The sequence below is a fragment of the Amblyomma americanum genome, chromosome 1 (genome assembly GCF_052857255.1).
Source record: "Amblyomma americanum isolate KBUSLIRL-KWMA chromosome 1, ASM5285725v1, whole genome shotgun sequence".
Taxonomy (NCBI): domain Eukaryota; kingdom Metazoa; phylum Arthropoda; class Arachnida; order Ixodida; family Ixodidae; genus Amblyomma; species Amblyomma americanum.
The window spans coordinates 112,135,753-112,207,841 of NC_135497.1; the positions used below are offsets into that span (position 1 = coordinate 112,135,753).

At 49.5% G+C, this 72,089-nt stretch overlaps 1 protein-coding gene across 1 annotated transcript; it reads right to left on the reverse strand.

Annotated features, from left to right (window-relative positions):
* Positions 1-16,949: 16,949 nt before the first annotated feature.
* Positions 16,950-20,078, reverse strand: LOC144113473 (uncharacterized). Its single transcript, XM_077646563.1, has 2 exons — positions 19,739-20,078; positions 16,950-18,912 (listed from the first exon to the last, which is right to left on the reverse strand). Exons 1-2 carry the CDS (start codon positions 19,929-19,931, stop codon positions 18,038-18,040), a joined length of 1,068 nt encoding a protein of 355 aa, XP_077502689.1. The 5' UTR covers positions 19,932-20,078; the 3' UTR covers positions 16,950-18,037.
* Positions 20,079-72,089: the final 52,011 nt, after the last annotated feature.

Genomic DNA, 72,089 nt, shown 5'->3' on the forward strand with positions numbered 1-72,089 from the left:
GATTGAATCATCCCGGCCGCCTCTGCCGTGTTTCTATAAGAAGGCAAAATGCAAAAGCACCTCATGCTGTGTGATGTTAACCGGAGCCCTCCACTTAAGCGTTCCCGTAGCCCAAGCAAGTTGCACACCACAAATCAGATTACCAAATTATAATCTGAAGCTACGGTCAAAGAGCGTTTGACCTGGAAACTTTTGCTACAGATGTTACATTTTACGCCATGTGCAGACGAGAGCACAAGCTTGCCCAGGCTTGATAATGCTTCAGTGTAGTGCAGGGTAAAAAGTAACAGCTTCTCTCTCCTGAGGCAAATAGTGCTAATACAGTATCCACATGCAAAGACTATTTTTTCAAGCGGTGTTTGTGGTCTCAAGGCAAAAAATGGGATGGCTTTATGAATGGGAAAATTTTTGCTGATTTAATGAGGTCTAGAAGAGACCGATGGTGGAGTCCCTGCATGCAAGCAAGACCCTGCAACGCTGCATCTTGCTGCTAAAGACCCGTTGCTTAGAGGTGCCAGATTCTTGTTGGTTTCAATGCTGGGCAGAACCACGGCTGGTGGTGGTTGCTTTTCCGCAGAAAGATCCTTGTTATCACTTCACTGTTCGATTCGTCGATGCAAAAACTGGGAGCGAAATGTTAAGGCGTACGTACCCTGTTAGAAGCAGTAACGAAACAGGCTGCCGTGACCACGAAGTGACCTGTTATATGCGCGCTGGATTTCCACGAGGTGTCAGCAGTTTCTAGCCCATCTCTCGTGGCCACCGCGCACGTCAAGGCCCGTCGGGGACAGCGCTTTAAGATAATGGGTTTAGTTCTTTAAGAGCGCGTACGGTAGCGCTGGTGTCACGCGGTAGTTTTGTATTTCATGGGCGTTTCCTTAAAGCCCGTAAAGAGAAAAACGTAAACGTTGTTCAGTCTCGCAGTGGTGTCCGATTCGTCGCGACATCATGGACATCATGGATCAGAAAGACAGTATTAATTCGCGCCGCATTATATTCAGCTGTATGAAGGGCTCCTATGTTGTAAGAAATGTGTGCAAAATTAGATATTTTACGGAGAATTTTGGTTGCCTTACAGAAAATATCTGTTAAAGATCCACGACAGAAAGCTGTTCCCGAATAAAACATACATTTTCTGTTCATACAGCACTACCCGAAGTACTAGTCACGCACGTGGCCCTCCACTTTAGAAAAAAAAATGCTTTAAAAATGCACACAACTCATTAAGAATAAGTTTGTACATTTGTAGAGTAAACCACCAAGCATAAGTAATTTTCTGGACTGAATATTGTTGCGAGCAATTCGAAGGAGAACCCCCAGAGAAGACACGTAAAACTGTGGCGGTCCCTAAGTGGTCCGAGCGCGCGAGAGGGAGAGAAACATCTTTCTAAACGGATGCAGGCGCTTTTTCTTCTTCTTCCACAGTGGCACGTATCACTGCCCCCTCTTCTGCAGCACCACCACGATGCGGCTAGGAGGTAAATCTCCGCGAAAACACAGCTGCAGTGAACCGCTGTTCAGTCAGGTAGTCTGCCGTGGTTAAACTTCATGCAAACAACGTGCACGAATTCAGTACGGTGCGACCGGCGCGATGAGCAAGCCGCTTATTTGTGCGGGAGCAACTGCATACGTCACATCACTGATGCGGCGCACTACTTTGTAAGGGCCGAAGTGTCTGCGCAGCAACTTTTCAGAAAGGCCGCGGCGACGAACAGGTGTCCAGTCCCACAAGAAGTTGCCAGGCGCGTAACTGCCGAAGCGACGTCCGAGGTTGTACCTAGGGGCGTCAGTCTCCTGTTGACGGTTAATTCGCAGGTGTGCCAATTGCCGCGCTTCCTCAGCACGCTGAACGAAGGCGTCTGCATCGAGGTCAGCGTCAGAGTCGCAGTAGGGGTCAAAGGGCAACGTAGCATCCAACGAAGTGGTCACTTGCCGACCGAAGACAAGCTGAAAGGGGGTCAGTCGGGTTGTCTCCTGCAGGGCGGTGTTGTTAGCAAACGTTACGTACGGCAGAATGGTGTCCCAAGTTCGATGCTCGACGTCAACATACATAGAAAGCATGTCGCCTAGTGTGCAGTTGAGTCGCTCTACCAACCCGTTTGTCTGTGGGTGATAGGCCGTAGCACGTCGATGTCTGGTGTGCGTCAGAGTCATCACGGACTGGGTTAAGCGGGTAGTGAAAGGAATTCCCCGGTCAATAACAACAACGGCGGGGGCTCCATGACGCAGTACAATGTTGTGGACGAATAACTGCGCCACTTCAGCAGCAGTGCTTTTGACAAGGGACGTGGTCTCAGCGTACCGTGTCAGGTAGTCGGTGGCAACGACGATCCAACGCTTTCCAGACGAAGACTTCGGAAAAGGGCCAAGGAGGTCCAAGCCCACTTGGTGAAGAGGGGTCTTCGGTGGATCGACGGGGTGAAGAAATCCGGCTGGTTTCAACGGAGGAGACTTCCGACGTTGGCAGTCACGGCATGTTTTTACGTAGGCCCACACCGATGGGAGTAACCTGGGCCAATAACACTTTTGTTTAATACGCGCGAGTGTACGACTTGCTCCGAGATGGCCGGTGGAGGGTGCATCATGACAGGCACTTAAAATCTCTGGCCGCAACTGCGATGGTACGACAAGCAGGAACGCTTTGTTGCTGGCAAAGTTGCGCTTGTAGAGAACACCAGATTGTAAATTGAAGGTGTGGAACCCACGACGAAAAACACGCGGGATGCGAGCGTCAACGCCTTCGAGGTAATCGATGAGCGGCGCGAACTCCGAGTCCGCCCGCTGAAGCTGCGCCATTTGGGTGGTACTAACAGCGTCCAGGAAAGGAAAATCATCGGCGGGTTCTTCGGGACCGATTGTGATAGGCGCGCGGGACAAACAGTCCGCATCCTGATGCTTACGGCCCGACTTGTAGACGACTGTAAAGTCGTATTCTTGCAAGCGTAAGCTCCACCTAGCCAAGCGTCCTGGGGGGTCTTTGAGGCTCGCCAGCCAGCATAAGGAGTGGTGGTCGCTTACCACACGGAAGAGTCGCCCGTAGAAGTACGGCCGAAACTTGCTGATGGCCCATATCACTGCAAGGCACTCTTTCTCCGTCGTAGGATAATTGGTCTCGGAGCGCGTAAGTGTTCGGCTGGCGTAACTGATGACTCGTTCGGCACCGTCTTAATAGCCACTGAATCAGTACCGCACCAAGGCCAACATTGCTGGCATCAGTGTGGATGTCCGTGGCAGCGTGTTCATCGAAATGGGCGAGTATCGGAGTGCGTTGTAGACGGCTGCGAAGCTCGACAAATGCAGCCTCTTGGTCACTTCCCCACACGAAGGATGTGTCGTCGCGAGTCAGTGAGTCTAACGGTTCGGCGATTCGCGAGAAATTTTCAACAAAGCGCCGATAATACGAGCACAGACCCAAAAAGCGGCGAACGGCCTTCTTGTCAGTTGGGCGTGGAAAATCTGAGACGGCAGCGGTCAAGTCAGGGTCCGGGCGAACACCTTGTGCGCTGAAAACGTGACCAAGAAAGCGAAGTTCCTCAAAGCCAAAATGGCATTTCTCGGCTTTGATCGTGAGTTGTGCGGATTTGAGTGCTTGTAGCACAATGCGCAACCGCTCCAAGTGTTAGTCAAACGTGGCCGAAAATATAACGACATCGTCCAGGTACACCAGGCAGATCTGCCACTTCAAGCCAGAGAGAACGGTGTCCATCATGCGTTGGAACGTGGCCGGTGCTGAGCACAGACCAAATGGGAGCGCCTTAAACTCATAGAGGCCGTCGGGCGTCACGAAAGCCATCTTCTCCCGGTCTCTCTTGTCCACTTCGATTTGCCAGTACCCGCTTTTAAGATCTATAGTGACGAGAAGTATCGGGCGCCCGCAATCGGTCGAGCGTGTCGTCTATCCTGGGCAGTGGGTAAACGTCCTTTTTGTGGTCACGTTATTAAGTTTCCTATAGTCAACACAGGAACGCAGAGTGTTGTTTTTTTTTACTAGAACCACTGGCGATGCCCATGGGCTGGTGGACGGCTGAATGACATCGTCCGCAAGCATTTCGGCAACCTGATTCTGAATGGCTTCTCTCTCCATCGGGGAAACACGGTAGGGGCGCTGGCAGACGGGTCGCGTAGGCTCATCAGTGATGATACGGTGCTTGGCGAGTGGAGTGCGGCCGACGTTCGAGCACGTAGCGAAACAGTCCACAAAGTCTGCCAAGAGGTCCGACAGATCCTTCTGAACCGATGGCAGGGCCGGATTTATTTTGACTGACTGAAGAACGTGGTGCGGGCCAGCATCGTCTGGAGTGGGTCCTCCCACGGTGCACAAACCTTGGACCTCAGCAACGTCGTGGAGGAAGGCAATAGCCGTGCCTTTGACGAGGTGCTGATATTCTTTGGAAAAGTTGGTCAGTAAGACATGGGTACGGCCGTCGCGTAGTCGGACGAGACCTCGGGCAACTACAAAGCCCCGCTCAAGCAGCAGTCGAGTATGGCCGTCCGCCAGGCCCTTGTAGTCGTGAAATAGATCGTTCCGCACGAGCACCAGGACACTGCAACACGGCGGCACCATGACGTCATTCTCGACAATGCGCAGAGCGTTGCTGCAAGAATCTCGGGAGCCAGAGCGGGCCACGGCCTGTTTGGTCGAGAACGTGACACGTACGTCCTTAAAGTCAATCACAGCGCCGTTCGCCTGTAAGAAGTCGATCCCAAGAATCAAGTCTCTGGAACACTCGCAGAGCACGACAAATTCACCAACGTACGTGAAACCACGAATTCCAACTGTAGCCGTGCACTTGCCAACAGGGGAAATTAGGTATCCACCAGCGGTGCGCATGTGGGCCCCAGTCCACGGTGTCAGAACCTTTTAAGGTCTCCAGCAAAGGCACGGCTCATAACATAATAACCAGCACCGGTATCGAGCAGCGCGGTAATCTCAGTGCCATCAATTGTCACCCGCAAATCGGATGCAGCGTATCGGGTACTGTCGCTGCCGCTCTCTGTCCAGGTATCGTCGGCTCGATGGTTACGCGATGCAGGATCATGACACGTCTCGACGTCAGCGACCTTGCCTGCAGAGGTCGCTGGTGTTAGTTTTCGCGACGTGGACTGGGCGAGCGACGGCCAGCAGAGCTACTCTGGCGGCCGGGGCTGGAGCACGATAGCGGAGAGGCGAAGGCGAACGGGACTCGCGCCTTCCAGAGTAAACACGGTTCTGGCGCGCCCAGAGATTCTCCGCAATCTCATGCGGTCGTTCACCGTTCTAAGGACAAGGTGCGTCGGCACGGAAACCGCTAAGACGAGCTTGGCGTTACGGAGGGGCTCGGTAGAGATGACCGGGCTCCCCTCAGTAGCACAAAGGCCTACGGTCCGGTGTACGCTACAGATCCGACTTCCGAGGACGTGGCTCAGCTGTAGCAAGTGCAGTTTCATAATATGGGGCGGTGCTACTGACGGGAGACGTCGGGGTGATACCGTAGCCAGGTGCGGTTGCGCGACATGTGCCGATGCTGCTCATCAGGCGTCGGAGCAGCGGGACCGTAGCCAGCCGTGCGACGTACAACAGATGCGTATATGTGTCTGGAATCGAACTGGGGCGGCGATTCGGGAACAGGAGGTGCCTGCGCAACCTGCCGCACTTCGTCCCTGACGACTTCTGTCAGCTCTGCCAGCGGCGCAGGCGCAACCTGTTGCAGATGGAACCGTTGGATTTCCTCCCGGACAACTGTCCGAATCAGTTCGCGCAAGGTGTCTGCGCTGCCGCCGAGGCACGACGAAAAGGTTTCGGGCACAATGCTGTTGATGTCCCGATTGTACTGGCGGGCCCGTTGTTGGAGCGTCGTCTCCATGGAGGTCGCCTCGGTGAGAAATTCCGCTACAGTGCGGGGTGGGCAGTGTACGAGGCCTGCGAAGAGCTCCTGCTTAACCCCTCGCCTGAGATGGCGAAGCTTCTTCTCCTCCGTCATGTTGGGATAGGCACGCTTGAAAAGACGGGCCATGTTCTCGATGTACATGCGCACACTTTCGTTCGTGCGCCGATTTCGGGAGTGCAGCGCAGCTTCAGCCTTCTCCCGGCGGTCGGCGTTGCGGAATGTAGCCAGGAGATTCCGGCGAAACGTCTCCCAGGTGGGAAGGGTAGCCTCGCGGTTTTCAAACCACGTCCGGGCAGACTCTTCCAGAGCAAAATATACGTTGTGGAGCTTGCGCTCGTCGCTCCAGCCGTTGTAGCGGGCGATCCGCTCGAAGGTCTCCAGCCAATCCTCAGCGTCTTCGAACACTTCACCGTGGAAGATGGCGGTGTTCGCGGTGGGTGGCAAAGGATCGGCGCCAGGGGCCGGGTGTCAGTGGCCATGACAGTTGGGCTCAACGGGCTAGGCTGGGTCGGCGCCGGGGACCTGGTGTCAGTGGCCATGTCGGTTGGAATAGGTGGCCGAGGCTGCGTCGTTCTGGTGGGCGGGGGAAGGGGCCCAAATTCAGGCGACTCTCCGCAGGTACGGCGGCTGGGTCACTGGTGGACAGGTGTGAGTTCCGTAGTGATGTTGTGTGGAGTGCGGTAGTCGGGAAGCGTAGCCAGCCCCTCCCCAAAATGTTACGAGCAATTCGAAGGAGAACCTCCGGAGAAGACACGTAAAACGGCGGCGGTTCCTAAGTCCGAGCGCGCGAGCGAGAGAGAACCATCTTTCTCTACAAATGCAGGCGCTTCTACTTCTACAGTGGCACGTATCAATATTATGCATTGTGCACTGTGGGGTCGCTTGTTTGCTGCGGTCTTGTACCCTTCGTCGCCGCACCAGCCGTATAGAGCGCGTGCGTTTTCTGTATGGTTTTACTGAACGGACGGAACGGAACGGAACGGAACGGAACGGATGGATAATGTGCTGTACTTCTTTTTACGGGGTACTTGTTGCCATGTGGTACTGTTATTGTGTACACAACGCGCTATCCGGTCCGACTGAATTTGTCGTACACTCAACAGCACTTTGTGCACGCCAATCATGGTGGTCTTTATCTTTATCAGATATTTATTGCTTTATGCATGCGTACACTCGATGACGACGCTATTAATACGAGTAGAGATGCGTGCAGTATGAAAGGCAACACAGCGTCGTGCTGCTGCCCGTCCTCGCGAATTTGGCCGCTCTAAAGGCGGGTCCATACTGGCGAGTCGCGGAGGTCGCGCGACCGATTTCAGCAACTTAGCACTAGGAAGCACTAGGAAAGCGGGGAGGGAGCGTAGCAAATCGATTTAAACCTGTCGCGCGACCTCCGCGACTCGCCAGTGTGAATCCTCATCAAGGACTGCATACAAGCGCTGTCGCAGGTGTGTGTTGCCTACCGACAGTGTAGTGCGTCAGTACACGCCGATGGGCTTGGTTGAAGCATACTGTAGTTCTCCTCGATTTGGCTGCACTTTCTGCACTAGTTCACAAAAGTGCCGTGCCAGTGCAGCGCCAGTTCTTGCGGTTCGAGTGTAGTCCGACACTAGTGCTCTCGGTGCAGTGCCCAAATCGAGTGCGAAAGTGCAGAAACCTTCGTCTGCCGCAGCCGTGTGTTGGTGTTTGTCGCGTGCATGGTTTCACATATGCACGAAATTTTGCTAGCTGTATTGAACGCTGTGCATTTGCTCCAAGTGGCACATTTCGTGGAGTGGCTATGAAATTTGTTAATTCCAAAAGTGGTGAAGAATTTGACACCTTCATTTCCGTTGCGTTGTGAAAAGTACGTGGCGCAGGCCGGTCGACCGTCACAGATTGAACGGGTACATTGAAGAGTCAACAAACTTTGAATTCGAGAGGTTATTCAGACTTCCGCTCGATAAGATCTTTTAGAGTCCATACGCGTGATTCAGGCTGTTTCCGTTCTATCGAAAAGTGACTGCGGTTGTCCGCCAAGAGTTGCCTTATAACTTGGACTATATTTGAACTCAACTCGATCGCGTTCACTTCGGCGGACGATGATGACGACTTGACTATCCGAGACTAACTGGCAGGTGAAGATGCGGGCTGACGGCGGCCTCAAGCTCAGTCGCTGCCGAAAGCGGAGGTACTGATATCGCTCCGAGTCATTAAAAACGTTGCGATCACACACGTATTATAAAACATCTCACCATTTGCCTCTTATGGAAACGCTCCACCGTGCTGCGTGCAATAATCATATTTGCACACAAAAGAGAAATGATGCAAAGCACCGTGCGAGGCTGGACAGAAAGACGAGAACCCATACGCAGTGCGCCATGCCAGCTTGTCGCTTATGCGCTCACACATACACGCACACGCACGCGCGCACACGTACGCGCACACGCACTGTCATTTCAGCTGTTTGGTGAGAGCAGGGCGCAGATGCCGCGTCTATCACGGGTACGCGGCCGTCTCAACCATGGTCTCAGTGCCGCTCATTTAAACAAGCATGGCCGCGGAGCCGTCTGCTACGGAGCGCGCCAAGAACCTTGCACTACTTGCGCGAGAAGAGAACTCGCCGGAAGGCTAGTGCAGAAGTGCAGAAAAGCTCGTGCAGCACGAAGTCAAATCGAGTGCCGAAGTGCAGGTGGCGCTACCTGCATTGCCAAATCGAGTGCGAGAGTGCTGCACCTCCTGAACCGGTGCAGAAAGTGCAGCCAAATTGAGGAGACCTTGTCTTATGGTGGAATGGAAACCGCAATTCTTAAATATTTGAGGAAAACCCCTCGTGCTCATTCGACCCACACTGTCGCGCTTTCGCGAGCAGCCTTTCATATTTCCCACAGCTGACGCCTGCTGTGCTGACGCGTGCACAACAATCGCGCTAACACTGAGTCTGATGTGCTCTAGTCAGCAAGACGGGCCTTAATACTCGGTTGTTAAGCGCAAATTTATAAACGTTGCTATTTGGTACCAATCGTGGTACCTCAAATAGCAGTTACAAAAGACTGCATTACCAGAAGACCTGCCCACGATTAGACTGTGTATGCTGCTTTGAACCGCATTTTGTCATTATTGTATCCTTTTATTTCTTATAGATTCGTTATCTAACTTAAAGGAAAAGAAAAAAAGCGAGAACAAAAAGTCGACTTTTGGCAAAAATTTTCTGTAAGTCAAAACAGAAACGAAATGAGCATCGTAGGAGTGTAACTGTTCATTCAAAGAGAGCAACGCTGCAAGATGAAAAAAAAAAAAAATCTGTTCCCGGAATGGAAATCTAACCAACATTTTTCTTTTCTGAAGCGCGGTATTTATGGCAGTAACATAATGTTCTATGTACATGAACAATTTACAAAGTTTTTAGGAAATGGCATCAAATTTTGACACCCGAAAAAAAACCCGTCAGAGGAAAATAAAATGGAGGCAATGCTGAGCATGCCACTAAAAGGGGGTGCCACTCCGCTTTAAAATCTGCCTGACCACACAGTTCTCTGAGATTAACAATCATTTGCAGAAATGAAATTTCGTCAACACAACATACAAAATGCCAGTTTATCATTCGAGCTTTCCATAGGTTGTGCAGCCGTATGAGAATAACAAATCAAGGAATTTATCAGCATATTGCACCGCAGAGAGGCATCGCATGGTATGAGAAGTCAAATCAATTCGCATTTTTCAAGGTTCGTTGCAAGACATCCCAGGACATAAACGCGTCTTTACAAATGATGACGCAATGCTCAGTTGTTTCAGGAGCGTCACCGAGACCTCAGTTCACCGACGGCACAAAAACGCCCTTTTTCTGAAGACGTGTTTTCACTGGCAATGTTTCCGTGTGTAGCTGATAAAAGAAAATCTTAGTGCATTGTGAAATGGGCATTTTTCGCACCCATGCAAGTACATCATGCCCCGGCAATTCAAAGTACATTGAACGGTAACTGGAAGCAGGTAAAAGCACTGAAATCAAGTCTTTATACAAAAGTTTTCGCAACACTGAAAACAAAAATCCTGCTGAAAACGGACTGCGAGAAAGCGTAGAGAAAATTGTACATCATGCATAAACCCCCATAAACAACGGCGGCCACAGAAGTTTGAGGACACAGTGAAGGTAAGCAAAGAATTGACTAAATTTGTCTTCCAGAACACACGGAGTGTCTGGTGAGAAGGGTCACGGGAGAAACATAAAGCGAGAAACAACCTGCCGCACATAAATATGGACTAAACCTAGCCCACCAGAGCTGACAGGTCGGAAAAGATCTAGAAGAACAGGAAGCTGAGCGAGTTTGTTATTATCCATATTGAACAGCGCGAACGTGACGAGGACGGAACAAGTACCACAACACCAGCGCTCACTTTCAACTGAAGATTGGTTACCAGAGACATGTATAGATTTTCCCGCAAAACGGAAACACATACGCAAAAAGCCCACTGAATTCCATCTTAATCCTCAGACAACGTCCTATCAAGAATGGCTAATTCGTGGCTAACCAGTGACAACGATGGTTTTGCGAAGCACGCGGGACCCCCCTTATCAATTTGATACGCTTCTACTAACTCTCTTACTGTCTGATCCTTATGTTTGAAAATCACAGATGTCTGATGAAGCAATGGGGTGCACGTGTGTTCACGTTGCCTGCAATGCAGAGCTGAATTCGTGCCGCCAGCTTTGTCCAAAGAATTAAAGTGTTCCCTCAGGCGGTCGTTTAAACAACGTCCTGTCTGCCCAGCACGCCATGCGCCGCAAGACAGGGGAACTCTATATACAACGCATTTGATGCAGTCGGCCCTCCTTTCAGCATGGTTAACGATACACTCAACTTCAGCCCGCCATCTTGTTTGGAAATGATGCCTTCGTTGTACAGCTTGACAAATATTGCTTAATTTCCTTCGAGAAGAAACATAACATCAACTTCAAATTTGCGCCCCACTTTCTTCAGACGATGAGATACCGAGTAGATGTATGGAATAACCGCGATATTTTGGTGCCTGGCTGCATCACGCTAAGGGTTAGATTTCATTTTGGAAACCATTGTTCCACATACCCTTCCGATCGTGACGTCTGGAAAGCCTGCCTCCCTAAGCCTGGCAATTTGCCCTTTCACACTTCCCTCAATCATATGGAAGCAAGACTAGTTTAGAGCGGCACGAATACAGGATATCTTTCACCAACTTCGAATGCCCCGACTGAAAGCTCAGTAGGGGCTTGACGGAACGTGGCGAATACAACCAGCAAACATGTTCAGGTTCCAGCCTCAGTTCTAGATCCAGGAACTGAATCCTTCCCTAGTCAATGGACTCTGTAGTAAATGTAAGCCCATGACAATTCCCGAGAAAAGTGTCCAGTACCGGCTGCGTATAGCTTGTTTTTTACAAAGACGAGGTAATCGTCCACTTACATAGGTATCTTAAGTGCGTGGACTGGTAACTCTCCTGCAGTCGCCATGTCAATCCTGCTAAGGAACAAATCGCTTAGCAGCGGTGCCACACGGGACCCAATACATACCCCGAAGCGCTGTACAAACACACCGTAATTCCGAAAGAGGTCAGTATTCTTCGCATGCAAAGGATAGCTAGCTGGTTGTCGAATGCGAGTTACACTCAGTAAAAGTTGAAATTTAACTAAGTAGGGAAGGCAGGGGCATGACGCGACGATGGTATTTTTGGATAAGCAGCGCAGTTGTGCTATTTGAGGTAGGGTGCCTCGATGCGCGTGCCCCCCTCTCCCGCTCCGTGGAGGGTGGGTACAACCGCGTCGTCTGCTACGGCGTCCGACATATTTGTGCCCACTCCTTTCATCGCGCTTCGGGAGCGCGCACTGTACGCGCTTCCTTGAAGTAAGTCGTTTGGTTTACGGAGCGACACGTATCAATATAAATAGAAGGCGGAGGACTCAAATGATAAAGTGTCATACTTTTGGCGAAGTCAAGGACCTCTGTGGCAGCCTGTGATAAGGCAGTTATTATTCGAGAGCGCGCGCACACAACCGATGCTAAAGTGCGGTACTTGGATTGTATTCGCGACTTCCAATGTTATATCATAATTTGCGAAACCTGTTCATGTAAAGTCGGCATTTTATCGGGCCTTCAAAATGATAATTGCGGTTATAGGAAACGAAAGGCGCAGTACCTGGCGTTCTCTTTTAGAAGGACACCTCAACCGCGCCGTGGGTGACGCAGTAGAGTAGGGAGAGAGAGAAGTGCCGTCGTAGTGAACGTCTTCGGAATAATTCCGACAACCTGGGGGTATTTAATGTTTCCCCACATCGCACAGCACAGCCGCATTTTGAGTTTTGCCTCCATCGAAATATTGCCGCTGCCGTCGGGTTCGAAACCGAGTACTCCAGCTTAGTAGTCGAGCGCCTTAACCACTGAGCCATTGCACTGGGAGGGCGTTGAACAGTATTTTCTTCACCTGCCAAAAAAGGTTGCTGGAAACGCAGCAGTTGAAAACTCCCCAATCAAACGAACAATTACAGCCTATTTGCTTACTTTGGCAAAAAGTTCGCGTCACGTTAACTGAATTTTCATTTTCCATTACAGCAAACCACTTATGTGGAAATCACTGAAGTAATGCACAAAAAGTGTAGTGTAGTGATAAAACGCTTTGCGACACCACGACAACAATATGCGAAAATATGCAACTTCTCTAGAAAAAAAGTTATATAAAGTAAACACACGCTTTATGCACACTATCAATATTGTAGCGTCACTGTAAGTTGACTCCAGCACACGTTTTGCTTCCGCGTCCGTTGACTTTTTTCTTTCAAGCTGACGCAGGTGAATGCGTAACCTCACTCGGGCACAGTTGGAGATTAGAAGCTTCTGAACGGTTGCATTGTGTACTTGGTAAGCCTTCACGTTGAACCTTACCATTTTACTCAAGTAAGTTACAACACCCTGCAAAGGAGATTCAAGGCTTTCGGTCCATTCCGTGATCCCCTTGGAAAGTTCCTTTAAGCATGCTCATTACTTGAGCAATGAGGTAATCTAGGTTGTTGCCGTTCGGGATGTATTCCTTTAGCCTCGTCAAGTAGGAATGCTGACTGTCTGTCGAACCTAGCAGAGCAGCATCGCGCTGCTCGCAAGTGTATCTCTTTGATAATGACTTTCACGAGGACTCCGCCAACACGAAACAGGATGCTACATTCCATAGATGCCAGCTCTTCAATGAAGAGCATTTCGGAGTCTTCAATTCCAAATGGGTCTGGCTCAGCTAGCTTGCGCTTGCCATGTGTTAGAAAATTCTCCAGTAATTTCGCTAGTGATTTTTGCACGCAGGCACGCAACACCCCGGCATATCTTCCCCGTCTTGCGGCCAAGAAAAATTGCAATCGGCGCGGGAAACAGGCCGCCCCACGTACAACTGACGCAGGCGCGGGACACGGAGTGGGCACAAATATGGCGCGCCCTCACTGACCCTTTCAAAGGATGTCCCCACCCTGCACGGAGCGGCGGAGGGTGGGGAGGGGGCAAAGGGGGGGGGGGGGGGGGGGGGGCGTGCATCGAGGCACTCTAATTTGAGGTATTGCTTCGCTGGCTTAAACGCCTCTGCAGACCGGGAACCGTCACCTTCACGCCGGCTTCTAGTTAAGCACTATTTGTTCACTATCATCACCTGCTTAGAGCAGTTATTCAATTCCTGACACAAAACCGTACACATACCCAACAATTCTGGACAAAAGCATTTTAAGCGGGGAACGGTTTATAAACGCATTTTTTTGTCATATAAGATTTCACTATAACAATCTATATATCATCAGATCACACGACGGCAGTCTTTCGTTTTTTTTTTATATTAACATTTTCGCTATCGTCAAAAGCGTTCACCAATGGTTTTCTATGGCAGTCTTAACTGTTCGATGCGATCGATGGAAACACTTCAAAAGAAGTACTTTGCTACATATCAGAAGAATGGGCCGTTATCTTTAATGTTTCCATAACAGTGCTCACAAATTTGAAGTCTTCAAAATTTTTGTCCGAAAATGTTGGACATGATGGGCGTCACGGAGAACTACTCTTTGGCTACCGCGACGATTGAGCGGGAGTTCCATCGCTGTAGTCTACACGCAGGCCACGTGATGCTCCACCGTCGCGCTCAACCCAACGATAACAAGTCAACCTAGTTCTTGGAATTAAACTTCCGTTTTTGTTTGCCTGCTATTTCATTTACCTTGTGGTACTCTACTCTTTTAATGACGGTAGCAATTTCGGCTACAAGCACAGCTCTAAGTACTACCATTTATACGTTCTTACTGGCAAATAAATTGTTCAGGATGACAAAAACACCGAGATAGACTTTAAGTGGCTTTTGCCTTACAAAATTGCTACAATAAACCACCGGAAAAAGTCGGTATTTCATTCGTCGAAAATAATATTTTCCGAAAAAAAAAAACGAAACTTGCATTCTCAAATAAAAACCGAAAAAAGTCCGCCAAATTTTCAGAAAATAAAAACCGAAATGTCCAACCCCTAGAACTTGTGCACACCTCAGCGGAGTCCATGCGCTGTTGTGGGACACATACAAGAAGGCTTCATTCATTCTGAATGGTACCAAAGTGCGTTAGAGACCTAAAAAACACGCACCCTCACAAAATAACGTGTCAGGTGACGGAAGGCTGTGGAGGGGGGGGGGGGGGGGCCGCTACAGCGCCGCGCACAAGTGCGCAGCAGAAGGGAGATTAACGCCGAAGCACTCCGGCAGGCAGGTAAAATGCCTCGTGGGACGTAAAACCAGGAATGCGCTTCTTTTCCCTTCCCCTCGCTCGCCGCACCGCTGAAGAAAATAAATAGTGGCGCGAGAAGCCGTGGACGCGAGCCAAGAGCAGGCTAAAGCGACGCTCAGTTGAATTAGGGGCGATAGAAGCGGCTCCCGGGGGAGGCTGTAGCTCTGTCCTTGTGGAAATGTGCGCACGTAAGAAGGCCCCGGACGCTCGAGGAGGAGGAGGAGGAGGAGGAGGCGCACAGAGGAAGGAACGGGGGACACAAAGGTCCCGCGCTCGAAGGGGAGCCCCGGGTCACAATGCGGCCGGCGGATGACCAGGCAGCTTTTCCGCTCCGGCAACCTGCCGCGCGGCGCCGAGTTGGAGGCCTTTGTGGCCGATATCCGCTGGGGCTCGCGGTGCCACTTCCGCTCGAGATTCGAGTTTCTCCTCCCATTTCCCGCGGGCCTGGGTCCTGCTTTGTGGGGCGCCCTGCTATTTGTGGCGCTCCATCGGTGACTCGGCGCTGGCTGTCGGCGTGTCTGCATGCGCCTTCCACGGACTCAATCGCCGATACGCGCTACTCCGCAGCAGGCGGCCAGATGCGGACTTTTTCTCCGTGTTTCTTTTCCTGGGCCTCGAACGACCCTTGCAAGAGACGCGGTTCGAACTAACGAGTGTCGGCTGTGGAGACGAGCACTGTGAACACTGCACATCTTTGTTCCGCGCTTTACCGCATTCGAAGTGCTTGATATGGATCAGAAAATTCAACTTCAGACGTACGCTTAGAGCTCTTCATTTGCCTTTATTTCCCTTTCCTTGTTGAGGCTTTTCTTTTCTGGCCTTACTTTTACAAGGGGGATATTTGCGCGTAATGATTACCTGGTATGTCTTAGAACGCAAGTGCATTGCTTTTTAATTGGGGAATTTAGTACTTCCGTACAGATTCTTGAGGCTACTTAATACCATTCGCTGTCCACCTAGTGTAAGTTAGTGGCCTTTTTGTGCGGCAACCACCTGCTTACCATGACACCAAGGTGGAAAAAAAAAAACAATGTTGAAAAATGCATGCGGCCACAAAACAGTTATCTAATCGGGACTAGGTTACCGAAAATTCTGTTTACTACAACCCTGTGGAGCCTAACTTCTTCCGATTAAATTCCTCGCTTCAAATGCCTATTTCTGAACACGTTGGAGTAGAAAAGGAACCGCGACTTGAGGCAGGACTCCAGACAGAGAAGTGCAAGGTACGAGCGGTATTTGAACTGCCCGTGCCGTCCACATTTCTCAAGTCACGGCTCCTTTTCGTCTCCAACATGGCGGCCCAACTGGCCCGATACTTCAGCCTTTTGAATTTCTCAATTCTTTTACGCATATCATTTCTCGCATCTTTGGCGCTTAGCTTTACAATTATTTCGCTCACTTACTGCCTTTATAAATCAGCGCCCCCCCCCCTTACAAAAAAGAAAGTTTTATGCTTATCTACCTCCTCCGATCGTATGTTCACTTTCCCTTCTTCACTTCTTGCGAACACAACTCCACAGCTCATAGCTACAAAAGCTGCTTCCGACAAGTTGGCTACGCTGCGGTGCACTCGAGTCATACAGCACAACAAACGCCACGGGTGCCACAACGAGAAAGAGGAGCACGCGGTCGTGCGATGGCTGAGCCACTCACATGAATAACAGTCGCGTTCACAGCTAGCTCTGTTCGGCTTTCCTGCTACTTTTCGTACCGTTAGATGATCGATAAATAACGCGAAGTCAGTAGGAACGCATAAGATCCAGACAGATTAGTGGAAAGGCAGAAGGTTAACCAGGCAATGCTCGGTTGGCTGTACCATGCACGTTGGGAGGGAAATAAAGGGAGCGAAAGAGAGAGAGGGGCGAAGAATGAAAAGTGAGTTCAGTTCTCAATGTGTAACATACGCATAAACTAGTAGGAAAGAAAGCTACGTGTTTGCAATTGTGATCTGCTGTAGAGCTGGCGCTAAAAGATTATCACCTTCACGGACATATAAATTTACAGACTTTGATTTACTCTGAAGACGTAAAAACAGGAGAGCGAAATTTAAAGCATCAACTTTGCGCTGGTTCATACCCTTCCAGATGTGATATCCGGTGATATCATCTAAAAACGCATGCTCAAGAGGACCTGAGATGCAGCCTTTTTTTTTCGTTTAATTTGGAGGTTTTTCTGTAGATGATCTATAACAACACATTCAATCCTATCCTTCTCCCACCAGAGGTCTCAAGGAGGAGGAAAGGAGGCCGCCACGTTTCGAGTTCGACAGCAGTGGCAAAATAGGAGAAGCGCGTACCTTTAAAACAATGAACGCAGGCAGCAAGCACACAGTAAGGCTTAAAAAGTAGTTTATTGCTTTGTAAGCTATATGGCAATATGAACAGGACATTTTCTTCTTTTGTTCCAAAAGCAGTAAACACCACTGTGTAACAAACACATACACATGGAAGTCGCAGTGAGTGCTGTGTCAACAGTCTTAACTGGAAATGGCAACTGCTGTGACGGCGATACAATGGAAATGGCAACAGTTCTCCGTCACAAACATGTGATAATGAGAAGGCTCATTCGCGACAAAAGTTCGTGTCTTGTTCACGTTCCACGAGTACAAAACAAAAATTCATGACTAGTCCTAACCGGATGATCAAAAATATGGGTGAGCATATTGTATTTACAGTTTGAAGTGAGCTCTTTGCTTTCGCGGAGAAAAGGAAAAAAAAAGTCGCGAAATCGCTGGGAAAAACGCTTCACCACGCTCAGGCGGAGACATGCCAAGCACAGACTGGGAACTCGAGCGTTTACACAGAGCAAACGGCCAAACCAATTCTCCCCCGTTCCAAGACCAGGTACCAGAAAAGAACAAAAATACTGAAGATGGCACTTTGGGATGCGGGCATACCACATGCAGCATAGTCTCATCCGCACACATGCCACTGCCCTCTGTGGAGAGTATGCAGGCTCCACAAAGCTACGGCGCTGGCCGAATTCGGTTCATCTGGCATGGCGGACGGACAAGAGGCGCCGAGCCTGCTTGGAAAGGGTGTGTGCATGCGGAAATGCTCTCTGGCAATTTGCGCAAGCCGAGCCTTACAGACTCGACAGAACTGCTAATAAGGCGGCCTCGGCGCCGAGAGGAGCAACCAACACATGAGGCCATGCCCGCAAGTGAGGTCACCGAGCCCGGCCCCTCGCAGGAAATGCAAGCCAGCTGACGAGCTCTCGCGAAGGGGACAATCTTTGGCAATGAATGGCTGTTACCCTTGCCCACGGCAAGAGAACGAGGAATCGAGACTCGAAACGAGGGAAAGGAAAGTGCGCTTAAATAAATACGAGTCAACCCGTGGCACGAAGTTCCCCGGACCGTCCAATACCCGCGGACGCGACTAGAGTCTGTACATGTCATAAATAATGTGGCCTATACGGTGCGCAGCTAGGGCTTCGGCTGACTGCGGTTGAGAGCGGCGGCCGGGCAGCCACCGTCTTCGTGCTTGAGCAGCAGGGACATGCGCGAGAAGGTGCGGCTACACGACTTGCAGCTGTACTTCTTGATGTCCGAGTGCGTCTGCAGATGGGCGCGCAGGTTGGAGCGGTCGGCGAAGGCGCGGCTGCAGTGCGGACACGCGAACGGCTTCTCCCCGGTGTGCGTCCGAATGTGGCCCTGCAGGAGCCAGGGCCGCGAGAAGGCCTTGCCGCAGAGCTTGCACTTGCAGGGGAGAGTGTGCGTGCGGATGTGCATCTTGAGCGCGCCCAGCGACGAGTAGTCCTTTTCGCAGTACTTGCACGAGAAGGACTTGCTCGTGGTGGCTGAGCAGTGGAACTGCCGGTGCTTGGACAGGCCGCTGTACGTGGAGTAACTGCGGTTGCAGCCGGTGCACGGGTACCGCGGCGCGTTCTCGGGCCGCCGCCGGGGCCGCTCGGGTGGAGCCGGAGAGCCTCGCGACTCCTTCTCGTCCGAGGAGGAAGAGGAGACGCCCGAGGACCAGGAGGGCACGACGGCGTCGCGCTGCGGCGGGCTCTGCTTGGCCAGCTCGCGAGGCGTCAGCGGGTGGCCGGCCACCAGCGGCGGGGGAACCAGGGGCGCGTAGTAGTCGGTCGCCGGCGGCACCGGGTACAGCGTGAGCGGCATGTAGCTGTGCGTCAGGTACGCCGGCTGATGCGGCCAGTCCAGCGGCCGGTCTCCCTTGGGAGCGATGAGCGCTACTCCCGGGGGCGGCGTGATGGCCACGGGCCGGTGGATGGACGGGTACTCGGGACGGCCGCTGGGCTTCTTCGCCTTCAGGCTGAGGTCGAACGGCCGTGCGATATCTGCGAAGAGAATGAACGCGCATCAGATCACGCACTGCCTGCCCATCTGGCACAGCAGCGCCGCATCCGCCTCTTGAGGCCGATGCGGCGCTGTCCAGCGGGGCACGACAAAGCATCAAAGCGCTTTAAAAATCGTCTTCATAACTAAGAAGCAGGCAGGAGCGTTATCTGCGTTTAGCCAGATGGGGTCGGAGCTCTGCTTTGTGCGGGTTCGCATTTACATTAGCGTGGTTGACAGCTCCCGCGAACCGCGGCAGTCACGCAGGGCTTTTCAGTGATAAACGGCCAACGGTTCAAAACCAGGTGCAAGGCGGTTGTCGGAGACGCCTTATCAAACAGGTCCCGCTACCGACGGTTGCCTTCGCGGTCTGGTTCACAGGCCCTGTTATCGGACACCTGCTTACCCGACGCGCGACTCAACAACCGTTGTGTGCAAACATTGCCGTGATTTATTGAGACAACTGCTGAGGACCCGACAACTTATCAGGACGCATGCTTCACTTCTACCCTTTGGTGTCTTGCGGCGCAGCTACCGACTGCGACTAACATTCGGCGTTGACATCTGCACCGCGTAAAACATAACTTTGCCTCGTACATTCAGTAAAAGCAGCAAATCCTGGTTTAATAATGAGAATTACATCAGCAGTTAGGCCTAGTAGTATATTTTAGTATTCAGTAGGAAGGCGGGAGTTTTCAGTCTGTGCCTGGTCAGGGCACACACAGAACACAGGTCCAGCCTTCCCCTGTCGCTCATTCGACACACGCCGTTGGAACTCAGAATAGTATGCTGTCACGTGCAGAGACTAGCGCAGCAGAATTCACTCACCAGGTACGCAGCCATCGGAGAGCGCAGGCGACAGGGCCAAGGGCACCCGCACTGCTGGCGGGGGCGACGTGCTGAGGTCCTCGGCTTCGACGGAGCCTTCATCGAGCCAGGGCCTCTTCACGAAGGCAACGGGCCGCGACACGGCGGCGGCTCCCGCGTTGACGTGTTTCTTGATGAGGAACGAACGCGGCATCTCGTCCAAGTGCGAACGCAGCGAAAGCAGGTAATCCGGGTGGTGCAGCAGTGCGCGTCGTCTACAGAGGCCTCCGCGTCGTCATGAAGACCGCGACGGACGACAGAGCGAACCTTCTGGCACGGAGCGCGCAACGAGTCTGGCCGCAAGCGCCACTCGCAGTGCTCTTTGAAGGCCCCCGGAGGCAGGTGAAGGAAGTGGTGGCCCCCTCTCCCCTTCCGCCCTCGCCCGCCCTGCCAAAGCGCCCCGCGAGCAGAGCAAAAGAAAAGCGAAAACGACGCAAAGAGCGGGAAGCTTTATAAATAAAAGGGCCCCCGCCGCTCGCCCCCTCCCTGCCGCCGGCAGAACCGCCAATGGGAAGCGCGCTGGATCGACCAATGGCGCTCTGCAGTTGGCTAGAGCTAAGGCGCGATTAGCGAACGTCCCGAGCTTATTGGCCGTCCCAGCGGCCCAGCTTTGGTCCTCGTGGTCGAGCTGGAGCCACTCTGTCGCTTCCCTGCAGCGCGCCTTTGATGCCGCCCGTAGCGCGGCGGCGCTTCTGAGCGATCGTTAATGGTACGCGACGCCTCCGCGGCACGCGCCGGACGAAGGGGCGACCACGCGCACCGCGGCCCATGCTCTCGCTACGGCGTCACACTGCGTGCTGCATCTGAAGCTGTCCAGTGTCACTTTCATCTGGGAAAGAGATACAAGAGACACGCAGCGAAGGGTGTGCAGTCCTCAGGAAGCGCAAATGTGCCCCACAAGAACGCGGTCATTCGGTGAATACCGAAGCCTGCAGATGCCTTGCCAAATATATTCGAAATCCGTTACTTGTTCAGCGTGCCTGCAGTCGCTTCAGCCACGGGGAAGAAGCTCTATTAGAACTGAAGCACTTTTACGCATCAAAGCAATACAACCGGAATATGAGGCTCGTCGGAGTAGAGGGCCCCGATCAGCTACGGCCCTCCCCAGCAGCCTTTTAACGAGCACCGGAATATCGCAGCACAGGCGTTCCTGCTTCAAGCTTCCGCCGATGTGCGCCCGCCGGCGTTAGGAACCGGACTTGTCAACTTGTGCTGAGCAGAAGAATGCATTAGTTGCTCCACTGTTTTCACTGCATCGTGAACACTGCGAGCCGCAGTGAACGTTGCGGAAGTTATCCTTAACGCTCAAGTACGCAACTAATTTCCCAGAGTGCCAGAGTGCCGTCCCTCTCAGAATAGAACATTAATTATTCATTCTGCTAAGGCGCGCGCGCACACACGTACGCAAACACGCACGCACGCACGCACGCACGCATGCATGCATGCAACAAACTATATACCGCAGAATTATACAAACAGGAGCGGAAGAGAATCGGAGTACATGTCTGAACGACCGCAAGCTGTGAACAAGGTCTTCAAACTTGAGTACAGACGCAAAGGAAAAAGCTGGAAAGAAATGTGATCACAAAACAAAAATAGCGTCGCTCTCAGTATCCGAAGTATAGCGACCGAGATTAACCTAAAAAGGAGCCTTCTGAGGGAGAAATATCTTCCATCAATTCATAATCATGGGTCCAAAATTATCCACTTTGCGCGCATGGGCATTACGTTCCTCACGCGGCCAGAGAAGCCGCAACAACTTCTATACCAGCGGGCGTATCTGCCTCGCTTTAAGAACAGGCCTTTGGGATGCCGACCACGCAGGGAGCTGCAGAGAGTCAGCCACTGTCTGTATTCACAGCGGTTAATCAACGTAGTGAATTGTCAAGAGCTATGCCACCCTGAGAACCGGCATCTCATTGAGTGATAGTTTATGCTAAAACGAGAATCAAGCAATGCTATTTTTTTTAATGATTTTCAAGCACATTTGTGTCATTCATATAGAATGCGCGTATTCATTTGCCAATTTGATGGTTCGTTTATAATTCTTAAGTTTATTCCGAATCAAGGACGGCTGTACTTTTGAAACAATGAGTGCGGCAACCAAACGGTCCCTGCTGCATGCAATTTGTAACGAATCAAGCGGAGTTGGCATTTCTTTTGTTTTTCTTTTTTCGAATGTGTAACTGGCCAATCTGGACCGTGCTACGCGGTGTCCTGAAAACAAGGCCTCGGAGTGGGGGTGAATGCTTGTTATAAACTGTTGACATTGCCCTTATGACGAACTAAATAAATTGTAACCAAATGCCCGCATAATTTCTTTCCTTTTAAGGTTCTTAAGTTTTTTTTTTCTATACATCACTGTTACAAGTATAACGCAAACAGTCCGATAGCGAAGTTCTAGAGCTTGTCACTGTTTTCATTCCCAGCCGACGAGTTTATTCTATACAGTAACGCCCCCTGGTATAACCGCTCGTTATCATCATCATCATCATCATCAGCAGCAGCAGCAGCAGCAGCAGCAGCAGCAGCAGCAGCAGCCTTACTACACCCACTGCAGGGCAAAGGCCTCTCCCATGTCTCTCCAATTAACCCTATCCTTTGCCAGCTGCATCCACCCTTTGCCTGCAAACTTCTTAATCTCATCCGCCCACCTAACCTTCTGCCGCCCCCTGCTGCGCTTATTTTCGCTTGGAATCCACTCCGTTACCCTTAATGACCAGCGGTTATCTTGCCTTCGCATTACATGCCCTGCCCAAGCCCATTTCTTTCTCTTGATTTCGACTAGGATGTCATTAACCCGTGTTTGTTCCCTCACCCACGCTGCCCGCTTCCGGTCTCTTAACGTTACACCTATCATTTTTCTTTCCATAGCTCGCTGCGTTGTCCTTAACTTAAGCTGGACTCTTTTCGTTAGCCTCCACGTTTCTGCCCCGTAGGTGAGTACCGGTAAGATTAAGCTGTTGTACACTTTCCTCTTGAGGGAAATTGGTAAACTGCCACTCATGATCTGCGAGAATTTGCCATATGCGCTCCACCCAATTCTTATCCTTCTAGTTATCTCCCTCTCATGATCCGGATCAGCTGTCACTACCTGCCCTAAGTAGACGTATTCCGTCACAACTTCTAGGCTCTCGCTGCCAATTGTGAACTGTTGTTCCCTTGCTAGGCTGTTGAACATTACCTTGGTTTTCTGAATGTTAATTTTTAGACCCATCGATCTGCTCTGCCTTTCTAACTCGTTGATCATGATTTGCAGTTCACCTCCTGAGTGACTCAGCAAGGCAACGTCATCAGCAAATCGCAGATTATTTAGGTATTCTCCATTTATTCTTATTCCCAACTGTTCCCAATTCAGGCCTCGAAATACCTCCTGTAAACATGCGGTGAACAGCATTGGCGAGATAGTGTCTCCTTGCCTGACGCTCTTCCTTATTGGAATTTTATTGCTGACTTTATGCAGGACTATAGTAGCTGTGCAGTTGCTATATATATATATATATATATATATATATATATATATATATATATATATATATATATATATATATATATATATATATATATATATATATATATATATATATATATATATATATATATATCTTCCAGTATTTTGACATAAGGCTCTTCTACCCCCTGATTACGCAATGCCTGTATGACTGCTGAGGTTTCCATTGAGTCGAATGCTTTCTCGTAATCAATGAAAGCTATATATAGAGGTTGGTTATATTCTGCGCATTTCTCTATAACCTGATTGATAGTGTGAATATGATCTATTGTGGAATATCCTTTACGAAAGCCTGCCTGATCATTTGGTTGATTAAAGTCTAACGTTGCCCTGACTCTATTAGCGATTACCTTAGTAAATACTTTGTAGGCAACGGATAGTAAGCTGATCGGTCTGTAATTTTTCAAGTCCTTGGCGTCTCCCTTTTTATGAATTAAGATAATGTTTGCATTCTTCCAAGCTTCTGGTACAGTCGAGGTCAGAAGGCATTGCGTATACAGGGTGGCTAGTTTTTCTAGCACGATGTCCCCTCCATCCTTCAACAGATCTGCTGTTACCTGATCCTCCCCAGCTGCTTTTCCCCTTTTCATTGCTTCTAAGGCTTTCTTTACTTCATCTTTCCTTACTGGCGGGATGACGCATTGCTGTGCACTGCTGTCTTTCTCATTAACGCTCTAATTACATTGGCTACTGTACAGGTCTGTGTAGAACTCTTCGGCTACGTTAACTATCTTATCCATATTGCTGATGACATTGCTATGCTTGTCTCTTAATGCATACATTTGGTTTTCACCTATGCCTAGTTTCCTCTTCACTGTTTTTAGGCTACCTCCGTTCTTTAGAGCATGCTCAATTCTCTCCATATTAAACTTCCTTATGTCGGCTACCTTGCGCTTATTTATTAACTTTGATAGCTCCGTTAGTTCTATTCTATCGGTAGGGTTAGACGCCCTCATGCTTTGGCGCTTCTTAATCAGATCTTTCGTCACCTGAGATAGCTTCCCGGTATCCTTTCGAACTGTCCTACCGCCTACTTCTACTGCGCACTCCGTAATTATTGATGTCAGGTTATCGTGCATTGAATGAACATCAAGATCGTCTTCCTCAGTTAAAGCCGAGTATCTGTTTTGCAGCGCTATCCTGAACTCCTGTGCTTTCCCTCTTACGGCTAACTCGTTAATGGTCTTCTTCTTCGCTAGCTTCTTCCGTTCCCTCTTCAAGTCTAAGCTAAGTCTAGACCTTACCATTCTGTGGTCGCTACAACGCACCTTTCCGAGGACGGCCACATCCTGAATGATGCCAGGTTTAGCGCATAGTATGAAGTCGATTTCATTTTTAGTTTCACCATTGGGGCTCTTCCAGGTCCACTTCCTGTTTTCTCGTTTGCGGAAGAAGGTATTCATGATCCGAAAATTATTTCTATCCGCGAATTCGACTAATAACTCTCCCCTGCTATTTCTAGAGCCTATCCCATAGTCACCTACCGCGTGGTCGTCAGCCTGCTTCTTGCCCACCTTCGCATTGAAGTCGCCCATCAGTACAGTGTACTGCGATTTTACTCTATTCATTGCTGATTCTACGTCCTCATAGAAGCTTTCAACGGTCTGGTCATCATGGCTGGATGTGGGTGCGTAGGCCTGCACCACTTTCAGCTTGTACCTCCTATTCAGCCTAATTACTATAGCTGCTACCCTCTCGTTGATACTATAGAGCTCCTCTACGTTGCCAGCTATGTCCTTAATAATGAGGAATCCCACACCTAGTTCTCGTCTATCCTCTAACCCGCGATAGCACAATATGTGTCCGTCCTTTAGTGCTGTATACGCCTCACCGGTCCTCCTAACTTCGCTAAGCCCTATCACATCCCATTTAATTCCCGCTAGTTCCTCGAACAGCACTGCTAGGCTAGCCTCACTAGCTAAAGTTCTAGCGTTAAACGTTGCCAGGTTCAGATTCCAATGGCGGCCTGTCCGGAGCCAGAGATTCTTAGCACCCTCCGCTGCGTCACAGGTCTGACCGCCGCCGTGGTCAGTTGCTCTGCAGCCGCTGGGGACTGAGGGCCGAGGGTTAATTGGTTTGATCATAGAAGGTTGTAGCCAAGTACTACACCAGGGTGGCCAAATCCTGCTCTGGTGAGAGACCGCTCGTTAAACCATCCATCTAACAAAAACAAAAAGAAGCGTTTTGCCTTTAGGGCTAAATGTTCCCTGGAACCTGCACACTGTTCATCATGTTCATCGCTTCCCTCCGCAGTCATACTCGCCGAGTCAGCATGCCGTATATACTATATCGTCAGACGACAGCGCGCTTACGCTCATTCTTGACACAGACAAGAATACTGGGATGCCCTAGCTGCTTTCACCTCACACGTGCATAAAAGACCTAATACATTTCCAAAATGTAATAACTAACTTTTTACTCTATGGTGTCTTTACCTCCCTCTTCTTTGTTTTCAAGTTTGAGTTGGTTGACGTCTTTGTCGTTTTGATTTCGGTCCTTAATAGTACATATAAATATTGTGTTGTTTTTTCATTGTTGTTCACTCCAATTTGTTGTAATTTTCTGCCCCTTCCTTCTGAAATGTGCATGCACATGCATCCTGAGGGAAAATTTACTTAATTAACAGAGAACTACGAAATTCAAAAGTTCATTTACGTTTGCTGCATGGTAGTTCGCGCATGCGCCCCTTGAAATGGGAAGCACCCGACAGCGCGCTTCACTGTCGCATCGCGCATGCAGCGTTACGCGGCCATCATTTTTCTTTTTTTTTTGCTACGCGATCGCATCTGTCGCGTCATATCAGCACTTTATAAGGGGGAGGAGAGGAGCGCGAAGGCCTCAGAAGAGCAAAGAAAAAAGGACGAAACAAAATAGACGAAAACTTTTGACCACTAACGATGAGTTCAAGGCATCTTCGCACAACTTACACTTAAATAAGATATTCTCCCTTCGATTTTGAAAGGTGGCTTCTGGCACTGCACGACTTGAGCGCATACAGCGGTGATCGAAGACAGGGGCTCTAACGGCGCAAAATCCGTCATAAGGCGGGTTCCTGGCGAGAGTCTGGTATCTATATAGATGTGTACGCCTGAAGCCTCAGCGAGGCGGGCAGGTGGGCACGGGATGCTGGCGGCATTTTGGAGGCAGCGGCATTTGATGCTGCACGCAGGAGACGACGTGGGCTTATGTGTTACGTTACGCATATATCTATCTATCTGTAATTTGAAGAGCAAGCGCCTTCGTAAATTTTGACTACAAGCACCATGGTACGCACGCGCTGTGAATCAGCCATTTTACGGTGATCGCTCGCACGGTGTTTTGGAATTGAGATATCAAGGTGGTGCTAGTGGCCATACGATCTTACAGCCAGGTGTCGGTAGTACGGTGCGACTAAGCGTAGCTTCCAATGTAAGGGTCGCCCAAAATACAAGTAATTTTTGCATTTCGTTTCTACGAATCGGAGCTAGACTGCAGTGAAGCTTTTTTTTCTGCTCTAACATTTTGCCTATTTTTCGCGTGACTGCTCACCCGCGACTTGCCGAATAAACTGCTCTATATATAGTCGGATACAATAAAAAACGAAGCGGCAGACACCCCTCGAAGGAGGCGCGCCAGCCAATGGAGGCGACTGATTTGAACGACGGTGCGGTTTTCTCCCAATTCGCGGAGTCACCGTAGAGCCACCTTCGACGTCACGCTAGGGAATAACGAGACGTGATGAGAAACAGTCGATGCCGTTGGCTAGTGGGCCTCCTTTGAGGGTTGTTTGCCGCTTGGTTCTTGAATTGTATACGGTCGTCGTAACAGACATGCAAGGGCCGGTCGTACCTAGCAGAACCTCGCAGTTTTGCGAGCTCCGCGTGTGTGTGCGTGCGTGCGTGCGTGTGTGTGTGTGTGTGTGTGTGTGTGTGTGTGTGTGTGTGTGTGTGTGTGTGTGTGTGTGTGTGTGTGTGTGTGTGTGTGTGTGTGTGTGTGTGTGTGTGTGTGTGTGTGTGTGTGTGTGTGTGTGTGTGTGTGTGTGTGTGTGCGCGTGCGTGTGTGTGTCTGTGTGTGTGTGTGTGTGTGTGTGTTTTCTAAAAAATGAACAGGCGTGCAGCGGTGATGTCCAGCGGGAACTATTTGTTGCCTTTGTGGCACTAAATGGGTTCAGCCTAGCGTTAGATACAAACTCGGTGCACAGTGCACAGGAACATAACTTTCACATCTGTCGAAGTGTAACTGGCATGACCTTACGCTCAGTTGCATGCTCTTGCAGTCACAGCAAACTGCAAGTTTCAAAAGGGGTCTCTGAAAGTGAAGCTGAAAATGTATTAGGATGCGCGCTACAACTAATTCACATAGAGCAGCACATCGTAACTGCATAAATAAAGCTATGTTCCTGCGCACGGCTCTGGGCTTGCATAGATGTTATCCTCGTGCGTATACATTACCTTGAATTGCTCGCTCCTGCTGCGAAACTAAAAAAAAATTACCTTTCTCATTGTTTCTGTGTGGTGTTCGTTTCAGTTGACGTGCCCTGGCACCGAGGCATTTTAACAACTGACGATGGACAGATAGGCACGGACAGTATCGAAGTGGAAAATTAAAACAGCGCAGGGGCGACGGCGAAATACGAACGAGGCACAGAAGGTTTACCAGCCGAGTTTATCGGAGTTTATATGCAATTTCTGTCCATCGGTCATGTCTTGCAACGATTCGTTTACCGATTCCTTTTATACCCTATGCAAAATTGGTGGGTGCTGAGTGTGACTTGGAGGTTGACAGCCAGCAAGCAATGTTGTTCGTCGGCTCTGGTGTCAAAGTTTTGGCAAAGAGGCAAGAAAATGGAACGGAAAAAATGTGCTCACAAAATTTATTCCACCACTTTTTTTTATGAAAGCCTGAGAATTCCTCTAAGTGCATAGAGAATGATAGGCAAAGCAGTCGCCCAGGCCCGTATCCAAGAGAAGGGGGTGCGGGGGAGGTTGAGGGGCTCCGGGCCCCCCGAAATCGAGCTAACCCTGTCCCTCTGCCCGAATTCTCTCTTATTAGTGCCCTTGGGGTTACATCAGCCAGAAAGCCCGCTCGATACAAGAAAATACCTTAGGGCCCCTGCGAAAAACATTTTCTGCCTACGTACCACCCCAGCATGGCACACAGGCAGCTCATGTTCGACCTAAGGTCACGCCATGACCACGCAGATTCCAGCCCTGCTACAGAGCTGCCCGCTCCTTGAATGGGCGCGGAGTCCAGCAGCAGAGTGGCGTGCTCCCGACGGGAGACGGCTACGGTGGACAACAGCAGCTCCCGCGAACTACGTCGTGACCTTGGTCGACCCCGGCGGCGGCGCTCCCTGGTCAACAGGGGGAGCGAGTGCGCGCTCACAAAAGACGGGCCCCGGGGGGAGCGCGGAGCAAGCAACAGGTGAAGCCCGTCGGCGAGAGACGCCCGCCGCTTCTTCCCGTGGCAGGTTGAACGGAAACGCCACTTTTGTGGAAAACCCGGCCGGGGCAGGCCGCATTGTGCGCCACTTCCTTCCGAGGAGGTCGGAACGGAACTCGGAGCAGGGGAAGGCGCCGGAGGAGGAGGGGGAGCTCGTTTCCTTCAAGCTGCTCGAGTTTTGTTACCGGCGCCGCTCCTCGGGGCTCGAGGGGGGGGGGGGGGGGGGGGGGGGGGGGAGCGAGAGGTCGGGGCACACCCTTTTCTGACCTGCCCTTCTTCGTGCCAGCGAACACTATGGAAGTGCAAGGGGGGTAAGGACAGCGCTTCCTCACAGGTTGCTAGCAGGCGCCGGTGCACTGCGCACTTCCACTTGTTGCCGTGTGACTTGCGCCGACTTCCTGGAGCCGCTGGAAGAATACATACAGTTCTGCAGCCTCGATATGTGGGGCGCCACCTCCTCTCCCCTCTCTCCGGCGCCTCCTCGCCGCCTCTAGTAGTAAGTCGCGTAACGCGCCGAATGGGAACACGGGTATCGTTTCTACGTCTCCCGCCGGGGATTCATTGATGCCGCGGTGCCACGAACCGTGCGACATCCGCTCCGCCGGGTCTCGCGCCGGAGCTTAAGACGCGGCGTGGAAACAGGGCGACCGAGGTGCGAGCGTGTAAGAGCGGGGGGAAAAGAACGGACCGGTTTTTCCGAAAACTGCGCTTTCATGGACTGTTTCTCCAGTGCGACAATTGCTGGAGCTGTAGTGACCTCGAAGCGAAAGGAAATTGCGAAAAGAAGCGAATAGGACGCTTTGCTCAGTTTGCTCAGTGTATACACTCCTCTCTGGCACTTCTGGGAAATTTGACCTGTACGCGAAGCAGTGTTGCGTATAGTGAGATGAGTATACCGGAGGTCAGCAGAGTCCTCAAAGCGCCACTGCTGATCCACGATCTCCGCGAAGTGATTCATTCAATGAAATACTTTACGGGGTTGCTTGAAAGATGAGCCATTGCGAGTGAGCCGCCTGAACACGGGCCTATGTAGGGCCATATTTTCCAACGACTTATTTCATTTTCCATTAATTTGGTCCCCTGCCATTGGTCGCTGCTCCCAAGTGACGCAGGCCGCGAGAGAAGACGTCACGCTGGTCGCGGCAGAAACGCGTAAACTGCCACGCCTGGTGAGCTTTACCGGCGGTAATCCAGTCTCGCCAAAGAAACTGGGCGTCAGGTGTGTGGCGAATTGACGCCGTTTGGTATACCTTCCCCACATGCTGTTGCTTTGGTCACGCTTAACGTCGCAGCGAAATGAAACAGACGAGATGGATCGTTAGCAAATACGGGCCCTGGATGTGATGCCGTTGACAGCTACCGGCACGTGGTTTCTCCCTCTTTTTTTTTTCCTTGCCGGCACGAGCTTGCCGAATATCCTTGCCCCTTTCTCCGTCTTTCATGGCCTCAGGTGCGGCGAGAATCGGCGCGGCTAGTGATTTTTCATATATATATATATATATATATATATATATATATATATATATATATATATATATATATATATATATATATATATATATATATATATATATATATATATATATATCGGCGGACACCTGACCTGCGCCTTAGGGGAAAGGTAAAGGAGGGAGTGAAAGAGGAAAGGAAGAGGTGCCATAGTGAAGGGCTCCGGCATAATTTCGGCTGAATTAGTCCGGAGCCCTCCACTACGACACCTCTTTCTTCCTTTCTTCTTTCACTCCCTCCTTTATCCGTTCCCCTACGGCGCGGTTCAGGTGTCCGCCGATATATGAGACAGATACTGCGCCATTTCCTTTCGCCAAGAAAACAATTATTACTAGTGATTTCACGTGCAAGTCATCTACAGTTGCAAAGTGGCGCGTGAACATCTAATACGCTTTGTTGTTCAATACACTTGTGCACAATAACTCGTTGAGCACGTTTATTTTTTTTTTTCATAGGAAATTACTTTCATTTTTCTCTTCTTGGTATATGTTCTCTCTTCTGTCAAAGATACAACCACGCCACTTGTACTATTACGAACTAAAGTCTATACAGACCGCCTGAGCAGCAATCGAAGCGCATATTGCCCTGCTATCGGCCAGAATTCAACAACACGGTTCTGGAGGCAGAAATAGGAGCCACGAGGGCTCTCATACGTGGTAGCGAAACCAGGCGATTGTTCGAAGAAATGTCAACTGTGGAACTTTTGTCCGCGATAGTACACATTTCGCTCTCTCCAGCACAGGGAAGTGTTCGTTATAACTGACCTTCACGCTTTACTTCTATGGTAACTCTGCGCGTCTTGTACAATGTGTACGATCATGGACAAACAGATACCAAAGAAAACACAAGAAAGGCAGAAAAAAAAAGGAATAGTTTTGTTGATGCAGGGTTCAAGGAAATCCCAGTTCGTTTTTAGTTACGAATACTACGGTTATCGCACGCTGTAAACAAATATATGTTTCGGTATTTCGCTGTTTTCACTTTTTCATTAGTAGTGCGCATTCATGTTTTATGTTTACAGGTAAGAAAGCATTATTTTTACGTTTTTTTATTATACCGAGGACACGGACATAGCTAAAGGAACCGGCAGGTTCTGCTTTACTAGAGCTGTCTTTGGCCACGCCGACTACACAGGCACAAGAGTAGTAACAGTTTGACAACGTGCGGTTATATATATATATATATATATATAACAGTCATATCTTTACTTGATGGCTTATCCCTCCCCCTGTGGTGATAACAGTATGCTGAACAACGTTACGAAAAGAAGGCAATGAAAAACACCAACTGCGGAGTCAGGTCTTAAGCGTTCGCCAGCCACTACGCCTTCAACAAGACACGAATGCCATACGGTGGCCTCGCAAACACCGTGTTCTTCGCGGCCCTAGCCCAAAACAAGCACATGCACAAATGGGTGTGAGGGGCGTTCAGCCTACGGGCGCGCCTGATTGTCTTCGAGCGGCAGCCCGCGTGGCCAGGAACAAAGCGGTCGGCCCGAGGAGATGCGCGAGTAATGACGGACGGCGCCCTCCCGCGGTCGAGTCGAACGGCATTCACCGACGACGAGGCACTCGAGGTTTCCGGGGCGGGAACTGCTCCGGGTAGGCACGGCGCGCGAGCGGCAGCGTAGAAGAGCTCCCCTTCCCCGACCGACGAGGAGGAGGAAACTCAGACGTCTCTTCCGTTATATTCCGAGGGCCCGCAACGGCATCGAGCACGGTTCCGATTGCGGGTACAATCAATTTCCGGCAGAGGAAAAAAAAGGGAAAAGGAAGCAAAGAGAAGGCCAGAAGGATAGTACTTTGCAGAAAGGAAGGAAAAAAAAATTAAAAGGGGGCGATCATCGTAAAGCGGCCCCGCAATCTGTTGGCAGCAAGGTCCCGCAGGAAGCTCTCGTTAGGGCCTTCGCCGAGAGCGCACTGGGTCGCGGGGAAAGGCGGCGGCAAGGATGATACGCGCAGCTTCCGCTGCTCTTCTAATCCGCTCGACGCTCATCCGGAGGGCGGGAAACGAGACGTACCGTTGACGTCACTGGCTTCGAGTGTGGTGCCCTCCCTACCTTCGGGGGCTAGCCACAAACACGGGCTGCACTTCCCTAGCTCCTCCTTCTTCGAGGCTCGCCTCTGTCGGGAGGAGGAACGGCCCCCATTGTTCCTGCAGATATATATTTTTTTCTTCTTTTCTCTTCCTCGCTCTTGTGACTGCGCTGGCTTCCGCCTGCTCTCGTGCGACCGTGCTGGACCCCGCTCCATTTCCGACGGCGTTGCCCCCGTTTTGTTTGACGATAAGCCGTTGCGGCAGGTATATAGTCGCAGAGACAATGGCCATAGTGCGAGGAGACGCGCAGTGTTTGCCTGAAGACTCTTTTTTCCCCTTTGTTCTTTGGCCACACGGTGCAGCGCGGGACACGAGCGGCCTCTACAGATGTCCTTGGGATTTGCAGTGCTGTGGCTAAAGGCCCTCCGAAATTCAACAGCCTTCAACTTGAGCCGCGAAATGTGCTGAGGCGCTATTTCCTCGTCATGAGCTTCTCTTTCTTCCACGTCTGTATTTGTTGCACAGGGCTGAACCTTCAAAATCGATGACCTAAACAGGACCTCAAGTCGACGCTGCGAACAAGCCAAATTGCATTTCACTTCATTTATTCCAACATCAACATGCTGAGGACCGTGAACAAAAAGCCTCTAACTGGGATTGCGGGACCCACGGCCCCTAAACATGGCATTGGCAAAAAACGAGGATGCAAAAACAACGTATCAGACAACTGACTCAGATCACCTTCTTTGCCGTACCGGAACCGAGGTCGGGCTGCTTGAAGAAAATGTGGTTCCTATTGTTCAAATAATTCTGAGCATCAATTATTGCCGTATGCAGTTATTGAAGGCATAGTTATGACATACGTACCGAGCCATATGACATAGGTATGACATAGGCATGACTTGAAACTGATTTTAGACTTTGTCTCGCTACGTAGCCTTACCGTGCCGATATAGCATGGCGTCTGATTGGAACGAACTTGCTAACACTACGTGTAACAGCGATGCGGGTGTGTGAAGTAAACAACATCATATATAAAAAAATCAAGCTTTCAAAGAAAGGCGATGCATGGCTTTGAGGCAGCAGTACTTTAAATTCCAGCCAGCGGTTTTTCCCATTCGTTAAAACCGAGTGCATAGTTCAGATCCATGTATTGCAACGAGACTGTGTAGTAGCTTATCGCGCAAGTCCGGGGTGCTCTAGTTTGCTTGCTTAATGGAAGGGTTGAAAAGTGGGAAGAATCATATATAGCGTCAGCCACAAGTAGCGCGCTATGTAGCATGTCTGCTGGACAGATTCCGGCGAGGAACTTACAAGGCAACCTTTGGTCAGGAGCGTAGTAGATGTCTGTCTTCAAACACGACCACGCAGAGAACCGCTGAAAAGTTCGCTCCTTAGCAGCGCCAAGAGGCGGAGCTCAAGGACAAGTGCGCCTCCGTCCGCACACGCGCACAGGATGGATTGCGCTCTCGTCCTTGCACACGTTCGCGCTTTTATTTGTCTATTGCAAGTTTCCGCTGAAGCGCTGTATATGCTGCGGCTTGTGTGCACAGCGAAAAGACCGGACGCAGGGAAGCTCTTCGCGCGCCGCTCGTTCATGCCGCGTCAAGCTCGGCGCGAAGTCCCAGGCGCGAAGCCCCGTGCGACACCGTCCGCGACACTAGCGGCAGAAAGGTAGGCGGGGGGTTTGCGACGGGGGAGTAAAAGCCGGGCCTTTCACATGGGGCAGGGTAGCAGCGGGGAGCCGAGCGAGTCCACGGCCGCCCCCATTCAAGCGGCCGCCAGAGTGGCGCCGGCCAACGGCCCTGACCCCGCGGCTGACCACAATGGACCGACCGCCGCGGTGTTTGCCGGCCGGCACACACATCCGCTCCATCCCCCGACGACCCCCGATCGCCAGAGGACAAACTCGGTGACCGCTCGAAGGGAAGCCGTGTACTACGCGCCACAGCAGCAGCAGCAGCAGCCCGCTGCCTGCCCAGCCACCCGCTGTTGACGCTGTGAAGGGTCTACGCCCCCCCATCGCTTTCATAGCGTTCGCCCCACTGCGCAGGTGGCGTCCACCCCCGACCCGCTTGAGTCGGGTGCATGCCGCTGTCGTTTTCTTCACAAACGGGTTAAATCCTGACATCCGGCTGTTGCACCTTGGCCACCGCATGCGTTGCTGGAAGGAGCCGAAAATCCAAGCTTCGCCTCCGAGGCACGCCCCGGGTCGCAGTAAAATATGGAGGAAGGAAAAAGGGGCCGGCAAAGCGAGAGATTCCTGACAGAAGGGGAGGGAAGCGAAGCGTGTACTGGGCGTGCTGACGGCCAAACGACTGCACCGTGCAGACATACCTGCGTAGCGAGGAATAGCCGACCCGTCTTCAGAGCGGCATAGAAAAGGCTCCCGAAACTTGGTGTGCGGAGGAAAGGCGCGACGGCACGAGGGATTCAAAAGCAACACCATGCAGTGAGAGAACGGTGTGACCGGTTTGGAGGTGTGCGGTAGCACGTTTCCCGCCGGTAGCTGAAAAGAAAAAAAAAAAGAGCTTGGTTGGTGACTTGATAGTTCTTGCATCTTTGCTTCCTCGTAAGTTTAGGCAAACTTCACACGCCGCTAAGCGTAACATAACGTTTTTGATTACGCAGATAGAGAGAAAGAGAGAGAGAGAGAGAGAGCTGTCCTATACGTCTAACGCCCTTCGTTTTTGGATTTATTTTTCTTCTCAGTTTGGGTGTACAAATCGGGCTATATTTTTTTTTACCTCATATTCTTGTCCAAGTCGTGTCATTCAGCAAAGTATTCCCCAATTCGAGTTTTCTCTCAGGTCATATTTTGCCGCAGAAACCGATTTCATATTCTAACCGCGAGTTTTTTGTGCGGGGTGTAAAAATACTCTATTTATGCACATTGTTTTGCAAACAATACTGAAATGCGGGGTTGTACTGCAAAAAACTTCAGGAAAGCAGACAGCTTTTTTTCTCATTATTACAATCATTTCTCCGCGTACATTACAATCTGCCTGTGTTCGTACATTAGGACAACATTCATTCAACGTCGCAGCGATCATTTTAAACGCAGGAGAACCTTGGAGCACGATTTTGTCAGCATGGGTAGCACTTAATGCAATGATGCCAATAAGACGTCTGGTCAGTATACCCGTGCTTTAGCATCTCTGCTCCAAGGACTGCTCCTCGAACTTGGCCTCATATTAAGGACCGTCATAAATAAAAAAAATGGCAAAAGAAGTTCAAAAGGGGCAGTTTAATGCTAAAGCCCCACTGGAATAAGCGCAAGATGTGCGCTAATTATCGTGCGGCTTTCTCGGCCTTTTTTGTCCACAAGAAAACTCTGTTCCCTAGGCTTATTTTTGAAAAGAAATCGGGTAACCCGTTTTTCAGGAAATATGCCCGGGGTGAATCGGGTAATATCGGGTTAGACGAAAACGAAGGGCCCTATATATACATCCTGCGCCCAACAGCTGGACAATGGATGACATTCTCAGACTCTAAAGCAGCACTGCAAAATCTGTCAAACATGTTTAGGAAAACTAATGACCAGCCAGTCACCCGGGACATTAGATACCTATATACATCGCCTGACCAGCGTCGCAAGCAACTGTGCACTATTCCGATGGATCCCATCTCATTGTGTCAACTTAGGCAACGAAAAGGCAAACGAAGTGGCCAACAAAGGTCCGCTGGAATTGAACCCTGGCCAATCCCCCACCAGCCGTGGATATGTGCCATCGCTTCAGAGGCAACAACAACTATAGGACAGGTGACCTCATATATATCAAAAGCAGTGATCCCGAGAGATGAGCGTGCTCCCAGTCACCTGCCGCGAATCGGCAGTAAGAAATTCAGTATGCGCACAGACGCTCTCTTATTTCTCTATCAGACTTACATGGGACCAATTCTTGAGTTCCTATGCGTTGTGTTGTCCGGTTGTCCTAGATACAAAATTCAACCTGTCTTGCCTTTGGAGAGGCGCGCTGAAGGGCTTTGCCTTGGTTTGACAAAATCATTCGCAAATGTTTTCCTCTTTTTGGAGCCCTCGTACGGGACTTGAACTCCCGCTTCCAGCTTGTCACAGTGCGCACCTTTTTACGGGCGCTTGAGCCAATGCCTGGAGTGGCTTCTCCCATTTTTCTGACACGCCCAGTTTGTTTCTAGATAAACATCGGCCGCAGTAAAAGCTGCCTCAATTTGTATTTACAGAGTCCCTCTTGTCTAAAATTGCAGCCTCGCTTAGGTCCGTGCAATGCGTTGGCAATGTGCATGCTGCTCCTGCACTTTGCTTTGACCGTGCGCTGCCGCCAAATGCAATGAACTCGTGTTGCAATGTGTTAAATGGTCTCCTGGTAGAATATCTCTTTCATTATCCGAGCCACGCAGCTATTTTCACAGATGCCTCTCAACATGCCGAAAAACCAGCAGTAGGTATTTATTACCAGGCACTACAGTCGGGTACAACTTTAGAAGACAGGAGAGGCCCCGCCCAGATGACCGAAGCGCAGCAACCAACTGCCTGCGCGACTAAAGAAATAGTCCAGCTCAAAAAAATTTGACTGCTTCTAAAACGCGCATTTCTCTGTATAACTAAGATTTGTGTATATTGATGAGTGGTTTGGTAAAACTATCATGATGGAAATGCTACAGCACATACCGGATCGCGAGAGAAAAATAACTCCGTGCCTTCTACAACGCTGTGCGTCGTTTGCTACGGAGCAACATCGACGGCACCGAACGACACTCGAAGGACGCCCTGCTAGACGCTCGGCTATCTTATCATACTGCTGCCAACGATCGATCGTTTGCGAGCTGAGCTGGCAGCAACGAATCTTTGCGTTGGAGGTGGCTTTCGCAAATCTTTTCGGTTGAAAAACTCGTAAGTCCGCGCAAGCTTTTGTCATTTATCATGATAATGGTTTTGCTCATCACTTCGCCACGTCCGACGAGAAACGCAGGGGCACAGTACACAAACACACCCGCCGCTCACAGTAGGTACCAGACTTTGGCAAACTCTCCTCGTCGTAACTTCACTTAGGAGCAAAACAAAACACCATAGAACAAACATGCACGATGACTGTTTGCAGCGGTGTGTCGCCGCGGGATCCTGTTTCCAGACGAAGCGCAGCGCAGCGTCACCGATGTTCGCTGTAATCTTTTTTCGTCGGCTCACGGCTCAGAACAAACGCACGCGGCACAAATTGTGCGTCGTAAGCTCGCAGTAATATTTCCGGCATGAGAGACACCCAGAAACAATTAGAATTCACTCTGACGAAGGGAGACGCACACAGCTGATGCGACTCGGCCCAGTTCGAAGCGAGGGCGGCCATGTTAGGCATGTTCTCCGTCGGCAGGGACACCGGCCGTCCGGCTCATGACGTCACGTGAAGTGCGCGCCTATTGGCGGAGGCTCCTGTGCATTCGCCTTTGAGGGGCAAATGCCGCTACCTTCTAAAGTTTTACCCGACTATAGAATGGAGTTAGATCTGTACGGGTCCCAGATACACGCCAGTTTTTGGGGCTCAAATTTCTCGCCATTGGTTCGGCCCTTCCGAAAATTCTCTGCAATAGTTCCCATGTGATCATAATTTTGGACTGCCTCTTAGTCTGAGCGCCGCTTGAAAGCTCGAGGACAAGTCTTTTGAACCAATCCTTTATATTGTTTCTTCCCATTCATGTGCAAGATGTGCGTTTACATTGGATTAGGGCACTGCGACATAACTTCATACGCGATGACCGATTCTTTTAGCGAACTCAACCCTCAAAGGGCCTAGCTGTTGCCTCAATCGCTCCAAACATTATACTGCTGTTTGTGTCTCGTTTTGAATGTTTCCAACCCCTTTACAACCTGAGCCATGACCCCATCGTTCATACAGAAGACTTCGAGCATTTAAAATTCCCGCGGAGCGTACGCTCATGCAGTTCAAGGCACGTTTGTTCACGCCGCCGAATACTTGTACGTCATGCTGTGATATTGAATCCTTATCATTATATCCTCTACCGCCGGCGGTTTGCACGCAGAGAATTAAGTATTTGCAAATTCCCCTCGCTCGATTAGGATTGCCGTTTACTATTCCCGTCCTCCTCTCCTTCAGTGCAACCACCAAAACCGGTGTGTAAATTTATTTATAGTTACATTACTGAAACCGGGAGATGTTCGTGTTTACGCTTCTTTTTCTTTACTTTTCTCTGAAATTTTCTTGTTTTTTTCACAATTTCGTTTCCTCTATTTCCTTTCTTGTCACGTCAAAACCTTTCCAAATTCATTGCTCATCTTCCCTGGTTCCTAAATCTTTATTTATGTGCCGTTTGAGCTCAGTCTGGGCGAATCTTTCATCTGCGTGGGCCTACACCAAACTCTGGTGAACCCCCACCGCGGGTTTTGGAGGCGGGTCTGGATAACGCGCTCGTATAGTTTGCCCAGGCAAGAGGTGAGGGAGATGGGTCGTAATGCTTCCAGGCACGAAAGGCACGAGTGGAGTACCTGCGCCGCACACATCGACAGGCACAAAATGCTGTATACGTGGACGCAGCCATGTACCCCGATTCAACAAACGCGGTGGCGGTCGTCTTGGACGCCAATTTCAAGGAAATCGCCAGCGCCTCCCTACGCAACTGCTCTCCCACAGTAGCAGAAACTGCTGCAATCGCCCTCGCAATCCAGCATGGCGATGCTACGGGAAATGAGCTAAAAATTATTACCGACTCCCAGTCCGCGTGTCGCCTCCTCCTCTCATGGCAGACTTCCAGACTCCGTCGCTCCCATTCTGACTACCCCACAAGTGCAAAATTCCACATGCAAGCACCAAATCACTTGGACTCCTGGGCACGAGGGGCTCGAGGGAAACGAGGCCGAGGACAGTCTAGCTCGAGGATATACTAACCGAGCGACTAACCTCCCCGACCTCACCCCTCTCCCCTCTACGTACGGCGAGCGCCTCCTCCTTCTCCGAACACAATGACAAGTCTATCCCCCACCACACCGTAAGCTAACGGCGGCAGAGGCGAGGGAATGGCGACAACTACAGACGAACACCTTTCCTAACCTACACAAGTACCACATCATCTGCCCCTGGTGTGGCGGAATTCCAACAACATACCATGTAACATGGGGCTGCTCCGGTCCCAAGCCCCCGAACCAGACAAACATCACTCCTAGGAACAGTGGGAGTCTGCACTGCTCAGCTCTGACTTGGCGACGCAGCGAAAGCTGATATCCCAAACAAGAGCAACTGCGGTGGACATTGGGGTCCTGAAATAAGGACTCCACCCAAAATCTGTATTTTCGCCTCTCTATCCTACCTTTTTGGAATAAATGTTTTCTACTACTACTACTACACCGCGGGTATGTGCCGTTCCTTCAGAGGCAACAACAGCAACAATTGTCGGAAAGTTTTCTCTACAAAACCAAAGTCCGTAATGGCAAAAATATGCACTTATGAACAAAGGAATTGGCTCTGGAGCTTGCCATTCCATAATAATGCAAACTTTCATTTCGTTGACCCTCACTTAAGTTAAATTCTGGAATTCCGCACAGACTTCCTCGCTACTCTCTTGTCCGACTGAACGCCGCGTCCACAAGCAGACACCGGTGCCGCTTAGGACAAGCGAACAATCCGCATTGTGACAACCGTGGAGTGACATTTTCTACAAACTCTCAGCTTATACCGACCGAGCATATTACCGAGCACAAAATGGAGACTCTCACAAAAGTGCCACTGATAATGAACAGCGTTTTAGGTCCCTCGTTCTAACCTTAAATGTGCACTAAAGAGGAGTCTGAACTCGTCTTTTTACCGCGGGAACTCTTTCTACACGTTCCGGACATTCTTCGAAACTTCGAAATATTGTCCTGTGCGGTCGACTGCCCTAATTAAATCGGATTAAACGTCCCGGCTCCCGCCATTTTTTTTTAACTCAGCGCGGTAGGTAGGAGGAGTCAACAAACGCGTGGAGTGCCTCTCAGCCAGTCGCGTGGTGGCTTCACTTTCGGTTTTATTTTGTTTTTTTAGGTTTCTGTGAATAAACAGTTTCAGTCACAGACAATATAGCCGCAAATTAGGCCTACGGAAATAAAAATACACGTGGACTCTTTGATTTCCGTATCACTCCGCCGGTGGCAGAGCGGCAAGCCGCCACGGGACTGACTGACGCGTTTGTTGACTCCTCCTACCTACCGTGTTGAGTTAAAAAAAAAAAAGGCGGGAGCAGGGGCGTTTAATCTGATTTAATTAGGACAATCGGGCGCACAGGACAATATTTCGACGTTTCTAAGAATGCCCGGAACGTTTAGCTAGAGTTCCCGCGATAAAAAGACGAGTTCAGACTCCTCTTTAGCGCACATTTAAGTAGCGCCATGCACTGAACTTTTTATCTGCCTATCTTCAGGACACTGGACTCATTGATAGACTTCAAAACCTTGTACCTCCCCTTAATATGTATTCGTCATGCGCTGAACTTCTTTTCTGTCTATCTGCACGACACCGGACTTCCTTTACAAACTTTAAAATCATTTTTCCTCCTTGATGTGTGTTTACCCCAGTTCAATGCCCGTATATTTTAATATGTTTTTAATTGTTTTATTTGGGTATTTTTTGCACCTTTCTCTATAACGCCCCTCTCTCCCAAAACCTACCCCCAACGCACAGTGCGATCTGAGCGCTTTTTATTAAAAACCCTCTCTCTCACTGATGCCGCTGTTGTGGATGAAAGTATACGCTGTGCGCAAGAATTAAAAAGCCAATATTTGCTAGAGACGCTTCTTCTTTTTAATCAATCTACCTATAGTCTATACCTACCTTTTGCTCTTAAAACTAAATTTTTCTTCTTTTCGTACTGGCGTCACGCCAGATACGTATTGTACCAGAGACGAAAACAACGGCTTACGTCCAACACTACCGAAGTATCTGCGAAGACTGCAATAAGGGAACTGGTGAACAGCTTAGCTGCGCCAAAAAAGAAATTGGAGGGGACACATAAGCTCCGCCTTAAGGGTATGACGCGATGGCTTAATGGGTTAATGTCCATATATATGCAGAATTGGTCATTCTCCACATAGCGTTCATAGATCCGTGGGAGTCCTCATACCACTCCTCGCATGCGGTGGTGCAGCGGTTAAGCGATGCGCCACAGCCCTGCGATGGCAAGTGCTGCCACCGGTGGAGCTTTTGCGAACCAGGTTGCTCTTGCCGAGCAACCTCTTGCAGCCAATCATTAATTTAACTGCCACCCGCCACGGTGTCATTAATTTAACTGCCACCCGCCACGGTGTGCACTCACAATCCAGTGGGCAGTTTGTGGTGACGTGACTTAGGAGGCCCACCTGCTTCTGGCTTCTCTGGGGATTTTTCGTCGATTTTTCGTTCACGGCCAACAACGCTGACGACGCCAACGGCGGTGCCAGCCTTCATGTCCAACATTCTCGGACAAACATTTTGAAAATTGGAGAATTTTAAGATACTGTTATGGCAACATTGCAGGTAATGATCCATTCTTCCGATAACTAGCAATATCTTTCTTTTATAGGTAATCTAGAGCTGGGCGACTCTTGATCGTCAAGGTTGCACAAACGTACTTATTCGGGCCAGTTGGCGTAGAGATTCATGAAGGATAACAGCGTCCATCATGCAGCAAAGGACGGAGGTAGAGCTCAGTTCGGACGGAAAAAGAAGTGATTTTTTTTTCTTCTTTACCTCCTGTCTTCACCGTGGCGTTAAACTGAGTTGTTAGTGTAGGGCCAGTATTGTCCTCTTCATTGTTTAATCTGCTGCGCTTCTCTTCAAGTCAAGATTGTCTTGCACCTCGCCGCCGGCTGGAAAACCAACGAGCGTGAGCATTTTGGGAGAACCTTTGTATGCATACCGTCGGGCCATCTGGGTTTAGCGGAACAACGCAAGAGATTACCTGCTACTAATGTGGTCGCCAGCGCTTTTCCGGCCCCACGGACCCACGCTGGCACCCTTTATGCGCAGATAAAGGAAATGCGCTCGAGGACAGCCAATCAAGAATGTGTCCCAAAACGAGAAGAGCCTTGGAGATGCACATTAGAGCAGATGGTGTCACCCTGTGATCGTTCTAGAAATTGACCCGCCGCGGTGGCTCAGTGGTTAGGGCGCTCGACTACTGATCCGGAGTTCCCGGGTTCGAACCCGACCGCGGCGGCCGCGTTTCGATGGAGGCGAAACGCAAAAGGCGCCCGTGTGCTGTGCGATGTCACTGCACCTTAAATGTCCCCAGGGGTCGAAATTATTCCGGAGCCCTCCACTACGGCACCTCTTCCTTCCTTTCTTCTTTCACTCCCTCCCTTATCCCTTCCCTCACGGCGCGGTTCAGGTGTCCGCCGATACGTGAGACAGATACTGCGCCATTTCCTTTCCCCAACAACCAATTTTCAGTTTCAGTTTAGAAATTGTCCTCACCATATCCTGTACGCACGAGTATACGGTACTCCTTACAATCTGACTTGAACGATGTATAGTCATGCCTCGCTAGTATTGGCTCTGGTTCTCGAACAAAACTGTCCGTAAAGAGAGTCATCCACGATATCAAATCTTGAAGAGAAACAAAAAAAAAATTCACAAGTCACACTTAGTGAGTAAGGTCTGCTTATCTACCCTCCTTGCCAAAAGTAACCGAGCAACAGGTTTTTGCTCCTCAACCGTATAACGGAGCCTTTACGGCACCCCTAAAGACCGAAAGGTGTCAAAACGTGAGGACAAGGGTTTACCTTACACTACACAGATTCAGAGCTTAAGGGCTGCCACAAGTGCTTCGCTGCGCGGCTAAGAAACAAACCACTGTTTCCTTGTTACTTTTGGCAAAGACGGTACATAGACGCGTACAGTGAAGTGGGAATTCGAAAAAATTTTTTCAGAGCTCCAAGTCCATAGTCCTGGCCGTCATTATCTTAAAACATGCAGTGCGGTTTGAAGCCCCTAACGATGCAAGAGACATCGCGTGATGACAACTCTCCTACTACGACTTGGAAGTTTCCGCAAAGAAGCAAATGTTTTAACAAATTAGAACTGTAGCGCAACCAAGACGAACACAAGAAAGGGGCACACAGGACTAGCGCTAGTCCTGTGCGCCCCCTTCTTGTGTTCGTCTTGGTTGCGCTACAATTCTAATTTGTTACAACATGCACCATCTAGCCCAACAAAAAATTCTTCTAAAGCAAATGTTTGTTGGAGTTGAAAATTTCGAATCGAACGTGAACAAATGTATAATGGCAAATATTTTTTAGTAATATTTCACTTGCGTTCTTAGTGGTGATTGCAGTAATAAAACTATGCAAGAATTTTTCGTGTTTTCTCGGTTCACTAAAAAAGCAAAGAATGTGGCGTTTTAAGAATTTTTTTACGCAAACGTCGGTATAACGTTTCAGCCACAGTAATAATTTTCCCGCGGTGACCTGTGGCTCCAGTTTCTGCCAAAAGTAATTTAAAATTATTGAACAGTACTTTTTTAGAAAATTACAAAGTTAGCAAAATGTGTCTTTTTCGTGGGATTCAGACCTACATTACGGATAAAGGCCCTCCAGAAAAAAATGCGTAAGGTGGGCCATTCCACGCACCAACTTCGTCACTTGTATTCATAGGTAGGCGAACTCACTCATGAGTGGATTCAACCGGGCTCACTCACACTCATTTCAGATCATGACCTGAGCCGTGAGTGAGTCCGTACTCACATTAAGATCATGATCTGAGTCGTGAGTGAGTCCGAACTCAAGTTCAGATCATGATCTGAGTCATGAGTTAGTACGGACTCACGTTAACATCATGATCTGAGTCGTGAGTACGGACTCACATTCACATCATGATCTGAGTCTTGGTGATTCCGGGGTCACATCAGATCATTATCCATCGTGGTCAGTCCGGTCGAGTTTCCTGTGCACTCGTAATACTTATTAAGCTTCTAATCAGGATGGTGCAAAGCAATTTCACTGTTTCCTGATATGTAATTTCTGTGGCTGTTGCACTCTACGTTATAAAAACACGAGCTTGATCTCGGTTGATATTACCTGTGTCTGGCTGTAACGCGCTTTGTAGTTCTTCTTTTGGTGTTTCTTAATTAGTTGCAAAACGCATGCAGCGGCCTCAGATCTTTGCGTCCCCTGAGCGGCAGTTATAGGCCTCTAGGGCTCTCAGGCAGGCCTCCCTACAGGCTAGCTGCAATTAAGAGCTCATCGCATCACAGTGTTAGCATTTTTTTTTGCATTTTAACTTTATGTAAGCTATTAGGTCTGAACTTTACCCACTCTGTTACCAATAGCACCATATTTTCTACCTTTAATTCTTTCTTTTTTATGCATACAATGTCCCAAAACACACTCCATGTGGACGTACGGTCAGAAGGCTAGACCTTATCTGGAAGAAAGAAATTCATACATGTGAATGTCGAAACTAAATGCGGATTTCTTTTTTGTTTAATTATTTCGCGCCATGCCGTAGTGATGGAAACGAGAAAATTAGCATTGCATTTACAGCGTGGCACAAAATCGACCAAACGTTGAACCAAACGGAGAAAGACGACATGAAGGCAAGCATGAGCAAATATTTATTGCAAACCATTTATTCGTTCACTTCTCCTGTTCCTCAGTGACTGGCATATCTTTAAATTTCCATGGTATGGTGCAAAGTGGCCAAAAGAAGGAAAGCGATTATGTGAGAAGTGCGGGGTGGTCGATGGCAGGTTGTTTTTTTTTCTGGTTAGGGATCGTTTGAATGTGCCAAGATTCGAGTAAGAGCCTTTTTTGATAATTTGCTACGGTCCCAAGGACGATGCTTTCGTCAAAGTTGGTTCTATGGTCTGAGTCCTCGGAATGTTCGGCTATCCGACTGTGCTCACTTGTGAAGTCGCGAACGTCGTTTTTGTGTTGCCGCATGGACAAGTTGCAGAGCATTGAGCGCGCTCCAAATGAAAACCCACGTTCGCAGACGAAATGTTCACAGTCTTGTTCGAAAAGAAAGTGGGGAGGTGCCTCTTAAGCTGTATGAAAAGGAAATTGTTTAAAGTACACAGGAGAGAAGCCCAGAAAGCTTTCCACTGAATATCACTTTACGGGGTTCAGTGATATTCAACACGCGTATCGCGCCTTGCGAGAGAGATCACAGCATTGTCGCGTGGAGCCATCCTACAGAATGCTGGCGGCGTCGCGGTCCATATCACCCTGAGCGCGCCGTGGCGCCTTGCTTGCTACGCGTCCCCGGAACAGGTTGACGTGACTGTTTCGCTAGAGGAAGACTGCAATAAACGTGTCTTTTGAAGCTAGATCATTGCTTGGCTTGTGCGAAAACCGGGCTGTAGCCAGAAAGTCATGGCAGGCATGCCTGGCAGAAATACATGGCAGAGACGCCGCACGCGAGTGACGTCATCAACAATTATTGCGGCTTTCTGCTTCCGAGAAGGGCGAGACGACTTCCGCGATGAGTGGAAACAGGTCTGGAGGCTCCCCTCCTCCTGCCTGGGGTACAATACCCCCTTAACTCAGATAACAAAGCAGACCGAGCTCAAGCAAAGTTCTCCAGAGGGTGTTGCCTCAAGATGGGAGCGGCTGAACCCTTCCGCCCCTTGGGCGAGATACTACTGTCCCGCATGACACTGTCCCGCATACATGTAAACAGTGGCGTGTTGCCTCCGCGAGGTACACTAGGAAATACTATGCGCCCCTGTCGTATTCATGTACTCATGTAAACATGGCTAGAGATAGCCCAAAAGGGAAAGTACTCGCCACCGCGGTGATTTGGCCTTCAGTTGAATCGCTCGCGTCTACACCATCAAGCGGGACAGCAAAGCGTGGCCGGGGGCCCCGGAGGCAGCAGTTCATTGCCGATTAAGTACGCGACCAATGCAGCGGAACATGCGAAGGAGCTATTGCAGCGAAACAACGTTCACCTCTCAAGTCCCCGACAAAAACTCAAGGACAAGCAGTGCTCTCGCATTTACGCATCATAAGAATTGCTTAGGTGCCCGCATAATTTTTGTGAACTAGGGGGCCTGTTTTTGGAGGTGAGCCTCGCTATAGATCTCCTACCTGCAGATGTGTGCGAGCCGCACCGCTGCACAAGCGTTTGTGTGTCCGAGGTGAGTCGGTGAAGCTTGGACCCAAGGTGTTTGGTGGGCTGATCCCACCTTTGAAGGCACTATTTTTATTCACCTCCATGAAGTGCGGATAAGAAAGAAAACGGCAGAGGACGCAACCCTGACAATGAGGCTAAACAGCTATACTCCAGATGGGATCCGTTAAGGTATAGTAATGGAGAAGGTTCGCAGAGGAGAAAAGCTGTATAATAGGAAAATTAGCTTTTAAGAACTGTATATAGCAGTAACGTAAATAACAGTAACGTAGCAGTTCTAAAGTCCTTACGGGAGGATCTCTCTGCTCTTGAGAGGGGCGTAATATATGCTTCAAACACAGAAACAGCCCGATTTAAATGCTTGATAATAGGATTCATTCTGCAGAAGGGGTAGCACAGCATAGAAACAACAAGTCAATAAAGGCAAAAATATTGAAACACTAAAAGCAGTGTTTATCTATGTTCACAAAGTTGCCCGAAATCGTCAGTCAATTCTAGAGCACAAAACCATAAAAAAGTACAAGTACAGGTACCATAGTTGCCACATGTAAATGTTCTTTCAGGCGCGTAACATGGGCCGTTGGGCGTAAAGAAGATTTATCTGTCCGATGAGTGAGCTTACAGGAGTCGTAAGTCAAGGAGATACTGGCTGAGTCATGAGTTGAAATGGGCGAGTGAGCGCGATGAGTCGTGAATCAAGATCAGTTGTGAGACGAAATGAATGAGCCCAGATCAGTCGCGAGTCAAAATGAGTGAGTCCACATGAGTCGTGAGTCGAAATGAGTGAGCCCAGATGAGTCGTGAGTCGAAATGAGTGAGCCCAGATGAGTCGTGAGTCCAAATGAGTCGTGAGTGGAAATGTGTGAGTGAGCCCAGATGAGTCGTTAGTCCAGGTGAGCCGTGAGTCGAAATGAGTGAGTGAGTCCAAATGAGTCGTGAGTTGAAATGAGTGAGTGAGCCTAGATGAGTGGTGAGTCTGAGTGAGACGTGAGTCGCTAGGAGTGGTTGCCCCAGATCAGTGGTGAGTCTGAGTGAGCCGAAGTGAGTTTTGATCATAAATGAGTTTGAGTTCATAAGTTCGAGTGAGCCCAGACCTCTGTGAGTGTGAGTTTGAGTGAGCTCGTAGGTTGACCAAACTTTTTTTTTAGTGAGCCTGAGTGAGCATTTGTGATTTTGCCGAGGTATGCAAGTTGTATTCTATAAACTTTTTGGGTAAATTTTGTTTCAGACGAGGAAATTTGTTTTGAACTCTGCAACCAGCCTCACCGGTCGATACTACCGAGCTGCGTCTTCACTGCAGAACACGTACTGTCGTTCTCAATATAAACTGCAACGTTCGAGATGTGATAGGAACTCAGTTCTCTAAGCAGTGCAAGTCAATGGGGCTAGAAATTCATGCAGTTAGCTGTGGATGTAAAAAAAGTGCACTGAATGTTTGTGCAAGTTGGGTGCTCTTTATATGGGAAGCTGATTCACAATAAAGCGGAAACCTCAGTTAGTTCCTATCGGACGCGTTGCAAGCTATATTGAGCGAAATAGTACGTCCCGCCTATTTTTTGTGGCACTAATATGCACTGTGCCTCTCTTCCAAGCGAATATGTGCTGCCACATCTCGTGCGTTGCATTTCGTATTGAGCGCAATAGCACGTGTTCCGCAGTGAAGACACAGTTCGGAAATATCTACCGAGGAGGCTGCTTGCAGACTTCAAAATTTTTTTCTCTTCTCAAACCAAATTTACTCGAATTAAAATTTTCAGATTACAACCAACAAAATTGGTGTGTTATGAGACATCGCACGCATTTTTATCTGGAGGGTCTTGATCCTTAATTTAAGTCTGAATCTCAGAAAAAAGTCCCTTTTTGCGAACTTTTTAAGTAAAAAAAGTACTTTGTATAATCATTTTCAGTTATTTTAACATAAACTACAGCAAATGATGAAAGCCGGAAAAAATAGTGTGGCTGAAACTTTATCGACGTTTATGTAAAAAAATTTCTTTAAACGCCACATTTCTTTTTTGCTTTTTACTGAACCAAGAAAACGAGGAAAATTCTTGTTTAGTTTCATTAATGAAGTCCCATGAAAGGACAAAGCAAGTGAAACATTCTAAAATAATATTAGTCGTTGTACCCCGTTTCACATTTCATTTGAAAATTTTTAACTCTAACAAACTTTGGCGTCTCCGCGCAAACTTCAAAGAGCGCTCACGAGAGCAACAAAAATTTTCGAGAAATATACTTCGTTCAAACTCCATTCACACTATCGCCAAATAGCCCCCCCCCCCCCCCTTTTTTTTTTCAAAACAATTCGCGGTGGTCACTTTTGTGGTCTGGGACGTTTCGCGCAGTGACCTTTTACCGAGCCGGCTGACAGCGGCAGAGCGCGGCTTTAAGCGTGAACTGAAGAGGAAGCTTCCGTCGGAGCAATTACATACAATGCGACGAATGGAAAGGCATTCGGACCGGACACTTTTAAACTATAAAGCATGAAGCCAGTAAACAACAACAACAACAAAAAAGTCTCTGCTGTCTCTGGCTGGTGTCCTGCACTCTAAACGCAGGGAAGGAATCATCTCGTTTGGATTTGCGAGGTTCTGTCCTCATCGCTGTCCATATTAACGCGACAAAAATGCAATGGTCACAACGGACTTCATGCATTTTTGTCCTGTTCATTGTCCGGACAGCGAGTTTCGATATCAATGAGGCACAAACACATTGAAAAAGTTTGGTCCCCTGCAGATTTGCCCACAATTCGAGTTGTCTATATTAACTAGGACACGGTTGTATTTGTGCCTTTCGTCATATTTCCCTCCAGCAAGCTGGTTGCTCACGGTCCGAGCAGTTTCTTCGGTGCAAAAGAGGCAAACAAACAACGTTTCCAGCTGCCACACTCGTGTGAAGTAACCACCTGCCAACATCGGCCTTCCCAGCAGTGACGTCATGATTCCAGCCGCCTCTCTGGCTTCTGCGTACGTGACTACTTTTTGCCGGCCTCTTCGGCACCCGTACCTTTTTGTGCGGTCTTTTCGCCGTCCCCGCTCATCGAGGCTGCTATCTACGAAGAAGCTGTGCTTGAAGGGGGACACCGAAGCCGCGCATGTGATACTCAGGTGTCGGCGAGAAAAAGTATTAAGAAGGCACTTTGATACTCGGAGTGTTTGTGGCGTGGGGACCGCTTTTGAGTCTTCACCAGAGCGCGGACGTCATTGCTACCATCGCACAACACGCGCGAAGGTAACGAAGCTAGATTGATCGTTCGTATGAATCTTATGAGCTGTCGCCGCAGAAGCATGGCCAATGCGAGAGAGCTGCTTACTGCCGGAATAAAAGTTGCTGATGAGAGGATCGCTGCTAACAGAAAGTGCTGGATTTGCTGCCGACGAACTTGAGAAATATAGGTTAAAGAAAGAATAGCGTGCGAAAGAACCTCGGTCTCAACAAGGAATGACGGCATACTGATAAGTTAGCTTCCTGCGGCAGCTGCATTAAAAGCAACGAGACGGCGAGGCGGGAGGTGGGTGGCTAAGCGGTAACTTTACAGGGGGCTTATACGGTTATTGCGTGTCCAGGAAAACTTGGAGTGCGGAGTCTGTAAGCGCAAGCGGCAATTTAGCCTGCTTTGCACAGCCACTGAACCTAGCCACAGTTTTCTTTCGCACGGCTTAATTAACTATGAACGGGTAGTCGTAATATGATCTCTTCGTTTCTGATGATCCTCCTCATTCTGTGCTGACAAAAAAAAAAACGAAGCAAGTTCGGCATCGCACCCCGTTTAAAATAAAAATGAAAATGCTGCATGCAACTCTTCCAGCCGGGAAGCGGCCTAATCCGCACAAATCAGGTAGTCGCCCTTGTCGGCCGCAAAACGCGACCGGACCTCCAAGCGCTGTTGGCGCAAAGAGCGACGCCGTTGTCAACGCTGCCGCGGCGGTGGTCGTCTGTGCGGTCGAGTCGCGCAGCTCGATGCGGCGGCGGCGTCCTACGTGGGGCGCATGCCGAAGCGGCCCCAGCGCGTGGACTCTCGCAGCAGGAGCGAGCGGCGGGGGAAAAGCCGATAAACAAAGAGGGGCCGCGAATACCCCGGAGGAACAGGTGCTAGCCATTCCGCGAAACGCAGTGGCGAGCGGCCGCCGCCGGGCCTGGTGGCACGCACACGCACGCACACCTTGCACCGCAAAGCGGCGGCAGGTGAAAGACGGAGGGGGGCTTCCTCGTCGCCGCCACGCGCCCGCCGGCAGCATGCACGCGGCCTCGGAGGAGGCGGCCGCGCGCCTGGCACGCGGCGGCCTTCCTGGACCCGGCCGGGGATGTGGCCGGGACGGGCCGCCGCCGCGCCTTGGGACTGCTCCGAGTGGGGCCGAGAATCCGGAGAAGAGCTCATCACTGGCGACCTTTTTTTCTTTCGCAAGTCATAGGAGTCACGCCTTAGTTGTTCTGACCGAAACGATACAATGTAAGACGACGTCAGTCGTCGCGCGCGAGGATAACGAGATCACGTGGTTGTGTAGAGGTTTTTTCCTAGGTTCTCACCAGCGAGTTTTTTTATTTTATTTTTTCCTAGAGCCGCTGCGATGATCAATAAAGTGTTCTATTTGAACTCAGAACAAAACTTACTGCCGAATATAGTGCGCATGTAAAATAGAGAGGGAGAGAGATAAGCTAGCACAATGTAGACGTTTTAACCAGGGTAAGCATGCGGGCTGGTTGGTGATCCGTGAATAAAGTACTACGGCGCAACATTGAAAAAGCGACAGAGGCGACTCAGACAAGACACCCCAGTGCTTGTGTGCCGTGGTGCGACGTTTTCCCAGTGTTGCGCTGCAGTACTTTGGCGATGCTTCGAACTCAACCCCACTGCCATGCTAGCCAAGGTGACAAAACCACACGGGAGAAATCAAACAAGACTACTTGTACCACCGCCGTTCTGCTATCCACAGCACGCTGCAATTACTTCTGTTTGGATTGCATAACTCGAAAACCCTCCTGAAATAACTACTTCGGAGTCGACACGCTCGCGAGAGTTTGATTTATTACAGTGGTAAACTGATGCTGCTGCGATGATTTCGGGTCATGTTGACGTCCCCATTCATCATTTCAGAATCATTAATTCACTCAGTCAGTGAGATGCAGAACGTGCCCCCTAAAGGGTTTCGAATGAAGCTTCATGGTTCTGTCTATCAGAAAATGTGTGAATCTTAAGCATTTTTATTTTTGAACTCGAGATTTCCTTTCAGCAACGTGTCACTTTATGAGCGTACGATAAAGACCAGTGCGTTTTAGTTTTCTTTTTTTAGAGGGGGGGGGGGGGGGAGGCGGGGTAATCTTGTTTCACTGGCGCCACGTGTGCCCGAAGATGCACCGGAGAAGAACCGAGTCCGGCGTGCAGTGTGTGCCGGCCTTGGGACAGGCAATTTTTACGCCCAAGGTGGGCTGCACCGCACGCCGCCGTCGAGACAGCGCGCCGAGGTGTGTAGGGAGAAAATTCCGAGAACGACTCAGCCTGCTGGTGTCTGCGATCGACATGCAAGATTGGAAGTGCAGCACCTGTGCCGGAGGGCACCTGCCTCAACGGACGAGGCTCGCCGCCGACAGCTGAAAGCGAGCTCTCCTCCCCGGCGGCTCCCTCTTCAGCAAGGTCGCCCCCGGAGAGCCAAGAAGCCGCGCTGCTGCTGCTGCCCGGGCTTCCTTCGCGTGCGCACATTCCTCGGGCGGCAGCGGCAATCTGATCCACATAATCGGCTTCATCCTGCGTCCTAATGATCGCCATCGCGAACCTCCTGCTTTAGGCCAGGTGGCTGACACACTGTGAAACTTGTCCTTCAAATGTGCGCAGCCTCCGAGCAAATAAATGGCACCGATGCCATCGCCGCTGCTCGTGCCTGTGCTCAAGTTTTGCGGAACATTTTTTTTTTTTGCGTGCGCAAGAAGAGGCGGCGAAACGTAACGCCCATTTAGCGAACCCTTCATCTTTGCTTGTGAATGAAACGAAAGTGCCCCGTTTCCGGATTGGGACAACCCCACCTTCACACCAACGCACGGTGTTTGACTTCAAATTTTGTTTTGTCGCGCCCAGGCGCTATCGTGCGAAATGCATTCAAATGACTTCTAAATTGCTGCTGGACACAGCAGGAAACTGCCTGGTGTATTGTAAGAATACGCGCAGTGCTACCCTGCAGATATTCGGAAGAAGACGAGACATTCATTATCTGTGGTGTTAATAATCTCTTCCTGTATACTCTCTACATTAACCTGGCAGGTTCTTGTGCGCTGCTTTCCTTTGATCGTCAGCCTTCGTGGGGAGATATCGCAATTGCGTGACATATTGTATGCGTCAATGCTCCATCATATAAATTTGTTACGGCACAGAAAATATCCAAAACAGGCAACGCGAAGACTACGCATTAAATTTTTACGAGTTAATATTACGTAATAAATGATTAACATTAAAACAGTACACAAGTAAGCGTGCATTTTGTGGGAGCCTTTTGATGTACCGGCTCAAGAGGGTATATCCGTCCGAGTGCTGAAATTCCGATGCGTGTAATATGCATCTTCCTGCACCTCGTGTGCTAATCACCCGAGCTTTAGCTGGCTGGGGAGCCTTGCTGGTATAGTGTTTCATCCCGAGTCATCACTGAGGTCAGGATAGAAAGCATTGACGTAAACAGGGGCGGATTTATGGGTCACTCTTGGAGGGGGTCCCATTTGCAGCATGCGTTTCTCGGACTTCTTTGGTCGAAAAAATGGGAGTCAGCTCGATTTTTCTATGTAAATTTTCCCGCCCGGAGGAGGGGGGAGTCGACCGGCCATTTCCGACCCACCCCTCCCATAAATCCGCCCCTGCGCGTAAAGAAATCCACAAAGTGGTGCAATAACTGGGCATTAAAAAAAAAAAAACTGGAGAGGACACTTAAGCTCCGTGTTAACGGCATGACGTGATAGCGTTAACGGGTTAATGTCCATATATGCGGAATTGGACATTATCTACTTTGCGCTCATAGATCCCTGAGAGCCCTCATACCACTCCTGGTGCAGTGGTGCAGCGGTAAGCGATGCACCACTGCTCTGTGATGGCCAGTGGTGCTTGTGAAACTCAGGCTCCTCCTCCCCTCCTCCCGAGCAACCTCTTCGCGATCAATCATTAATTTAGTTGCCACCTTCCAAGGCAGTCTCACAACCCGGTGGGCAGGTTGTGATCATGTAATGAGGTTACATGACCTAGGTGGCCCGCCTGCCCCCTAGTTTGCTACTCTAGGGACTTCTCGTGGATTTGTCGCTCACGGCTATAGGGACGCCGTCTTTTCTGCGACACGGGATCCCTAACTCTATCGCGTTAAGATACGCAACGCTTACTCTATGTCGCGCAATACGCTTAACTAAGCGAGAACTGAGCTGCATGTGCGTGTTGCATAGCTTTCTGCGGATTCACGTGACTTTTGCGGGCGCCACCTCTGCTGGAATCGAGGTTACAGAGCCTCGCCCTTCCCTCCCAGCTTCCATCGTGCTTTCCCTCATCCGCGCCCTGCTAAAGGAGAGCCTATAGTCCCTAGATCAACAACAACAACAACAAAAAACGATCAACAGAGTTTAGGAGAGCCAAAGGCGTCGGCGCTGCGTCTTCTTCTCCCCGCTCAGCATCCACCCTCCCCCGCGGAAAGCCAACGCGTGCGCCTAGTGCTTCTCACGTCACATTTCTCCCACACGGCTGTACGCTTTCCGTGGGCGATGACATCGGTAGTGTCAACTGTCAAAGTTCCTCGCACCTACGATTAAAAGCAGTTGACCAAAGCACGCTGTAAGGAGTGCAGCTTAGTAATTGGTTCAATGAATTGTGTATATCGATTATGCTATTCTGTTCAATCCTCATAGTGATGATGATGATTATGGATTTTTATGGCGCAAGGGCATCTATGGCCATAGAGCGCCATGGCACAAGGTATTTTCCGACTACTCAAGGTGGGGCCAAAGACCCATTTCCCAAGCATTTCACCCTAAATAAGCCGAGCACCAGGCCAGGGGAAAGCTTGTACCCATTGTATCACCGGTGGGTACCCGGGGGAACTGGGGATCGAACCCCGCACCTCCCGCATGCGAGGCGGATGCTCAACCACTCGGCCACCGCTGTATAATTCCTGAGAGGGAAAAATTGCAGCTAATTATCAATTCCACCTTGTGTAACTGCAACCCATAACAATCAATGCACATTCTCCTAGGCAGGCCATATTTATTTATTTATTTATTTATTTATTTATTTATTTATTTATTTATTTATTTATTGCCTCAAAGACCCTGGGTATGGGGCGTTACATGAGGGATGGGCATGACAGACTACAAGATGATGGCCTCGATCTTTTTCTTGAATTCGATGGGGTTGGTAAGGTTTACAGCTTCTGGCGGCAGATGGTTCCAGTCCCGATATGATTTGACAAAAAAAGATCGGAAATGAGATGTAGTTCTTGCAGGGGGTGGGTACACGGTCTTGTGGTGTATGCGGCTGGAGAGACGATGTGCTGCTGATATGACTGATGCTCCTAAAGATGAGTGGTAAAACTTATGGAACAGGCATAATCGATATTTTTCTTCTCGTTTCAAGATTAGACAAGGAGGCTCTGTAGTTTAGGGAAGATACACTAGTATAACATGACTAATCGCAATAAATGAAGCGGATGTCCTTTCTTTGTACACTACTAAGCATGATGAGAAGGATCAAGGCACCCTAAGCTGCATTTGCCAGCTTTTTCATGTGCTATATATTCCAGTGCTTGTCCCCTGACGGTGGCACATTAACAGTGCCGACAGGAGAGGGAACGCTTTGAAGGCAAACAGACGGGTTGTCGGATGTAGTTTAGGAATGAAGTTGCCGTATCATCACCTTCTGAGTTTTAAATATATAAGTATCGCTTTATACAACTAACACCATTCACAGACACTATTTTATTAATTTACAGGTCACAAAACCATTTGAGGAACCGTGTATACATATCACGATATGATGCGGCGGATATGCGTTACCACTATTGGTTGTACATTTCGCTACATTGATGACCTCCTGATTGCGTCTGAAATTAAGTTTGCCGTGGGCTTCTGGCGGGTGGAGGTTGATGCAGCGCGGAGGTATACGACCATCCACTGGAGGGTGCTCCGGAGGAGGCACCTTGCGGGCCCGGAAGTATATATACCTCCGATCCGGTCCGCTAGGGATGTACGTTGGAGGGTGGAAGCTTCACCATGGCTTCTTAGTCAAAAGATGGCTATAGTGCTAACGCAGCAGAATAAAAAGACAAGATGGCATCACGGGAGCTACACGCCGCTGCACTGATAGTATACACAGAAGCCGCGCGCCGGCTGCTGCATGAACTTTTGAGAAAGCGTGCAACGTTGGCAATACTGCATTAGATAACGCCTGTACCGGTACGTGCAATATACAGGTAACCAGGAATCTGATTTATTTTAACTTCTGCATAGAACTTAAAAAATGCATTTAGAGGACAAGACATGTGTAAAAAAAAAAGGGGGGGGGGGGGAGGAAAGCATGCGTCTCATGCATAGCTTCAATTGCGTCGTAATAAATTATTCTCTTTTGTATTGATTCGCCTTGGATATGTGCCATTATTTTTGTTACTACTTGTTAGCTCAGTTGAGTTTAGTTTTTCTATGCAAAATAAGCCCAATTCCATTCCTATTACTTTATCGCAGCTGTGACGGCCACCTCACTCCTATTAAATTTCGGACTCTGAGAAAACTCGAGTGATTCGCAAATTATTTCGACTCAGCAAAGGTAATCCTGTAACCATGGTTTTACAGGATTGACACTCGTCTCTGAGCGCCAGTTGTTCATACGACGTCCGCGGCTCATCGTGTGTGGACGCTTCTCGCAGTGATGGTTCTGTCTCGGACCAAGTATGTCATTTGCCTTCACTTTGACATATTTCCCTGAGGCACATCATCGTGCTAGAGTAGCGAACTTTAATATAGCCCCAGCGTGATCTATGTTTCACGCCACTGGAGACACCCACGGTCACAATGAAGATACATGCCGAGCCAAGAGTCTTAACCTGTAGTACGTCGATGTGTGCATGGACTGCGGTGTTGACGAGGAGATGCGAGCGATTAGGGCTAGTTGGTACGACATGTTGAATTAATCGGACAGTGACAAATTTTGGACGAAAACGAAAAAAATAGCAAGGACGGGGCGCATGAGAACTTCGGCCGGTTATTACATGGTATAGAAAGACTTCTTCCCATCACGGCAATGCAGGCGCCAATAATGGTTACTAAGAAGTCACAAGAAAGCGCACTCTCATTAATATGAATAACCAACTATAGTCCCCTTTAAAGCATTATGCACACAATAAAAAGCACGTATACGTGCAGGTTCTTTCTATTGGTTCCGCGTGATTTAGGGAAGAAGAATAACTGTCATGCTCTTTATGCTTATGTTAACTGATCTTGTAAAATTTATCAAATGTACAGCAAAGCGTGCATGGTTCCCAAAATCACGTTTCATAGCTACGCCTGTCTGGCTGCGCACCTGCCGACAGGAGAATAGGCGATGACTTGAAGAAGCCGAACGTAACACGTACGACAACGAGGAATGCATAACCGAGGCTGATATATCAAATGCTTTTAGTGATCATTTTGCCACTTGCCAGAACACGCTATCGCCTAGTGTTTTACGTCATCTCCCACGTTGCCCTCAGTCATTTTTCCTTCGACCGGTTTCTTCCGAAGAAGTTTTAAAGGTAATTTCTTCTCTTAATGTCACTGGACCTGGCCTAGATTCTATTCCGCCTTCTAGAATAAAACTGGTTGCGGCAGACATATCATTTGTTTTTGCAGATATCGTTAACAAAGCTTTTAGCACAGGCATATTTTCTGATTTGATGAAACATGGTAAAGTAATCCCAGTGTTCAAAAAGGGTTCTCGTGAGAACATTAATAACTACCGCCCAATTTGTATTTTGCCGTTTTTTAGTAAGATCATTGAAAAACTTATTTACACTCGTCTAATGCACTATCTAAATAAATTTAATCTTCTTTCTCCATTACAATTTGGTTTTAGGCAGAATTATTCGACGGAATTGGCATTAAATAATTTCACAGATAACATTAAACGCTTTATTGACGAAGGGTTTGTTGCAGGAGCCATATTCATCGATCTAACAAAAGCCTTTGACACTCTAGATCATTATATTTTGTATAAGCTCGAATCTTTCGGTATTACTGGCCCACCTTTAAATCTTATTCGCAGCTGCTTGTCTAACAGGCCTCAAGTAGTGTATCTTAATGACCAATTCTCTTCTACTAAAGTAATTGACTGTGACGTTCCCCAAGGCTCTATACTAGGCCGATTGTTGTTCTTATTATTTATAAATGATCTACCTAATGTACTTACCAACTGTAACTGTTTGTTATAAGCTGATGACACGACCATCTACTCATCACAGAAATCGCTTACCGCACTTCAAGACACACTTAACACTGATCTTAACAATGTTTATTTCTGGTGCACTGATAATAAACTTCAAATCAATCCCTTAAAAACAACCTTTGTACTATTTCATAACCCACAAACGTCGATTTCTTCTCCAATAACTGTCTCGTTAAATACTTATGTTATACCGACATCTGATACTGTTAAATTTCTGGGTATTACTCTCGACAAACACCTTAAGTTCAATAGCCATGCCAACTCGCTAATAAAAAAGGTTTCATTTGGCATCCGCATTATCATTAAAACACGCGCATTCTTCCACCCTCATATTATTAGATCGTTGTATCATGCTTATATTAACAGTCATTTATCATACTGTTTATCTTCATGGGTAATACATATGCCATTCATCTCAAACAACTTCAACGTCTTCAAAATCAGGCAATAAAATTAATGACCTTTAGCTCATTCCGCTGCCATTCTTTACCTATCTATCAACGTCTTAACGGTTTACCCATTCAACAGCTGTTTCTATCATAAGTTATCGCTCATAACATTTCGCCTCTTTCATCGTGAAATAACCTTAGACAGTCTTCCTTTTGATAACCTCATAAACAAAAATATACTAGGTTTTCAAAACACTATAACCTTCTGTCACCTAAAATCAGATCTAACTATGGTAAATTTACACTTCGTTTCTATGGTATTTCACTTTGGAATCGCATCCCTGTTAATATTAAGTAATCTCTTTCATTGCAGTTTTTTAAACACAATATGAAAAGAATACTGTTAGCAGAACCATCTTTTCATTTGTCATAAATACATTTATTAAATTTTCTTTACATTATTTCTGTTATTGTATCGTTAGGCTTCATGTTTCTGCAAAACACTTTGTATTTTTCTTTGTTCGTAATATGCAGAAGAGCCAAATTTTTATTACAGATTACTAGATATTCCTGCTTATGATTATTTATGTGATATTACTGTATAACGCTGTTTTTAGTATATATCTAATTGTCTTCTATTTATTTGCACTTGTTCTCTATTTATTGTATTTCTTGACACGTTTTTTTCTCTTTTTCATTTTCTTTTGTTTTGTCTGTTTGTTCGCCCTCTACTTGCTGCTCTAATACTCTTATGCACCCACTAATGATAGGAGGTCCCCCTGGCAGTTTCTCACTCTGGGACCTCCTGATGCTGTATATAATATGTAAGCCCGTTTCTTGTACATGCAATAACAATAAACTTGAACTTGACTTGAACTTGCACTGCATCTCGGGCAATGAGAGGGTGTGACATCAAGAGAGATGACATTAAAGTGTAAGTTTGCAGATCAAGTCGCACCGATGTCGCCTCCAGTGCAAAGCGATGGATGGCAGCGTACGACAGAGAGCGCGTGCCGCGTTATGACTGTTAATGAACGCTATCGATAACAAGGGATGAGAGCGGTGACAGCCGCGATCCCCCGGAGCGCCGCCCGCAGCTGACGCGCGAACCGGCCGTTCGCGGCATCGCGTCGGCGGATACATCACTGTCAGACTTGCGCAAGTGTTGGCCCCCGCGCGCGGTTTCTGCCGAGGGCTTAACATTGCGCCCGCGGTGCGGTTGCAAACTCCGCTACGCACGGTGCCGGGCAGGAGCGTCGTCAACGGCCCGCGGAGCCGGACGCCGTTCGGTACAAGTGGCGCCATCCTTGAGGAGCGGGAGTCTTGCGGCCACCGTAATTAATGTATCTATTGAAGGGTCACGTGTCACCTGCGCCGGATTGTCGGCAACAGCGACAAGTGGTTCGCTCAGACAAGTGGCCGCGGTTTCAGGAAGCCACTGAGCCATGAAGCCAAGCCGCGAAAACAGTTGCCGCCCGTCTCGCTGTCGTCGAGTCTGATGGGTCCCCCAGTATGCCGGACAACGGGTGTCTGCAGTGGGGGCCCGATGTGTTCCGCAGTTCGCTCACAAAAGGCAGTGCGGATGGCGGGCCCGTTCCGCATCGAGGTGTCTCGTGCATCTGTGCGCCTGCTCGCGTAACGGCTGCCCGCTGATCGGCGCGCAGCTTTCCAATGTTTACCGCACGGAACGAGTCCGCTCTCTCTGCGCACAGCTCAGCCCGCCTGAGTGCATCGCTCTAAATACTAGCCCGAGAGACGAATGTCAGGGGTATTGTGAACTTCGTCCCGGCGGTGCGAAGCACTTAATTACAAATGCGGCCGCGTGATGCTGCCGAAAAAGCGCCACACGTGGATCGTCGACCTGCCCCGTAACGCACGGCCGACAGGTACGCGAGCCTAACAAGTGAATTCACAGCGCACAGCGACAACAACAACAACGCTCGCGCTGACACCAGGCAGGAGTCTCCATCACTGTCACGTCGCGGCGCCGCGGAGTCTCCACGAAAGCGGCGCGGCGCGGTTTGCACGCGAAATAGTCTAAATCAACGTTCGGGGCGCTTTGTAGCCGTCCCAGCAACGCTGACAACCATTGTGCTCCGCCTGGTAACCGTTAACGCAGGTGAAAGCGCCGCGCGCATGACCCGGCCGCGGGTCGACAGACTCGAGCAACGCCGCGGGATTAGTTGCCTTCATCACCTGCCACATGCCGCCGAGGCAAGGTGGTCGCGCGCGTGCGCATGATTTTTTTTTTTTTTTCCTGAGGCGAGATGGCGTGGCGTGCGCAATGAATCGCGCTCAGTCCGGAGAGCAAGGTGTGCGTGTGTGTGTGTGATACATAGAACACATGCTCGAAATGTTGCACCCGCTGCTTCCTGAGCCTCCCGGGAGGGTGCTGCTGGAGTTTGGACAGGAGTCAGGTACAAAGGTGGCTGCAGCAGTTTTGAGAAAAGGTAACACCGCTCTGTCTGTCTGCTCAAGGGAGAACGGAAAAGGAAACAAGGTGCCTCCGTGCGAACAAGCTGACAGGCCTTTCACGCGACTGCTCTGACACGCGAAGCGGTGTTGACTTCGTTGCGGAAAAAAACTACAGCACACGAAGCTACGGGCTTCGCTTTGTGCTTTGAAAGCGTTGTTCGTGGACTAGCTCCGAAGCGAACGGCGGAAGTGGGGGATGGTAAACCGCGTCTTCACTCAGCGTGTTACCGCGAGTCTTCGCTTAGCATCTGAGGTCAGATGTTTTATCGGCGATTCGATGTTTGCACCCAAACACTCTTAGAGCCCATTTCTTGCATCCTTTCACTATTCATTTTTGTTTTCCTCTTCCTGCTCGCGTATCTCCGAGTGGCTGCGCAGCAGCGCAGTCTGAATACGGGACTGTTTCGACTTTTTGCTTATGTGGCTTTTATTTTCTTTACATTGCCCATAGCAAGGGCTTATAAACCTGCGAAACAATGTCTCATTGCATGCGACGTGTACTCTGTTGCCTTCTTAGTTCTGACCCCTCACAGTATAACTGAGCACTGAACCCGTAAAGTACAGTGAAGTACTGCTTGAGCAAACATCACCACTAGAACGATTTTTTCAGTTAGACGAACTTTTACAACTTCTATCGCCGAAACGCCGTGGTTTCCAGTGTAAGTGTTTTTCAGTTGAACTAAACACACTGCAAACTACAGTCTTGCCGACACCTTGGGAATCATTAACTTATTATTTCCGGGTCATAATGCATCATTTCGCCACACATGCAGCGATTTACATCTGCGGAACATACGTCAGTGCTACTACGAAACTGCGCTGTCTGCAAGTCATCGCAACGTCATACCAGATTAAGGGCTCTGAGCATAACTTCACTGTAAAAGTGCGGGATGCCATACACGCTTTAGTCTAGTAACTTGAACAGCAACTGAACACATTGGCTAGCGCGCCTTCATCACTCCAAGCTTCGTTAAGTGAAGGAAGAACCGGGTTTCGAATAAAACGACCAGTGATTTTCGGCAAGAGATTGGAGATATGTGTCCCCGGAATGGCGCATAAAAGCACAGCCGAACTGTTCCAGCTTACGATTGCGAGTGGTGAAAACAAGCGTTGAGCGGAAAATGAGTTAATTTTGTCCGCAGTGCCTGGTACTCGTCAATACATTCGTGGAGTTTGAGCAGCGCGAAGTAAATGTCTTTAGAAACAATTTCAGTTTTTGACATTTACTTATGGTTCGTCATAATGGGTGACTGCGTGTCCATTTCAATTCGGTACGGACTTTCACTTAAGAGAATATTTTGTTGCGGTCTCCTGGAGTTCGATCAAGTGGTATTTCACTCTAGCTGCTGCGCCCATAGTTATCGTTATGAACGCAGCTAGTGAAGTGGCCCCAGTGTGTACTGTGGAAAGTGAGACAGGACCTTTTGCGCGATACTTCACTCACACTTCACAATGGACAGAGTATGTTTCAGCCGAAAACAACTATAGTTAACTCTAGAGTTATTTAAACAGTAGATCACTTTGCTACGCCTGTTAACGTATTGTCGGACACATTGCAGTTGGTCATCAGATAAGGCAGCTCTGCAAATGCCTTCAGGATTCGAAAACACGAGTCTAGGGCAGTGGTTCCCTTAAGGAACTATGCCCCTTATATAAACAGCAAAGTCGGCCTATACAGGGTGTTTCACCTAAGACCTTTACACAATTTTTAAAAATAGGCTTTTGGGTTAGAAGAGCACTTATTTCGGCATAGCGCTGGCAGCGATGTGGTACATCAGAATGCAGCTAAGACGTGACAACTATAGCAGGCAGGTTGACTACTATTGAATGGTTACCTTTTTAACTATTACTGTTACGCGCCTTAATTATTGAGAGGCTTGTAGCCCACCATAATTAATATCCATATCAGTTTGTAGAATTTCTCAAACGCGGTTACCCTCGGCGCTGTGGCCCAACAAATTTGGATACATCGCGCCAAAATACACGCGCTTTCGAAAAGCTTGCAGACAGGGCAACCTCTCCAGTGCACACAACTCGTCGAAATGGCCAAAATCTCACTTCTGATATAAGGTGTTGCTACAACGCCAACCAACTGGTGTTTCGGTCCTGAGCCTCGATAGTTAAGGAATGCCTGCATATACCGTGCTCCATATGATTCTGTCGTGCCGTTTAGTAGCTTACTGTATACTTAGCGTATAGTGGATGTTCACATATCCAAAGTTATGAAGCCGCCGCGGTGGCTCAGTGGTTATGGCGCTCTGCTGCTGACCCGAAAGACGCGGGTTCGACCCCTGCCGCGGCAGTCGAATTTCTATGGAGGCGAAATTCTAGAGGCCCGTGTGCTGTGCGATGTCAGTGCACGTTAAAGAATCCCAGGTGGCCGAAATTTACGGAGCCCTTCACTACGGCGTCCCTCATAGCCTGAGTCGCTTTGGGACGTTAAACGCCCATCAACTATAAGCCAAACCAAAGTTATGAAAAGACGACGAAGCTCACGTGTACCGTGAATGTCCGGTTGCAAAAAGAGGTTTAACCTGAAGACCTAAACTGATTACTTGCTTGCATAAAGATTCCTCTCAGTTGTCCTTCGAGGTGCAAGGCGCACTATTGAAGCGCCCCGATATAGTGTTCCTGCATGTGCTAACAGTTTTGTTTGTTACCTCATAGCAAGTTGGGAGTTTTGAAACTCCCGAAGCCTCCCGCCTTCGCTGAGAGCAAGGAGAGAGCAGGCGGTCATGAACCTCGTTCGCAGAAAATTGCACGCTGACGGCGGTCGAAAAATATATCCGAAAAAAAAAGAAAACCTGCCCAAAGCGCACCAAGCAAACCTGCGCAGGCATTGAAGCACGAAGGCGAATGTATTTTGCTTCACTGCTACGCGTTCATGCGATGCACCGAGAACAACGGGATTAAGTAACACCGCTGCGCAATTAATTTTGCTCGAGCTGAACTCGCCGTGCTGTGTACGCGCATTATTCTGGCCTCCGTCTTTCCTCGCGTCCGTCCCTCCGGGACAGCGGGATGGGCCCCGTAAACCGCGCCGGGGCCATCTCCGTGACACGAGAAAGGACCGACGGCGGCCGCGCCACTTCGGAGGCTATAATTTTTCCGTTTTCTTCCTCGAAGCGAACGCTTGGACGCGAACGAGAAAGATAAAAAAAATCGGAGAAGCGGCGGCGGACAGACTAGTCGAAGGAGGGAGTACGCCTCCCTGCCAAAGCTGCACTCGCCCGCGAAAGTGGCCATGCCACAGAAAAGAGCACCCGCCCCCCCCCCCCCCCCCCCCCGCCCCCTTCCTCCTCCATCCTTGCCCGAAAGAGAAGAAAACACTGTGGAAGGAAGCGGGTATCGGCGCACGGTCAGCCAGCTAGCTAATAGAAGGAAGCCGGCTCGAGAAAACGGTAGCCGCGTGGCCAAGTGTTCGCCGGCCTTCTTCTCGCCAGTTGCGCCGTAGTTGGCGGTGGTGGACGTGCCGCCGGCGCGCGTGGCAGGTGGTGGCGGCGGCAGCGGCAGCAGCATTCTGGTTCGGCCGCAGCAGGAGCGGCGCTGGCAGCAGCAACCAGCGTGACCTCCGCACCGATGATGGAGGCGCTCCGCCGCCACCGCGAGACGCGCGTATTGGCAACCTGCCGATTTCTCTTCTCCGTGCAACAGGTGGCTCCCAACGCACCCTGAAGCCCGAACAAGCAGGCAAACAACACCAAAGCAAAGAGCGTGACACGCACACACAAGCGCACGCGCGAGCGAGCGGCACCGCGTCACTACAGCGGCCGATATTTCGCAAGGCGACCATCACCCCCGCCCCGTGACCGCCGGTTCAACAATCGGCCTTTGCGCCGCGCCCCGTGCTTCCTTTCGCCGTCCCGTTGGCAGATCCACGACCCGCGCAAGGAAGCCTTTTGCGCAACCACCGGGGCGGCAGGGAAAGGTCGCAGGAAGTCGAGCCACCCTGCCTGCAGCCCCTGCTGCTGGTCGCAGATGCGCTCCTGGCGTGCACGAGCGCTGCCGAGGAGGGCCCTCGATCGGGGCAGCTCTGGCGCGGCACTGCTACTGGCGAGGCGACTGTAACGACTTCAGGTCAGGCGAACTCTGCTAGGCTCGCTTCTCTCTCGGGGGCTATTTGGAGCTGTTATTGGCCAACGATGGACCTCGCGAGGCTGACCCTTAACCCCCGTGCTCTCTGCTCGCCTCGCGACGCAGAAACTGATGGCACCACTGCGCCATCCCTGCGGCTCTTAATCAAGGTCAAGCGATTCAGGGAAGCAGCTGCGAATAAGCTTTACAGTGCTGATCCCTTTTGTGCGCGTTCCATTCTTGCCGATCGCAGTCTCAAGTTTTGCAAGTCAAAGCTGTGAACTGCGGAATGGGCAGTGTCTGTTCCAGATTTTAGGTATATATATATATATATATATATATATATATATATATATATATATATATATATATATATATATATATATATATATATATATATGTGTGTGTGTGTGTGTGTGTGTGTGTGTGTGTGTGTGTGTGTGTGTGTGTGTGTGTGTGTGTGTGTTGTGTGTGTGTGTGGGAATTTCAACATGTAGAACGCCGGTTGGCCTGCACCCGCCGCGGTGGCTCAGTGGTTAGGGCGCTCGACTACTGATCCGGAGTTCCCGGGTTCGAACCCGACCGCGGCGGCTGCGTTTTTATGGAGGAAAAACGCTAAGGCGCCCGTGTGCTGTGCGATGTCAGTGCACGTTAAAGATCCCCAGGTGGTCGAAATTATTCCGGAGCCCTCCACTACGGCACCTCATTCTTCCTTTCTTCTTTCACTCCCTCTCTTATCCCTTCCCTTACGGCGCGGTTCAGGTGTCCAACGATATATGAGACAGATACTGCGCCATTTCCTTTCCCCAAAAAACCAATTATTATTATTATTATTGGCCTGCCTTTTAAAAGGAAGGCCGGAGAAGAGGCACGAAGAATATGGGGGTAAAATTAGGAAGATAAATATAGGAAGGTAGAGATAGGTAAAATGCAGGAGATGTTCAAACACGTGCTGGCATATGTTGAAAACGTTGGGAGTATTCAGATATGTGCTTCGATACATTCTCAACAACAGAAACATGTGTAAATGCAAATTTACTTGCCTGTCACTGATATCTGGAGGTTCATGGCTCATATATTGCGGAATAAATACAACAGGAATGAAAAATATTTTTGTGGTGTATTTTTGTGCCAAACACCATGCGCGGAAATATTAGCATACACGCGGTTATCGACAGCTATGTAGAGCCTTGGTGAAAAGTCTTCAGACATGACGGTTTGCTTTAAAGCAGTGTAGTGCAGCACTTACGGTGCCCCTAAAGACCAAAAAGGTCTTGAAAGATGAGTACACCGGTTGTCCTCATTCTACACAGATTTAGAGCTTGAGGGGCACTACCAGGTGGCTCGAAGATTTCTGAACAAGTGCACACAGTAGTACAACAACGCGTGCTCGCAGTGACAAAAAGTCGGAAGTCAGGGCTGCTGAAATGCATTATCGGTCGGTGAATTTCTTCACCAGTAAGTGTCGCGCTCAGCCGTCGTGCCTCGATAGCATTTCGCTTCGTTCTGAACATTCTATTATATAAAAAAAAACTGTATGTAATAGGAAAGGCACGATAAAATCGCTTGTATAGAAAAGCAAGTGAACGATTTATATTTTTACTAAATTCCATTCGGTTGTTTTTTTTTTCTTTTATCTTCATGCTTCTTACAGGCAAACAACATGTTCTGAGAAGCGCAAAGGCTACGATTTGACATGCATTTTGCGTTTTACTTGTCACTACAGCAGGCAAACAGGCGGAAAGCAATTTTTCGAAATCATCACTTTGAGTAGCCGAGGCGTTCTCGCCAGAGATAAAAATCTCATCTACATGTTCACAGGAAAAAGAAAAATGATGGGAGCTGGGAGCCTCGAGTTGACCATAAGTCTTAGCCAGACTGTGCTGCAGTGTTACATGATAGCAAGAAAGAAGTCGTCCATTAGAGAAAAGTATCAGCAAGGAGCTTTTTCTTTTTTGTCTCTGATGTAACGGGTAGCTACCAGAACTGGAGGACTGGTACAAGCTGCACTATCTTTGCCAGGTGGATAAAGGAGCACAGCGCGAGGACGCCAACTCTTGCGTGCTTCCGAGGAATGAGCACCGAGGCGCATGCGGCCACCATCGCTCTCCCGGTGCGCGCTTCTGTCTGAAAGAGCCACTTTTACGCTCAACCCATGTCTGCGGGGGCTTTGTTTGCACGGTGGCTACACGGTCCACCACACAGCTCCGAGAACCTGCAGCTCACGTGATTTCGCGGCAATCACCGAAATTAATTATTTATGCGCGCACTTGCCCTTCGCCCTTATCGGAAGAAGAGATCTGAAAAAAAAAAACGTAGCTGGGGGCTCGTGCTCCTCGTTCGAGGCCAGTGGGTCACGCAACCAGAAGCGCCGGCGCCTGGAGCACATGGGGGCGCATGCCGGGGAAAGCCGCCCAGGGTGGACCCGCCGGATTGAGCCGTTCGCAGGGAGATGCGCCGGTCGTGGTGCGTGCTCCGCGCTGACGTGAGCTCACGTCAGCGCACCCGGCAGCGACCGGAGACCCTCATTATCCGCCACTCAAACGAAATGAATGGCTGCCGCTGCTGGCGGCGGCAGACGGAGGAACTTGTTCGCCGGCGGCCGACTGTTCACCTTGCATCGAAAATCATTGAGCAGGTGAAACCGAAGGCTCGTCAATGACATAGCTGCGCCGCCGCCCCCTCCTCTCCACGTTTCCAAGACGGCGGAGGCGGCAGCAGCAGGTGGCTTCGCTTTCTCCTCACCTGTTCGTCGCGCCGGCATAAAAACGAGGACGGCACGCAGTGAGTGCTTCTCCCCCGCGCCGCCGACGGCGCCAGGAAGGAGCGGCCGAGTCGCCACCACGTGGCACCACGTGCCACTCTCTTGAGGCGCTGGAAGCCGCGCTGCGCTGCTCCGCAGATGCGGGCTGCGGCGGAAAGGCGATAGCGGCCTCGCTGCTTCCACCAACTCCCCTTCACACGCTTGCGCGATGAATATCTGACCCTGTAAACGCCCAACTCGTCGGTGTGCAGGCATGCGAAATGGACCGTTTCAGCGTTGAAGCCAGAAGGACGAACACTGCGGAGGGATTCCCTGTCAGCATCGTGGCATATCTCTTACCCTTGAGCAAGTGTCTCTAACCTGCAGTTTTACAGAAACTCGGGTCTGCCAGCTTGAGTACCGAAAAAAAAAAAATATTTTGTGACAGGCGACTGCATCTTCTGAGAGCGATTGTAAGCGTTAATTTCCTAGAAACCTGGCAAAAAGACTCGGTCGTCTTGAGTGCGGAATTTTATACCAAATCCAGTTTCTACGAGAAGCATTGAGAGGCAAGCGCCTCCTAAATGCTCGTGGCGAAGGTGGTCTTTGACTCAGAAAGCTTCAAAGTTGCAGGCGTCCCCTCCCTGCCTCGCAAGCCTGCCTGTTTTGTTAGGTTACTAGAAACGCGAATAAAAAAAGATTCTTTCTCTAACGCTTCCTCAACCATGACTCCAAAGACCTTGCCTGTTTTATCTGACAAAGGCTTGTATGGGGAAAAAAAAAAATCTCGCTCCTATGTTTTTCTGTCGGTTTCCCTTAAAATACGGACGTTTATAGAGTGTCGTACGAAACCGAGGGGATATTTCAGCACTCATGCTTTCGTCGAGCTCTGTCACAAAACAAAGATTTACTCTTTTGTAAATTTACGGAGCATTTTGAAGGCAACAATATACGGTGAAAACCTCCACTCACGGAATCATTTACACTTTAGGAAAAACACCGACTTTTTCACTATTGGTACCCTCGTCCAAAAGCGCCCGAAGCTGTATTGGACACTCACTGGACACACCATTTCCATATGATACCGCTCAATACTACAACGGAAGCAAGGAATCCGCAGAAAGAAAATATTTTTGTAGCGTTAGTCTACTTCAAGATGTTTCTATGTAAGCACGTAACTTGTTCGGCGCTGGTCGCAGTTACTGCTGAAATGTAATGTGCTGCGGATGGCTGCAGCTTGCATTAGGAGCCCCTTGCGACAAGCCATGTAAAACAACCATAAGCGAGGCATGCGATGTGAAGTACAAAATCGCTTTTCTCTGGTGTGGCTCCGATGAATGTGTTGTCGTATGCTTGCTCATCACAACCATCATCATCATTACACACACACCGGGGGGGGGGGGGGGGGGTATTAGAACAGAAGGAAATCACTGGTCACCGAAAATAATTTAAACGCATCGGTATAAAGAGCAGACGCACGACAACTATATACAGCGCTGCGAATGCATTGTTTCCAAGCATGAACGATTCAAAAGGCCTAAATTGTGCTGATTTCTTCCTATGACGACTTCTTACGACAAGAATAACTGAAAGAAAATATTATTGATACCATAAAAAGAGTGTTCAGTCACGATATGTGTGGGGCATACGGGTACCCGACAGGCCCGACACATGTGACTCCTCCTTTCGTTCTAGGTCAGCCAGCAGTCGTGTCACACTGGCCAGACTAAGGAAATGAATGGACATTCTTATTTTCCACGCCCCCTGTAAATCTCAGCAAAACACAAAGGCAAAATTATCTGCGTAGTAGGGGGGGGGGGGCGATATATGCTGTGCAGGTTCGATGATTCTCGACCTCATCAGTAATAATAATAATATTATTATTATTACTCATGCTGGCCTCATGAACATCGCCGAGAGCGCTGCACAAAAAGGCCCGTGAATGGGGACCTATAGGTCCCTTTGGAGAGAAGCAGTGGTCGGAGTTAATCCACGGTGTTCTAGAAGATGGTTCCTCTATCAATGCACGTGCGCTCTCATCTCTTGATGCGAAACTCGGTAGATACGAAGTCAACCTCCTTAAACACAAGCCCCGCCCCTCGCGCCTCCATGCCATGGTAATGCTCAGGAGCAAACAGTTCGTGGGACTTAAATGAAAAACAAGTCACAGTCTTACGGGGCAAACAGAATGCCCGGACCTCATTTAGCCCCACAAACTTGCTCCTTGCAACGACAAGGCTGTCCAGAAAGGGCAGTTGGTGAAGAGCATAACTGACATTTTGAAGGTATACGCACAAAAGTTTCATCGCTTTCTTACTGTTCCTTAATCAGCGCCTTATATTTTTCTCTGGGCTTCCCAACGCGTAAGCTGGAGGGTTCCAGCAACTTCCCTGTAGCTCTTGTATACCGCAGCTCCTGTTGTATAGTACACTGTGTTCCTGGATGAGATTTGTTTTCGCTTTCGCGACCGGTATGGGACGGCCACAGTTCTCCAACGCTCAACCCCTCCCCACGCCGCTTATCTTCTCTCTTCTTTTTCTCGGGTCGTTTTATTTACGACACACCGTCGATAAGCGGGGAGACGCGAACGGTGTGACGTATTATTTATCCACCGCCCTCCCGCGGCATTCCTGGAGTGCACGAGGCCCTTCACGTCGCCCACACCGGCCGTTGTTGCGTGAATGAGGAGAAGCGTGCCAGCCGCGGGCCGTCAACCCTTCGTCCTCGGCGCACACAAGTGACGGCCAGCTGCCGTCCACAGGCAACGCCACCGATCGCTCTCCAGGCCGCCGACGCTGCAGTCGTCGCTGGCGGTGCCTGCCAGCCGCGCAGATGCCTCTCCGGCAGCCGCGGGAGCGACAGGCTGACGCGCTCGCCTCGTCGCGAGACAAGGCGCGTAACGCAACGTACACTACTGCGCGCACGGAACGGAGGTCCTTTCTGAGGAGCAGGAAAAAGGTCTATTTCGAGGTATTCCTCGCTCTCCATTGCAGTCCCGAGCCGTAAATCTTTGAGCCAGCGCGACCGACCCTCTTACGACGCTGCAAGTGTTGCCAAAGTCGGCCGTAAATTCTGGGAGGGGGCGCGACCATCGCCGCGCTTTTAGCGCGCGCTTCTCGGGAGTGCGCTGGACGACGGCGCTGGCGCCTTTTGTCTTGTGGCCTCTTGGGCTTGCCGAAAATAAGGAATACGCCCGCACCGGCTACGGCTATGGCGGAGACAGAAAGAAGTACGCGCCATCCACGAGCTGCAGCGCGTTTGCACTCGCCACAACTGCTGTCAGCTTCCACTTTGACCTGCAAGCGAAATAAGAAAAAAAAACGCTGGTTATACCAAGAAGACAGGGGGCACTTTGCTTCTTGTTTTCCATGCTTCTTTTAGCTGACGTGTGGAGAAAGCGGGCGGGAAGTAAAAGGCTGGAACTGTCGCGGCAGTACGCCGGGGCCCCCAAATCGTGAGTCGACGCATAGAGAGCATATGCACACAACCAGACATGCATGCAGACTGATGCAGTTCACAGATTATTGCACGTGTAAAAAGAAACGCCAGTAGTTCGCACGCACCTCGAATCCCGCATCCGCCGACAGGTCTGGTGCCACGAATTGATAGATTATTGAGGCCACCATAAAACGTGCGGTGTTTTAAACATATTTGCCGCTTAGCTAGCAATTCTCGCCCTCTCGTTATCCATATCTCGTCGGTTGGACGACTTCGCTGCAGGAACTGCAATATACTGCAGTTCCTGCAGTTCCTTTTCTATAGAAAGAAAAGCTGCAAGATAAAGAGCAAATATTTAGCGACGCGGCCGAAATTAAGTTGATATTCTTGCGAGGTACAAGTTGGCACCATGCATGCTAACGCCCCAATGCCTTCAAATGATACTGTGTAAGTTAAAATAGGCAGCATATATTAATACCTTGCAATATTCAAAAGCGACTTCTGACCGAGTGAAAATTTTAAGAAGGGCTCAGTTAGCAAATATGTTAGCAGACAAATTTCACGGACGGGAATGATTTACGCCCTCACGATGGTTTCAGACGTTTCCGTCGTTTCACAGTTCTTAGCTATTATGACCGCTAAGCTCTGAATTCCCGCGCTTTCCAAGATAACCGGCGAAAGTTGGCTGCCTCTCATAAGTGACAGAATTATTTGGGAGGCAGAAGACATAATTAATTCTCATTGAAACCAAGGCACTTAAGCAGGATACGTTGAACACAGGCGCAATTTTTAACACTGATAGAATCGCGCTCCACTATATGTCTGAATATATATATATATATATATATATATATATATATATATATATATATATATATATATATATATATATATATATATATATATATATATATGCCGCCGCGGTGGCTCAGTGGTTACAGCGCTCGGCTGCCGGCCCGAAAGACGCGGGTTCGATCCCGGCCGCGGAGGTCGAATTTCGATGGAGGCGAAATTCTAGAGGCCCGTGTGCTGTACGATGTCAGTGCACGTAAAAGAACCCCAGGTGGTCGAAATTTCCGGAGCCCTTCACTACGGCGTCTCTCATAGCCTGAGTCGCTTTGGGACGTTAAACACACACACACACACACACACACACACACACACACACACACACACACACACACACACACACACATATATATATATATATATATATAT

Coding starts and splice junctions, on each gene's coding strand:
- LOC144113473 (XM_077646563.1), bottom strand. CDS start 19,931: ATGCCGCGTTCGTTCCTCATCAAGAAACACGTCAACGCGGGAGCCGCC. Junction 18,913..19,738: donor CTCCGATGGCTGCGTACCTG/GTGAGTGAATTC, acceptor TTCTCTTCGCAG/ATATCGCACGGCCGTTCGAC.